Source organism: Balaenoptera acutorostrata, chromosome 11, assembly GCF_949987535.1.
Source record: "Balaenoptera acutorostrata chromosome 11, mBalAcu1.1, whole genome shotgun sequence".
Lineage (NCBI taxonomy): Eukaryota > Metazoa > Chordata > Mammalia > Artiodactyla > Balaenopteridae > Balaenoptera > Balaenoptera acutorostrata.
The window spans coordinates 12115941-12188029 of NC_080074.1; the positions used below are offsets into that span (position 1 = coordinate 12115941).

The 72089-nt window shown below is 46.5% G+C and overlaps 2 protein-coding genes and 1 pseudogene across 2 annotated transcripts; 2 read left to right on the plus strand and 1 right to left on the minus strand.

Moving 5' to 3' along the window:
- Positions 1-5595: 5595 nt before the first annotated feature.
- Positions 5596-16744, minus strand: LOC103012621 (apolipoprotein L3-like). The gene is made up of 2 exons (XM_007165678.3): positions 16622-16744; positions 5596-6787 (listed from the first exon to the last, which is right to left on the minus strand). Exons 1-2 carry the CDS (start codon positions 16630-16632, stop codon positions 5929-5931), a joined length of 870 nt encoding a protein of 289 aa, XP_007165740.2. The 5' UTR covers positions 16633-16744; the 3' UTR covers positions 5596-5928.
- Positions 16745-24019: 7275 nt separating this feature from the next.
- On the plus strand, positions 24020-32509 carry LOC103001595 (apolipoprotein L3). Its single transcript, XM_057557078.1, is given in 4 exon segments — positions 24020-24072; positions 27112-27232; positions 31451-31873; positions 31875-32509. Coding segments are annotated over 4 exon segments (990 nt in total). The 5' UTR covers positions 24020-24044; the 3' UTR covers positions 32293-32509.
- A 916-nt stretch (positions 32510-33425) lies between these two features.
- Positions 33426-34564, plus strand: LOC130709224 (cytochrome b-like; annotated as a pseudogene).
- Positions 34565-72089: the final 37525 nt, after the last annotated feature.

Genomic DNA, 72089 nt, shown 5'->3' on the forward strand with positions numbered 1-72089 from the left:
CTTCTGGGGAAGCTCCACCCAGCCACTCCCAGGGCACAGCCCTGCCCAGGGACCTCTCCCTCTTCACCTGCTATGTGTCATTTGGGGCAGGCCCTGCATTCGGCTCCAGTCTCAGGGTCTGATAACTAATTTACACTCAAGTAGAAATGGCTGATAACGCCTTCATGGGTGCCTGCTGCTTTTTAGGGGCTGTTCGTGGTAACCAGGAAGAAAGAGAGCTCATGGCGGGGTTCCAGGCTCCTTGTGAGGAACGTGTGTATGTTTTGGTGGGAGGGCTGTGGACCTCCGAGCACAAGCAGAATGGTGTCGTGGAAACAGCACAGGCCCTGCCACAGCTGGGTCATCCCTGCCTAGGAGCCCGGGGCAAGCCACTTCATTTCCCTAAACCTTCATTTGCTTACCTGTAAACAGGCAGGATTCCTACATCTGGTTCCCTTAGGAGGGTCCACGAGATAGCCTTTATCAGGTGGCCCTCCCCTCCCCGGATTGCCCTGGCAGGCTGCTGTAAGCAGAGCCCAACCAGGGCAGAGTCACCCGAAGTCATAAAGTAGGCAGGTCCCTTCCTGGGACAGCACTTAGTGCTACCCATCTGTGCCACCTGCCAAAGGACTGCCCGGGGTCTCAGTGCCTGGCAATCCCTGCCTCTGGAAGCCTTCCCTGATACAGGCCTGAGCTCCCAGCCCGATGGGAAGCAGTGGGGCTGTGTAGAGAGCCCTGGGCTGGGAGTCAGGGGCCCATGGTCTGGTCCGGGCTTTGCTGCCAACTCTCTGTGTGACCTGGACAATTCCCTGTCCCTCTCTGGGCCTGAAACCTCACCTGAAAAATGACAGTAAGATGTAAGTGATGGGGAATGAGTAGGATAGTTACACAGGTAGTTGTAGAAGTCTTAGTAGGGGATTATAGATAGAGAGGGAAACCTAGAGAACTTTGGGAGACCACTGTAAGTTAATGATCACTCAAGAAAGCTATGGGAATGTCGTGGAAAGAACCAGGCTTGCTTAACTGTAAAGCCATAAATAAAAGCACAAGATATGCCCCAGGTCATTAAGTGAAAGAAAAAAATGAGGCCTGCCTTCCTCTGGTTCAGAGTTCCTGGTCCCTCAGAGTTCAGCAAGATAATGATCCTTAGGACCAAGAACAGGAATTTAAGGGATAGGTGACATTCCAAAGTAGGAGATCCTCATTAAATGGAAACCTGAGATGATTCAACATATTTTAGTATATGTTATCACCCTTCTGCTGATTTGAATAAGCGCTATGACAGTCCTAGTTTGACCTTATAGGGTCAAACATTCTCCTGCCCTATACAAAAGGGAGCTAGTGATGTAAGCCTAAGGTCTACTGGAAGAATGAGGAAGAAGGCAGTCTTCTCCCCCGCCCCCTCTTTCCTTTGATTATAAAAATGTAGCCCGCTTAGTTCACGGGGCAGAGCCGCCTTGCCTGCCCCCTTGCCTCTCTCACAAGCATCCTATATTAATAAACTTACTTCTTGCCGGTCACTTTGACTCTCGCTGAACTCCTTCTGCACTGAGACACAAAGAACTTGAGCCTCAGTAAGTCCAGAAAGCAGGAGAGTGATTCTAATTAAAAGATCGTGGGTTGAAGTCCCAATCTGGGTTTAAGCTGGGTTCGAGGGGCACCGTGAAAAGTCTCCCACTCTCCCGTTCCTGCCATCCAGGCCCCCTCCACAGAAGCAGCCCGTGTTTCCAGTTGCTTCTACAGACATCCTTCCTCTCCTTTTCTCCAGGGATGCATGTTACCCCACACTGTCCTTTACTTTGCTTTTTCCCTTAACATGTCTTTGCAAGCATTTCATATTAGCACATAAAGAACTATTTTAACTTGCTGAATCTAGCCCCCCTTGCTCTATTATGGGAACTCCTTATAATCAAGTCTTTGGGGGCTTCATGAATTGGGCACCTGATCCTGGTGGGCATCCATTCCCAGGCCTGATTCTGAATTGGACTCTGCACATAGCAGGGTTTGGGCACAGTGAAGGGTTTCTATCTCCAGGCCTCAGTTACCAAGGTAAGAAACGAAAGGTTCTTAGAGTCGTCCAGTCTACCTCCCTTGTATGAGGCCCAGAGATGGAAATGACTCACACAAGATCACACAGCAAGTCAGGGCAGAGCTGGGGCTAGGCCCTGGGTCTCCTGTCTCCTTGCCAGTTTTTTCCTCATGCTTCTCAGTAAGATAATAATGGGGATCAACAGCAACTATTCTAAGTCTGAGCTTCTGTGCACAGGAACAGACACTCAGGAAGCCAGAAACAAAGGGTTTCAAGTTCTGTGCGGGGAGGAGGAGCCACAGAATTCCCGGGAGCTCCCTGGCTGGCGTGCTTGGTGCTAGGTATGACCCACCCAGAAGACCTGACTAATGGTAATAATAATAATAATGGCAGCTACCACTGTCAGATGCTTATGCTGCTGGGTGCGTTATACGACTTGTCCCTTTTGAGCCTCACAAGGGCCCTGCAAGAAGAGTGTCATCAGGCCCATTTCCCCCTGCCGGATAGTGAGGCGCAGAAAAGGTAAATAATTTCATCATTTGCCAACATCCCCCAACCATGAAGGGGCAGCGCTGGGATTTTAACCCAGGTGTGTTTCACTCAAACTTTCTGCTGGGATTATTAACACTTATCCATACATTCGTGCCATTTTTCAGGTGAGAAAACTGAATGCTTGTGACAAACCCTCTCCCTGAGACTACTTTAGGTGTACAAGGGCCCAAAGCAGGAACCAACTTCCAGTCCCTGTGGCCCACAAGATGAAGGCCAAACCCTCACGGGTTCCTCCCTTGACCTCTGATGCTCATCGTGACCCTGCCTCAGCCCACTTGTCCCAGCTCGTCTCCTGATGTTCTGGCCGCCACCCTAAAAGGCCACCCCCTCTCCTTGCCTCCACACTTCCCCGCTGGGACACTTTGGGTCAAGTGGAAAAAGTCAGGTAGAAGAACTAGGTCCAAATATCCGTTCTGTTACCTGCTGTGTGACCTTGGGCAAGTCACTTCACCCCTCTGAGTCTCCCTTTCCTCAGCTGTAAAGTGAAGAAAGGTCTAAAGCCTAAGTCTCAGCCTAGCGCCTGCCTGCCACACTACAGGCAAATTAATGTGCGATATTTGAAGGAAGGAAGGAAGGAAGAAGGGTATTTATTATGTCCCCAACGTGACACTGAGGGCAACACTGGGGATAGTGTGGTGAACACGCTGCGGATGTGGTTAATGGCAGCAGGAGGTGAAGTAACTGGGGCTTTGTAACCGTGGGCAGGATTTCCCCCGAGGGGAGCCAATGACCTTGGGCCATGAATGAGGGTGGGGAATTACCCTAATGTGACAGCAGAGGAAAGGAGACCTTCCCAATCCGCCCTCCCCCACCTCCCACCCCATTCACTCAGCTGCAAGTGGCGGGAGCCTGAATTCTCCTTTTACAGGCCACCCTGGTTCTCCCTTGTGTCCCTAGCACTTAGCAGTTGGAGGAGGCGAGGCTGGGGGCCCTCAGAGAAGGCCGGTGAAAGGAGAGGCCTTTACAGGCCTCACCCCGCAGCGAGGCCCAGCCCAGCGGTCCTTGGCAGTGCCCCAGCCTCAGGTGTGCCCCTCGGCAGGGAGGGCCTGGCTGGGCCTCTCTCCTGCCACTCTCTGTGGGATGAAGGGCAGAGCACACGCGCCCCAGTCTCTCTGGTCCCGCCTGGACTCTCCACCTGCCAGCGCTTCTCAAACCAGCAACACCTGATCTAAAAGGAGCGGGAGGGAGCGGGGAGGGGAGGAAGGAGGGGGTTGCGGGTCAAGGACTAACCAGAGGTCCCCTCGACAATCACTTCAGGTCTCCATTGTGTTCTTCAGAATCTTTGGGAATTTTGCTTTCCACTCCCTAGTACATCAGTGTTGGTTTTCCTAGAACCTGATTCCTTCCCCTCCTGCCACGAAGGGTGGGAATAAACCTGACTGCAGAGAGGGTACCATTCCTTTGTAGCCGTGGCATCCCTCACGCCCTGGCACAGCCCCTGTCCCCACAGACACCCTCCTCCCTCCACACAAGCCAGCCTTTCCTTCCTCTCTTCCCAGATCGTACCCCGCACCGCATCACCGAGGTCCTCTGAACCCCGACCTCCACTGTGCATCACGGTCAGTTGTTTCTCTGGCTGCCTGGGCCTCCACAGTGGCCTCCCTCGAGGTCAGGGCCACAGACTGCCTCCCTTTGTGCCCCCGGCCCTCAGCACAGGCCTAGCGCTTAGGCGGACCATGCGGGGGATAAATGAGAGAATGAATGAATGAATGAACGGGAAGGGTGGTGGCCTCTCGGGGGCTGTGGTCGGCCTCCCAGAGGTGTTCGCATCCTAATCTGGGAAAACTGCAAATATGCTGCCTTATAAGGCAACAGGAGCCTTGCGGGTGTGTTTAAGTTAAAGATGCAGCGATGGGAAGACATTCCGCTGCGGACCACAGCTTCAGCCTGGGCCTGAATGTTCTGCCGGCCCTTCCTGCTGGCCTGCCTTGCAGATTTCAGACCTGTCTAGACAGCTCCCACAGCTGCAGGAGCCAGGTCCTTACCATCAGTCCATCCATGACTCAGTACTGCCCACTGACAAAGAGCGCACCCTAAAAGGTGAGAATTATGTTATATTCAGTGACCTTACTGAGACTACAGCCCGGGAGGCAGCCTCTGGGGTAGCTCTGAGGACTGTTCCACAGAGGTAAAGGAGGAGCCAGGATATAGGAGTTTTTGCTGAAAACAAACAAACAAACAAAAAACAAACAAAAAAAACACATGTAGTCGAACATGAAAAGATTACTGCTAACCACGAACTTATGGTTTCCAAAGGGGAAGGGGCATGGAGGGATAAGTTAGGAGTTTGGGATTAACATATACCCACTACTTTATATAAAATAAACAATCAACAAGGACCTACAGTATAGCACAGGGAACTGTACTCAGTATTTTGTAATAAACTATAAGGGAAAAGAATCTGAAAAAGAATATACATATATATATATATTATTTTCTATATATGTAAATGAATCACTGTGCTGTATACCTGAAACACAATATATATACATATATATATATATATATTTAATATTTATTTATTTACTTGATTGCACCAGGTCTTAGTTGTGGCATGCAAACTCTTAGTTGTGGCATGCATGTGGGATCTAGTTCCCTGACCAGGGATCGAACCCAGGCCGCCTGCATTGGGGAGCACAGAGTCTTATCCACTGCGGCACTAGGGAAGTCCCACTGACACAATGTTATAAATCAACTCTAATAAAAAAAAATCGATGAACACAAAAGCCAGAAATTTCTATGTTTGATTTCTGGCTGTGGTCCCCTTGGGATGATAGAGGCCTTTGGTGAAATGCTCAGAGGGGCAACATGGAGGGATAAAGAAATATAAGAGCAAGAGAGATCACATCTGATGGTATGTCACAGCATCTCCCATCTACACGCCAACAACAGGCATTTAGAGAGACAGAGGATGAGGTCAGGGCTGGGTCAATGAACTTGGCTCCCTGATCATGGGATTGTTGGGCAAATAAAAAGGTTTCAGTTTCCTATTAAGGTTTTTAAAAACTACTGCAGTGGAAATTGATCTAGAGAGATGGAGACAAAAGGTGACATTTATTCTGTGATTTTTTGAAATAATTTTTGAACAGCGGTACTTGAAGTTTTGTGACTCAGCTCGAGCCAAGAGGGAGAATTTAGGGATGAAAATTACATGTTTTGAATACAAGAGGGTTTAAGGATTTCTCTTCTTCTAGGAAAATGGCATAGCCCAGCCAACAGACCAAAACAAGAGTCAGAGAGACCAGCCCAGCTTCCCCTCTTTTATCTTTTTATCTCACTCTCTTTTTCCCTCTAACGAGGTGCCTCTGCACCTTAGCCCTGCACGTGTCCCTGGTCCCTACACAGCTTGGGGGTGGCGGAGTCCAGCCCTACTGCAGACTCTCATAGATCCGGGTGAGCACCTCCAACTTCTTCTCCAGCTCCCGGGCCTGCTGCCTCAGCCTTTCAGCCGACTCCGTCTTTGCCCCCTCATGCAAGTGCATTGACTCTTTCACCAGGAAGGCCACATCCATCAGAAGGGAGATACCAGCGGTGGCCACACCCTCAATCCGGGCCTTTTTAGTCATTGCCAGTGCCGTACCTCCAAAAGCTTTCTGCACCTGCTTCCTGCCTTTGACTGAGACTTGCCCAGTGGTCGTGAAGCGCTTAGCCCTGGCTGCTAAGTCAGGGTTGCCTTTGGCCAACTTGATGGCATGGACGTTTTTCTCAATGTCTTGCATGGCTTGGAAGACTTTCTCCATAGAGGAAGAAAACTGGGCTGTGCTGTTACGTACAACCCCCTCAAACACCTCTTCGTTGACGGCAGTTGACGTAAGGTGACTGGCTTCGGTTTCTGCTGCCAACGTGCTTACACGTTCCACGATGCTGGTGGACACACTGGTCACGGCAGCCGCTGCTCCCAGCCCTAACCCAGTGGCAAAGAGTCCCAGACTCCCCCCCGCTGTCACGGGTGCCAAAGCCAGGCCAAGGATGGTCAGGACACCAGACACAGCACCAGTGGATTTGGCCACAATGTTGGAGATGGTGCAGTCCCTGTGGACCTTGTCAGCCTTGTCTGCAAGTGCGTGGAGCTTTTTTATGCTCTCCTCAAGCTCCTGCTTCACCCGAGGAAACTCCTCCAGAAACCTCTTCCTGTCCAGCTGGTCTTGCTGGAGTGTGTCTTGATCCCCCATGGCCAAGTCTGCTTTCAGCTCATTCAGATATTCATATAGTGCATCTGAGTCTTCCCTGTAACAATGAAGGTCAAGGGATTAGAAAGATAGATTGCTTGTCCATAAAATAGGCTCAACAAGATCTATCCTACATAAATTATAGAGATTTTGGGGCTTCCCTGGTGGCGCAGTGGTTGAGAATCTGCCTGCCAATGCAGGGGACACGGGTTCGAGCCCTGGTCTGGGAAGATCCCACATGCCGCGGAGTAACTAGGTCCGTGAGCCACAATTGCTGAGCCTGCGCGTCTGGAGCCTGTGCTCCACAACAAGAGAGGCCGCGATAATGACAGGCCCGTGCACCGCGATGAAGAGTGGCCCCCACTTGCCACAACTAGAGAAAGCCCTTGCACAGAAACGAAGACCCAACACAGCCATAAATAAATAAATAAATAAATAAATAAAATAAACCCAAAGTTTAAAAAAAAAAAAAAAGTAAGCTGAAATATTTAGTTTAAAAATAAATAAATAAATTATAGAGATTTTATTATAAATCAAATAGAAAAGAATTTTACAAATGTAAATTTTTTTTCAACATTAAACACGTTTTGTACCTTGTAGATGCTCCATATACTTATTCAGTTGTGGAATAAATAAAAAAAAGGTCATCTTAGGATACTCTTTTTTTTTTCTTTGTATCCTTATCTTTATTTAAAAAAATTTTTTTAACATCTTTATTGAAGAATAATTGCTTTACAGTGTTGTGTTAGTTTCTGCTGTATAACAAAGTGAATCAGCTATATGTATACGTATATCCCCATATCCCCTCCCTCTTGCATCTTCCTTCCACCCTCCCTCATCCACCCCTCTAGGTGGTCACAAAGCACCGAGCTGATCTCCCTGTGTTATGGGGCTGCTTCCCACTAGCTATCTATTTTACATTTGGTCCTGTATATATGTCCATGCCACTCTCTCACTTCATCCCCATTTACCCTTCACATGCCCCATGTCCTCAAGTCCATTCTCTACATCTGCGTCTTTATTCCTGTCCTGCCCCTATGTTCATCAGAACCTTTTTTTTTTTTAGATTCCATATACATGTGTTAGCATACAGTATTTGATTTTCTCTTTCTGACTTACTTCACTCTGTATGATAGTCTCTAGGTCCATCCACCTCACGACAAATAACTCAGTTTTGTTTCTTTTCATGGCTGAGTAATATTCCACTGTGTATATGTGCCACATCTTCTTTATCCATTCATCTGTGGACAAGGACACTCTTTTTTTTTTTTTTTTTTTTAAATTTATTTATTTTATTTATGGCTGTGTTGGGTCTTCGTTTCTGTGCGAGGGCTTTCTCTAGTTGCGGCAAGCGGGGGCCACTCTTCATCGCGGTGCGCGGGCCTCTCACTATCGCGGCCTCTCTTGTTGCGGCGCACAGGCTCCAGACGCGCAGGCTCAGTAGCTGTGGCTCACGGGCCCAGTTGCTCCGTGGCATGTGGGATCTTCCCAGACCAGGGCTCGAACCCGTGTCCCCTGCATTGGCAGGCAGATTCTCAACCACTGCGCCACCAGGGAAGCCCAGGACACTCTTAAGATAGGGATTTGATTAAGACACCTCAGAGGCAGGTCAACACAATCACTTCCAAAGAGTAGGTAGAGTGGGAACTCCACAGATAAACACAGAGAAGTGGGATTGGAGCAGAAAAACCTTCATTCAGAGAACCTGAGTGTGTAGTGAGGAGTCAACCTGCTCTTTGCCCTTGGCTACTGGGAAGTGGTCCCTAAGCCCCTAGAATATTCTGGCTGATAGGAGTGTCCTCGTCTGCCTGGGCCTTTGGCCACTGGACAGTTTAACAGGGTGACATGTGATGGGGCCTCTGGGTCACGTGGCAGCACATCTGACCTCTGGAGGAGCTGGACACTAGGGCATTAGTCTGACCTCCGGGAGGGCAGGAGACAACAGGTCAGCTGTGCGGGCAGCACGTGACTGAGCCCAAATAAAACTCCATACACTGAGGGTCCTGTTGAAAAAGGTTCTCTCCTTGGTCAAATTTTAGTCAGGCTCTTCTGAGCCCTCTTCTCCAATAGGCCTCAACCTCCACCTTTGGTGTCCTGTCCTTGACGGCCTGTATTGCCCAGTCTCAGCAAAAATTCGTCCAAGTCAGTTTGGTGAGAAGCCTTCCCACTGTTTAGATCTTATCATGTTTGATATCTGATCAAACTCCTCATCTCCCACCTTTGATGCATAAGTCCTTTACTTGCTTTTAGCAAGAATCCTGTTAGCAAATTTCAACAAGAATCCCCCTGCCCTCGATGCCTCCTCTCAGTGATTTTCCATCCCACCCCCCTCACTCTGATCATTGGCTACAAATCCCCACTCATCTTTGCTGTATTCGGACTTGAGCCCATCTGTCTCCTCTGCTGCAATGGTCTTCACACCTATCACGATAGTCCTGAAGAGAGTCTTCCTTATCGTTTTAACAAGAGTCAGAATATATTTCTTTAAACAGGGTGAACGTCCCTGGCGGGCAGTGCTCCGTGTGCCCTGCCACACACTGAATCCACGACAGTGACACGTCCTGAGAACAATGGAAGCTTCCAGTGTGAAACCCGCCCAGACTCTGCCCTGTGGCTGATGGGAACTGGCATCCTTCCCTGTAATAAACCGTAACTGGGATCGTGACAGTTTTCAGGGAGTTCTGTGCCTCCTTCTAGGGAATTCTCAGACCTGATGGTAGCTTTGGGGATCTCCCAAATTTACCATTGGTGTCAAATGTAAGGACAGTCCTAGGGACCGTGCCTCATACTTTGAGGAATGGCTAGCTCTGCGTACTTAGAATTTAAAAAAAAAAAACCCCAAACTCAGAGCTAAAAGTGACCTTAACGATCATTTTGCCTGGCATCTGCTGTCTTCCAAGACTGATGCCCTTGGCCTTCCCAGCTGAAGGTCACTGGGTCCATCCACTGCCCCAGTTGACTGGGAAGCAGGTGATATGCTATTAACTCTGGTTCCCCTTGGACTCTCCAGCCCGCCTCACTGATTCCTGACCCATCACCCAGCACCCCCGACCTCTCAGGGGTCACCAGCCTAACTCATACCTTAGCTGGTGAACAGCTTCACATGCCTGCACACCAAGGCCATGTGCAACTTTATGGAACCTCTCAAAGATTCAAGAGATTTTAAGAAACATCCATGTGAACTGCTAAGCCTGAAGAGACCTGCATTTGCACAAGCTGGTGGAGGAAGAATTTTCCTCTTTGGTGGGGACTTGTGAAGTCTCGTCAGAATCCCTCAAATTACACAAAATTGGCAGCCACTCATTGTGATGCTGGAGGTCTCACTAAGCCACACGGCCTTCCCACTGGTCAGGGCTACTCTATGTAGATTGGAAGAGGGTCCCAGATGGCAATGGAGAACCCCAGGTCCCAGGCAGGGTGTGGAGGACACAGTCACCCAGGGCCCTCTACGCCCAGCATGAGAGGATCAAGTCAGGGAGGGAAGAAATGTCCCCTCTCCCACTCACAGGGCCTCTGCTAGGGTCACAGCCCCTTCAGTTTTGTGTCCTAGGGACCCACTCGTCTCACTCTAGTCCTGGCTCTGCTGCCCAAGCCTTCCTACTAGTCCTCCAACCTGGACCCCTCTGCTCCATCCTGACCTCTGGGTCTGACCCTGGTCCAGGCCTCCCTGGGCCTTTGGATGAGATGATTGCACTTGGTTCCCCGCCTCTGACCCTGCAGTTCACTCTAAGTCCATGACCACAATCCATCAGATTGAATTGCTATTCCCACTGGACATATGACAGATCTGAGACCCCAACTCTTAAGCTCAGAGCCCCAGAGCTGGGCAGGGATAGAGCCAGGATCCAACCCAACTCCATCCGATTCCACTCCAGCCTCTCTGCCTTATGGGCCAGCAGGATACTGCAGTGTTGGTACAATTCCTAAGGTGGGGAATAAAAGGGCTCCAGCCAGAATCCCCAGGAAGGCAAACTAATGGTGTCAGGATTTTCTGACTTGTCCTAAATAGAGTCCTGCTTGGGCCTCATCTCTAGGAAAAAAAGCTCTTTGGCCCCATCTTTTCCCAACAAGCTTTTTAAAAGTTAATATTAATTGAGCACCTACTATGTGTCAGCCGTCATGCAAAGCACTTTGCATACATTATCTCAGTTTCCTCACAATAAAATTGAACAGATAAAGAAACTAAGGCAGAGAGTAGTTCAGTAACTTGTCCAAGGTCATAACATGCCCCTTCCTTGCAGGTTTCATCTCTTCTCAACCTGAGGCTGTTCACTGCCAGCAAATGACAAGGAGGAAACATTCCCCATGGAAGCTTGAGAAGGAACATCCTCGACCCCAACCATAGGATCCTGCCTGGAGGAGGTGTATCTGCCAGGAGGAAACTAGCCTGGGGCAGGGGGATGTGGGTGACATTTCTGCTGCATCCCTGCAGGTTACCTGGGCAAATCAGCCTCAGCCAGAAATCTCTTCCTGCCTTCATCTTCAGTGAGCAGGTGTTGCAGTTTTTCCCTGCTCACTCTCTCCTGGAAATACTTAATGACATCTTTTTCTTTTTCCTGCTTCACTGAGGGAGAAGGGAACCCAGGGCTTACATAGAGGGAACCCACAGCACTAACTTTGCAGGCAGTTGGATAGAGCCGGGGTCTTGTTGCTGAGATGAGGACCTCCGGGAGGCCTCACTCCAATTAATATTCCCTGGGGTCTGAGGTTCTCTGTTAGTCCAGCAGTTTGGACTCGGGACTCCCACCACAGGAGCTGAGACCCGACCTCCGGCCTGGGAACCAAGATCTCACAAGCTTTGCGGTGTGGTAAAAAAAAAAAAAAGAAAGAAAGAAAAAAGGAGTAGTACAATATCAAAGAATAAAAAACAAAATAAAAATAGAAAGATAAAAAATACTTTAGGAAAAATAAAACTATAATAGAAACAACTGCAACAAGGTAAAATAAAATCACAACAGAAAAAAGAAAAAAAAGGGGGGGGGGAACAAGCCAAAAGGAGAGAGCAATAACAAGGTATAAAGAATAAAATTAGAAAAATAAAAGATTTATTAGGAAAAATAAAAATATAAAAGAATCATCAACAATGAATCAACAAGGTAAAACAGAACCCTAATCTAAAAGAGTTTTAAAAAAAAAGCCTTGGCTATGGGGGCGGAGTTTAGGCGGGGGTGGAACTTAGGCAGAGGTGGGGTTTAGGGTGGGTCGGGAAGTGGGGGGGGGTGACGTTTGAGTGTGGGGCGGGGCCTAGGCGGGGTGACGTTTGAGCGTGGGGCAGGGCCTAGTGGGAGGGGATATTGGGATATACTGTGCATATAGCTGATTCACTTTATTATACAGCAGAAATTAACACAACATTGTAAAGCAATTATACTCCAAAAACGATGTTAAAGGAAAAAAGAAAACAGCATTTAAAACATCACAAAAATGTAAACCCTGTTTGATTTTTTAAAAAAATCTAAAGTAAATTTATTTATGTGCAAGTCCTGGCTTTCCAATTTTGATTATTTTCGAGACTTTTTAAAATTGAAGTACAGCTGATATACAATATTATACAATTTGTAGGTGTAAAATATAGTGATTCAAACATTTTTAAGTTTGTATTTCATTTATAGTCATTATAAAATAATTTTTATCTTTTAAAATAAAACACTTTAAATATGAGAAGTAAATGTACTTGTTAATCAATATAAACATTAAATTACACTGCTAGAAGTTGGGAGGTGAAACACTGAAGGGAGGAGGAGGATTAATATCTCATTTTTCAAAGTGGGGAGTCAAGAAGTACTGGCTCCAGTTGAGGGCCTAAGAAATGAAGGCGTAAATAAAGTGCTTACAACTACAAAGTTTTCTAATAGAAGATATAAAACTAGTGATATAATGATATTAGGAGAAGGTAGGGAGGGGTATAAGCAAAAGTAGAAAAATAAATGAAATCATTATCTTTCCTGGTAAAGTAAATAAATAATATCAAAATTTTTAAGTCAAGAAAAAGAAGAACACAATACCTAATATTTATTAGCTATTGTGGTTGATGACTCCCCACTTTGTACCAGGCACCATTCTAAGTGCCTGGTATGCATTCACTTACTTTTAATTCTCACAACGACCCTGTAAGGAAGGAAACTGAAGCTCAGAGAGGTTAAGTAATTTACTCAAAGCACCCAGCTTGTGCTAGGGCAGGAATTCAAGTCCAGGTTCCTGTCTCCAGAGCACACGCTCACACTATTCTCTCTCCCAATGTAATAATATCATTTAGAGATATCGATTAACTGTCTAAAGAAAAAGCTTTTCCTTGGGAAGTAACGAGCAGAACCCTCTGCATGAATTGATTTGTTTTAACCATATGCACTTATTACTTTGTATTCTTTTAACTTTAAGAAAGCAGAAGTCACTTTAGTAAGTAAGTGACAAGAATGGGTTGGTTTCAGGCACCACCACCTTAAGGATGATGGAAGCAGTTGGATCAAGTGCCAACAAGAAATGAGCCTGATGTGTCCTGATGTGACAACTGTCAGTGTAGGAGACACGTTCGTGTTGATGAAACCAAGTTCTCTAAGAAAAGTAGGGATAAGAACAGAGGTTAAACCAGAATAATCGGAGTGAACTGTCACCTTAAACAGATACATTTTCCAGCTGCATCTTGCCCACCCACATAGGCACCCATGGGCTTCTGTCCACCCAAGGGAAGCAAGACTCCTTGCAGGGGAAGTGAATTCTACAGGCCGGCATATCTGCTACTCCAAAGGCAAGGATGCTCTCGAAGACATTCAGAGCAGTGTTTAGAAGGGGCACCACAGGTAAGTCCTAACGACTTACATATAGTAATAATAATAATAATAATAAAAATAACAATAATAATGATTACTATGATCATGTTTTTAGGCCAGGTTGAGTCTGTGAAAGGCCATGAGTTCATAATAATATTCAAATGAGAAGAGTTTAGATAAAGTATGTCCAAAGAGGTAGATATAAAGGTCCAAAAAGGTAGCTATGCTCCAAAGAAGAGTGAGTATAATGGGAAATATTTCATTGTTAATTGAAGTTAATAAAAAGAGGAGTTTTAAAGTCTATGGGGATATTCCCTTCTGTTTATTTACATGACTATTTATAAAGGATTGAGGAAGAAAACAAACAAACAAACAGCCTCTGACATCCCAGCCTGGCCTGGCACTCACAATAGGGCGATGCTATTCTCCTGTTGGACGTAAAGACTCTCACAGGACCCCAGACTCAGACAGGATTACCCTGAGAGCATGAGGAAATGAGACAGCAAACACTTATCACTGTGCTGCCACCAGCACAACACTCCCTCCCTTGGCTGAAAAGCATGACTGTCCTTCTTTACCAATTGTACCTTTATCCTCACTCTGGTCTCCCCTCTCCATAGATGGATTTCCTGAGACACCTTCAGTGTGAACTGCCCCCCATTCTCTGCAGCACCCAATCGACAGAGGCCCCATTTCCTTAGAGCCTCCCCCAAATGACCTGACCTAAGCTCAAATCTTAGAATCTTTCTTTCGAACACCTTCTTTCTGCGATGCCCAGGGTTCCCCCTCAGGAAGAGTAACAAACAGCTTGTCCACTATGGGAGTGTGCCTGAGGCTGCAGGCACTGACAGTGTGGATGGAGAGAATACACACAGGTGGCCCCGGCGAGGGTAAGGATGCCGAAAGTAGGTTCCTTTCTCTTTCCAAGCCACCCTTGCTCTGCTCGTTCCCCGGCTGGTCCATTTCCAGCTCCTGTTCTTTGTTCTCAGACTTGATCTTAACAACACAGTTTTCCTGTGTCTTGGATGCTTTCCTGCCCACCTGCTCTCATGCAGTTCCACCTCCTCCAAAGCCACTCGCCTCTCCCCTCGACCCTCTGCCTCTCGTCTCAGGGCCTGGACATCAGGTATGTGTTGCCGGGCCCCTCTGCGGCGAGGGGTGACTGTATGACCCAGTCCTGGCTAACACGGCACAGAACTCAGCAGAGGGGGTCCTGGAGGCTCCCTGCTGTAAGGGACAGGTGGGAGAGGAGAGTTGGCTCATCCCCTGCCTCCTTCTCTGCCTCGAAGCTGCATGAGGCCGGGAGCCAGGGCAGCCAATTGAAATCATGAAACACAGGCACCAGGAGGTAAGGAGGGGGCGGAGGAGGGCTCGGGCAGAAAGGCTGGATCCCGGATGACTCCAAACACTTGTAAATGGGGCTGCGCCCTCGACCTCCTCCTTCTGTCCTTCTCTGCCATTCTCGGCCTGGCCCTGACCCTCGTCTGCAGCCTCAGCTGGGTGTGGATGCTGGACGCTGCTCCCTCCTGCTGGATTACTCTACGGGGCGTCCTCCTCTGTTAGCCTCTGGTCCATAACTTCCCGGAATAGTTGTTGGTGGGAGAAGGGAGGACCCTGGAGAAGCCTGTCCCCACCCAACTGCATAGCCAGAATGGCCCTCCCCTCGCTGTGAGCGGGCAGAGAGTCTCACCAAGCACCTCCCTCCACGTAGCTGCAGGGCCTCCTCCTTGGTCAGGGAAAGGAGGGGTTAAGACAGGATCAAGTTCAGAGTCCTTAGCCCAGCCCCCAGGCCCTCCTACTGCTCCAGCTCCTGTTTTCCTCACCACTCCCTGCCTCCCTGGGCCTGGTCCCGGTGCCTGGAGGACTCCCAGCTGCCTGGCCTCTGATTACACCCCGCTTTGCACAGGCTGCTCACTCCCCATGGAATGTGATTCTGGCTTATACAAGAGTTTACTTGAATTTACGCTATAACTAAAACACTTGTTTTGGGCCTATCAAACATACACCATACATCGATTTTAGTTATTAAAGAAGACGGCGCATTGACCAGAAGTAAAGAATGTCCCTGTTAAAAATAAAGATGAAATGCCTCCCTTCCTGGGAAGCCAATGCGGTATTCCTTCCATGTTAGGATTTCCTTCCTAGGTGCCAAGGCCATACTGACTCGCTGTGTACATGCTGTTCTGTATTTTGTGAAACCTTGAAGAAAATTATCCCTGACTCGTCTGATGGTCTTTGTTCTGACAAGACATAAACCTGTGCTGAAAACCCTGCTTCTCCAGAGCAGTTCCTCACAGTTATCTGAGAGGCTGTCTTCTGGGCTAGAGGCCTCAGTTAGTTCAAAGAAAACCCTTTTCTACTCCGATTATACATTTTTTATTATTTTCTTTGACACAGGTGTACAGTTTGGCTTTTCATCTCAAGATTGCCCAACAGCAAACACGGTGCAGGTCTCTGCAGCCAGGTTACCCCACTTCCTCAGCGGGACCATCTTCCCCGCACAGGACCACCCATCACCCGCGTCCTGAGCAGTGGGCCCGGTGAGCACCGGAAGACAAAGCCCTGCATCTCCCTGCTTGGTCTCCTGGCCCTCCCCTCTCAGGCCTCAGTATCCCCCCAGGGCCTGGCACTGAGCAGGCACTCAGAGACAGGGTGGGTGAACAAACCTTGATTCCTTGTATCTCCGAAGAAATCCTTGAGCCCCTTCAGCGTCACCGCAGCACCCTGGGGGCTGCTTCAAGGTGGCCAGGCCACAGGAGGAGAGGTTCTGACATCCATACCCAACTCCACCCCCTCTGCTTCCTCCAAATTTCCCAAAGGACGGAGCACCCCCCAACACCCACCTTCCTCCTGGGGTCACCACTCAGGCCTCAGGAGTCTGCATCTCGAGCTGAGCTCACCTGAGCAGGTGTCGCCCTCCCTCTGCACTGTTTAGGGGCGGGAGGAAGCAGTCAGACAAACCTGCCTCCAAATCCAGACTCTGCCCCTGCTTAACCTGCCACCTCGGGCCCATGACCTCATCTCTCTGAGCTTCGATCTCCCTTCTTCTGTAAATCAGTGACAGTCATACTTTTCTCAGACAGTTGTCCTGAGGATGGGTGGGGATCCTACACCCCCCTGCTTACCCAGGAATCATCCTCCGGCCGAGTGTGAACAAGATCCAGTTGTTCTCAGCTGTGAAGATGCAGCCACTAGCTGTGCTTCTCTGCAATAACCACACACACCCTCTGGGCCCAGATATACCCGGAGAAGCAAAAAGGAAAGTGAAAGCCTTCAACCTCTGAGTCACTCAGGTCAAACAAACACTCTGCCTACTAGGCCTCACCCTGGGCTATTCTCACCCTGATGCTGATCCCCTTAGAGAAACAAGTCCAGCCCTGACATTCCAGGTCCTACTGGGCTCAGCACATCTTTCCTCGGGCTCCTTGAAGGAAGACCTTCCACCAACAGACTGTGAGGCCCTTGGAGGAGTGATGGGTGTTATCCCATGATGACCACACACACTGTAAGTCTGTTCTTACAATCACCTGTAACATATGCCAGGTATATAATGTGATTTTGCAGGTAAGGAATCTGAGGGGAGGGGAGAGGCCGGAGCTTTCTTCCACCAAATCAGGGGAGGGCCAAAGATTCAAACCAAGGTTGACATTTGACACTTGCAAATACTGCTCCTTGCTTAAAGTTATTTTTTGTCATTGTTTTCTGTAAACTTCCTTCCTCCTGATTCTTTTCCCTTTCACTAGCATGACTTTAGCCAGACAAAACCACTGTGAGATGCAGAACTGGATTAAACATCCATATGAGCTGCAGCCAGGTTGACATAAATGTCCTCTGATGAGAATGCAGAATGGTCACCGAACATTAGAGGCCTCCATAAAGACAGGCTCATGGTACAGCAACTAGACGGGGGCTGTAGACTCAAATCGAGGTGAGGATTAAGCATCTCTTCACTCCACAGTCATAAGCTGAGACCACCCCTTTGGAGACCCTAAAGATCTAGTGACTATAAAATCGGCCTCAATGTGACCCCCAACATCACAAGAGAAGTCCCCCAGGATGGCTACAGCTCCAGAGTCGAGGCCTTGGCTGAAAGCTTTGGTCCACAGCAATTTCAGCCCACGGTGATGGCGATACCAACTCAGGGAGGAAGTAACCAGAAAACTCCTTAGGAAGGTGCCTGGCAGAGGTCACCAGCGTCACCTGGTGGAGTCTGGAAAGGTCAGCAACCAGAGGCACGGGGCCACGGCCCCCACGAGCCCTGCTCACCTGATCTCTCCATACCCGGGGGGAGGTGCGGATGGTTCCCACATGCTGGACATCAGGAGGTGTGTGTCTAAAACCGCGACCCCCCCCTGCCCATTGTCCTTTCTTATAGGGACAGTGAGAGTGGATAGGGAGCTTTAGACTGAGCGTGTGACCATGGGGGCTTTTGGGTCCTCCGAGTGGCTGGCAGAGACGGGCACCAGGCGCGGAGCACAGGGGATCACACTCCTTGCAGACAGCACCTGGTGACCTCAGGGGAACTGGTCTCGGCCACTGGCTGCCAGGCCGCCAGCATCATCCACTGGACAATCCTACTGGTCTTTCCTCAGGCGGGAAAATAGGGCCCTGAGGGATTTATCAGTTGTCAGCCTCTGGAAGGTTAAGAACTAAGTATAAAGATGACCAATAAAATCAAGCCCACTCTTTTAATATTTTTATGTTGAAATCAAGACAAGTGTGTTTCATTTTAACGTACGTATTGTCAACTACAAATTGGCACCTGCCATTGGCAATTGCCATCTGCCTCTACAAGGTTTAAATCATGAGCTGCTGCAGCTGCTGACCTTCCACACCCCCTGAAAGGAGTCCAGGGTGGAGGTCAGGAATGAGGCCCTCTGTGCTCTGGGAAAAACTGGCAGAACAGAGAGTTAGATATTTTCAGGAGAAGATTTTATGAGCCCAATCCTTGCATCTCCTCGTACCTAGAACAGCACTAAAATCCTTCATGGTGACATGGGGGGCTCGTGACTAGCAGTAACCTTCATGAGACTAGCAGAAACCTTCTGCAAAAAATATGAGCTTGATTGCATGCACTCTCCCTTCACTAAAATCACATATATACTGACCTTCCCCCCGCCTCTTTGGAGCAGTTTCTCAGAGCTATCTGAAATGCTATCTCCTGGGCTGCAGTCCTCATTTCACCCCAGATGAAACTTAACTCACAGGTCTCACGTTGTGCCTTTTTTTCAGTCGACAGTATAATGTTTAAGAGAATTGGACACATTCTCAGAGTTAACAACAGATTTTGGATCCTAATTTAAAACAGGTAATTGAGCAATTGATTTGGATTAGACATTTGAAGTTGAAAGGCACTCTGCTAAGTGTCAACACTAAGTACTTTGCTGACAACCTTTACCTGGAGAGAGGAAATAGACTCAAGTTCAGCAGATCCCAGAACAGGAGGGGCAAGGAGTGGCGTGTGAGAGTGGAGAGGGGGCTGTGAGAGCCACGCCACCAGACGTCCTGGGGCATGTGCCAGGGGGCACCACCAACCTCTATCCTCCTGGCAGCCAGGCAACCAAGGAGATCCTGGTCTGGTCTCACTGTTGTGCTAAAATATGGCCTTAAAAATAACAGCATCTAGCCGCTGTGGAAAACAGTATGACGGTGCCTCAAAAACTTAAATGTAGAATCACCACGTGATTGGCCAATCCACTTCCGGCTATAGAGCAAAACTAACTGAAAGCAGAGTCTAGAAGACATATTGGTACACTCCTGTTCATAGCAACATTATGCACAATAGCCCAAAGGTGAAGCCACCCAAGCTTCCATCAGTGGATGATAGGATAAGAAAAATGTGGTGTATACCTACAACGGAATAGTATTGACATTAAAAAAGGACATTCGGACATGTGCTATAGCATGATGAAATTTGAGGACATTATGCTAAGTGAAATAAACTAGTCACAAAAAGATAAGCACCATATGATTCTGCTTATATGAGGCACCTAGAGAAGTCAAATGCATAGAGACAGAAAATAAAACGCTGGTTGCCAGGGACTGTGGGAGGGGGGAAGGGGAGTTAATGTTTAATGAGTATAGAGTTTCAGTTTTGCAAGATGTAAAACGTTCTGTGATTGGATGGTTATGCTGTTTGCACAACAATGTGAATGCACTTAATGCCCTTGAACTGTACACTTAAAAATGTTTAAATGGTAAATTTTATGTTTTGTATACTTTATTCCAATTAAACATTAAATTTAAAACATCCTTGGGACTTCCCTGGTGGTGCAGTGGTGAAGAACCTGCCTGCCAATGCAGGGGACATGGGTTCGAGCCCTGGTCTGGGAAGATCCCACATGCCGCGGAGCAACTAAGACCGTGCGCTCTAGAGCCCGCGAGCCACAACTACTGAGCCCACGCGCCACAACTACTGAGCCCGCGTGCCGCAACTACTGAAGCCTGCGCACCCTGGAGCCCGTGCTCCGCAACAAGAGAAGCCACCGCAATGAGAAGCCGGTGCACCACAAGGAAGGGTAGCCCCCGCTCACCGCAACTAGAGAGAGCCCGTGTGCAGCCAAAAATAAATAAATAAATTTATTTAAAAAAAAAAAAATATATATATATACCATGGCTGGAGTAAGGAGACATGAGGAAATACAGGTGTTTCCTGCTACCTGAATGTAGAGTGTTCCTACGAAACCTTTAGCAAACCAAGATACTGGCCGAGGATGATCTTCTGGAAAGCAAGGGATTCCCGGAAACAGAAACATTCAGAAATCTGATAGCCCTACCTATCAGAAAGAGCTTTACATCGAGATAGACTAGGAAAACAAATGGAATTACTCGACTGCAGGTGAAACAAGGTTGTGCTGTGTCATCGAGAAGCTGGTTGTTTCATGTCTCCCTAATGGGTCCCACACCTCGTATTTCAGCCAAGCTGTGCCCGGGAGGGCGGAGGGTGCCCCGGAGGCCCTAGAGCAGGAGGGGCAGCAGAGAATAGGCAAGGCCCCTGACAGTGTCTCAGAGCTGGAGAAACTCCACACAAATAGAACCACGACCAGGAAAGTGCAACATTCCAGGGGAGCCGGTTGAGGAATTGGGGGAAGGAAGCAGGGCCAGGAGGCTTTGGAGCTGGGCCTCCAAGAACAGGTAACCTTTCACCTGGTGAAGCAGGTGGGGAAAGGCCTTGCAGGGGGAGGGACAGACAGTCTGAGCAAATGCCCGGAGGCTGGCGGGGAATCAGAGGCCAGGCAGCTGGGAGGCCTCCAGGCACCTGGACCAGGCCCAGGGAGGCAGGGAGTGGTGAGGAAAACAGGAGCTGGAGCAGTAGGAGGGCCTGGGGGCTGGGTTAAGGACTCTGAACTTGATCCTGTCTTAACCCCTCCTTTCCCTGACCAAGGAGGAGGCCCTGCAGCTACGTGGAGGGAGGTGCTTGGTGAGACTCTCTGCCCACTCACAGCGAGGGGAGGGCCATTCTGGCTATGCAGTTGGGTGGGGACAGGCTTCTCCAGGGTCCTCCCTTCTCCCACCAACAACTATTCCGGGAAGTTATGGACCAGAGGCTAACAGAGGAGGACGCCCCGTAGAGTAATCCAGCAGGAGGGAGCAGCGTCCAGCATCCACACCCAGCTGAGGCTGCAGACGAGGGTCAGGGCCAGGCCGAGAATGGCAGAGAAGGACAGAAGGAGGAGGTCGAGGGCGCAGCCCCATTTACAAGTGTTTGGAGTCATCCGGGATCCAGCCTTTCTGCCCGAGCCCTCCTCCGCCCCCCTCCTTGCCTCCTGGTGCCTGTGTTTCATGATTTCAATTGGCTGCCCTGGCTCCCGGCCTCATGCAGCTTCGAGGCAGAGAAGGAGGCAGGGGACGAGCCAGCTCTCCTCTCCCACCTGTCCCTTACAGCAGGGAGCCTCCAGGACCCCCTCTGCTGAGTTCTTCTGTGCCGTGTTAGCCAGGACTGGGTCATACAGTCACCCCTCGCCGCAGAGGGGCCCGGCAACACATACCTGATGTCCAGGCCCTGAGACGAGAGGCAGAGGGTCGAGGGGAGAGGCGAGTGGCTTTGGAGGAGGTGGAACTGCATGAGAGCAGGTGGGCAGGAAAGCATCCAAGACACAGGAACACTGTGTTGTTAAGATCAAGTCTGAGAACAAAGAACAGGAGCTGGAAATGGACCAGCCGGGGAATGAGCAGAGCAAGGGTGGCTTGGAAAGAGAAAGGAACCTACTTTCGGCATCCTTACCCTCGCCGGGGCCGCCTGTGTGTATTCTCTCCATCCACACTGTCAGTGCCTGCAGCCTCAGGCACACTCCCATAGTGGACAAGCTGTTTGTTACTCTTCCTGAGGGGGAACCCTGGGCATCGCAGAAAGAAGGTGTTCGAAAGAAAGATTCTAGGATTTGGGCTTGGGTCAGGTCATTTGGGGGAGGCTCTAAGGAAATGGGGCCTCTGTCGATTGGGTGCTGCAGAGAATGGGGGGCAGTTCACACTGAAGGTGTCTCAGGAAATCCATCTATGGAGAGGGGAGACCAGAGTGAGGATAAAGGTACAATTGGTAAAGAAGGACAGTCATGCTTTTCAGCCAAGGGAGGGAGTGTTGTGCTGGTGGCAGCACAGTGATAAGTGTTTGCTGTCTCATTTCCTCATGCTCTCAGGGTAACCCTGTCTGAGGCTGGAGTCCTGTGAGAGTCTTTACGTCCAACAGGAGAATAGCATCGCCCTATTGTGAGTGCCAGGCCAGCCTGGGATGTCAGAGGCTGTTTGTGTTCTTCCTCAATCCTTTTTAAATAGTCATGTAAATAAACAGAAGAGAATATCTGCATAGACTTTGACTCCTCTTCTTATTAAATTCATTTAACAATGAAATATTTCCCATTATACTCACTCTTCTTTGGAGCATAGCTACCTTTTTGGACCTTTATATCTACCTCTTTGGACACACTTTATCTAAACTCTTCTCATTTGAATATTATTATGGACTCATGGCCTTTCACAGACTCAACCTGGCCTAAAAACATGATCATAGTAATCATTATTATTGTTATTTTTATTATTATTATTATTATTACTATATGTAAGTCGTTAGGACTTACCTGTGGTGCCCCTTCTAAACACTGCTCTGAACGTCTTCGAGAGCATCCTTGCCTTTGGAGTAGCAGATATGCCGGCCTGCGGAATTCACTTCCCCTGCAAGGAGTCTTGCTTCCCTTGGGTGGGCAGAAGCCCATGGGTGCCGATGTGGGTGGGCAAGATGCAGCTGGAAAATGTATCTGTTTAAGGTGACAGTTCACTCCGATTATTCTGGTTTATACCTGTCATCATCCCTACCTTTCTTAGAGAGCCTTGGTTTTATAAATACGAATGTTTCTGCTACACTGTTTCTGACAATGTTTCTGCTACAATGTTTCTGACAGTTGTAACATCAGGACACATCAGGCTTACTTCTCGTTGGCACTTGATCCAGCTGCTTCCATCATCTTTAAGGTGGTGGGTTACTAACTACTATAAAGGGACTTTTGCTGTCCTAGAGTTAAAACAATCCAAAATAATAAGTGCATATCTTTAAAACAAATCGATTCACACAGTAGGTTCTGCTCAGCCCTTCCCAGGGAAAACCACTTTAATTTTTTGCTTTTTCTTTAGGCAGTTAATCAATGTGTTAAAATGATTTCTTACATTGGGAGAGAGAAGAGTGTGAGAGTGTGCACTGGAGACAGGAATCTGGACTTGAATTCTGGCTCTGCCACTAGCTGGGTGCTTTCAGTAAGTTACTTAACCTCTCTGAGCTCCAGTTTCCTTGCTTCCAGGGTCATTGTGAGAACTAAAAGTGAGTGAACGCATACCAGGCACTTAGAATAGTGCCTGATGCAAAGTGGGGAGTCATCAAGCACAGTAGCTAATAAACATTAGGTACTCCATTTTTCTTTGTCTTGATTGAAAAATTTTGATATTATTTATTTACTTCCTTCCAGGAAAGATAATAATTTCACTTACTTTTATACTTCTTCTTATACCGCTCCCCACCTTCTCCTAATACCATTATATCACTAGGGCCGAACAAAGTTTCAGGAGCCCTGCACGTCATAGACACTGGATCGTTATTAATTATTACCCATTAGTAAACGCTAGTGTTCCCAATATCACGTAATTTCCAGAGTATTCCTTTCTTATCTTTTTTTCTGTATTTGGTTTTATTGCTTCACTTCTACAACTTTGCAGATGGCTGTCTCCTGTCTGATTATCTTCTCCTTGTGCCGCAACAGGAGAGCAGGATTCTGGCTGGGCTTGGAGGCCGCTGACGGGAGATGAGTAACTTTCCTGAGCTAGCGGCCAGCAGAGCCCAGGACACAGAGAACCTCTCTGGGTTAAGTCCACTGTGGCACTGGTGGCCGTCCCAGGGGAACCCACCAGAGAACTCGCCACTCGCTGTTCCCTGCAGCCACTGCTCACTCATGATCAAGCCCACAGTCTGTTTTCTCTTTCCCAAGGGTGAAGCGACACCTCCTTCCAGCCTGACACAGGCGGACGAGCTGAAGGGAAGACTCTGAGACCCCAGCTGCTGCCACCATGAGCACAGTAACCTTCTGCTACTTAGGTAGTCAGCTGCCTCTTCTCTGGCTGGTTCCTACTTGTGACCTAGAATTGAGGGTGGTGCCTCCAGGCTGAGTTAACCAACAGAGGAATCAAGAACCAAGAACGGGATGGAGGGGCTTCCCTGGTGGCGCAGTGGTTGAGAATCTGCCTGCCAATGCAGGGGACACGGGTTCGAGCCCTGCTCCGGGAAGATCCCACATGCCGCGGAGCAACTGGGCCCGTGAGCCACAACTACTGAGCCTGCACGTCTGGAGCCTGTGCTCCGCAACAAGAGAGGCCACGACAGTGAGAGGCCCGCGCACCGCGATGAAGAGTGGCCCCCGCTCGTCGCAACTAGAGAAAGCCCTCGCACAGAAACGAAGACCCAACACAGCCAAAAAAAAAATTAATTAATTAAAAAAAAAAAAAAGAGTGAAAGCTTAAAAGCTAGCTGGCTTTTGGAAGTATAGCTAGGATAATAAAAGGATAAATTTGAGAGCTTTAAAAAAAAAAAAAAAAAAGGATGGGATGGATAAGCATCCTCGAGCCCCCAAGAGGGGCCAAGAGGAGGTCCCCAAACCCAGGGGTCTGTCCCCACAGCCTCCTTCCCAGCCCCCCACTCAGGGAGCCAGGACCAAGATGCTCACTTCCTCACCCCCTACCCCTGCACCGCCATCCAGCAAGTGACTCAGAAGTGAGGACAGGACAGCCGATGGGGAGGGGGGGACAGCAGATGGGAATCCCCGAGGCCGGGTGGGGCGGGGAGAGGAGGTCCACCAGCATCCCTGGAGGCTTCTCCTGGCCTCTCCCTTTGTCCAAGCCTCCTCCTGCTCCCAGACGCTGGGGCGTTACCACAGAGGCTGTTTCCTTCAGCTCTCGCCCTGCTGCCAGCCCAGCGGCTCTGCGAGGCTCAGTGGACCCTGAACTGAGCCCCGGTCTGGCCTTTGCCACCTCCCACCTGTGTGACCTGGAGCACCTTACCTGACCTCACCTGTAAAATGAGAATAATATTTCCCTATGTTGTTTTGAGGATCTAATATAACATGTGTTCGTGGCGTGGGCCAGTGCCCGCCACACAGCAGGGCCTGCCTAAGTGTCGGTGCTGTCCCCTGGAGTTTGTTAGTTTCAGGTTGAAACCTCCCCTCCCCCAGACTTCTCACCCCTCCCCCCCCTACTCCCCGCAGCTCTGTCGGGGCACCTGCTTACCAGGTGTCACTGCCTCAGGCAGGTACTGGTTCTATTGATCTCAACACCCCTGCAGAGACGCAGGTGCTCAGTTATTTCCCCCACCCACCCCCATCCCATCAATGCACAGATTTAGTACTGTGGGTTCCCTCCATGTAAACCCTGGGTTCCTTTCTCCCTTAATGAAGGGGGAAAAAGAAAAACCTGAACAATCACCACGCACCCACATGAGCACCGTGTTTTCTTGAGTCTTGTTTCCTCAGGATTGCTTCTCCCCCATCACTGCATTGCTCAGCAACCAAATCACGTCCTGCCTGGAGCCGCCCACGAGAGCAAATTAGTCAAGCTGAAGGATAAGGGAGGGGAGAACAGATTAGACGCCAGGAGCCACCCCAGCAGACTCTGGGATCCTTGAGGGAGGGCTGGGCTGGTGAATTCCTGAGGATAAACTCTCCTCTGGAACAGGGTGACCTGCTGTTTATCAACAGTTCAGCTTGGGTCCAATGGGGCCAGTGGGGAGCTGGGTCCCCTGGGACCAGCCTGGAGGAGAGAGAGGTGATGGGGACTGATCATAGGATCAGAGCTGGGGGTCCCACCCCTCCCCCACCTGAGGAATCGCCCTCCACTGCCCAGCCTGGAGTGTCTGTGATTAGCAGGTGGAATCCTCTCCCATGGTAGTTTTACACAATGGCGTGTGGTCTGAAACTTTTTTTTTAATTGAGGTAACATCGGGTTATAACATGATATAAGTTTTGTGTATACAACATTATATTTCTACTTCTGTATACACTACAGAAATTAGTTGCAAAGAAGCCCCATAGTATACTACAGAGTAGAATGAAGAAATCACAGTTTTTTAAATACAAGGAGGCTTCAAAGAATTGTCTGACGGTTGGCCTTGGATTCAACCTTTGACCTTTCTGCTTGCGGGCCTTGGGTGGTCCCTTATCCTGTCTGAGTCTCACTTTCTTCTTCTGTGATATAAGAATAACGCCTCTTTGTGTGGATGTAGAGGGAAATCCATTTTCCGTCAAGTCCCAGCCACACATATATACACCCTAGTCGCCAGTCTCTTACCAGCAATTCTATCACCTCCAAATTTCTGAAACACACACATGTTTTTGGTAACTCATTTGGGCGGTAATCTTGCCGTGTACTGACCTGAGACTATTTATAGTCATTACAGTCTTTTTCCCATTTAATGTGAATATTTGTTTGTTTCACTGACAAAACATGAAAATATTCACTTATCGGGTGCTTTCCAGACTCTGCTGGAAATGGTAACTAATAAACCATATGTGCCCTGTCTTCATTCTCTTTCTAAAGGTTTAAAATTTTAGATTCCTAAAGACATCTAAATCCCAGGAGTAGATAATTAGTTCTGGAGGCTGGAAGTCCAAGATCAAGGTACTGGCTGGGTTGGTTTCTGGTGAGACCTCTCCTCCTGGCTTGCAAATCACAGCTGCCTTCTTGCTCTGTCCTCACATGGCCTGTCCTCTGTAGCGGGGGCGGGGCGGGGGGGAGGAGATTGGGGAGGGGGAGAGAAAGAGAGAGAGAGAATCTGGTATCTCTTCTCTTCTAGTAAAGACAGGAAGTTTATTGGATTAGGGTCCCACACCTATGACCTCATTTCACAGTAATTACCTCCTTAAAGGTCCTATCTTCAAATACAGTCACCTACCTGGGGGGTCAGGGCTTCAACATATGGATTCCAGGTTGGGAGAGAAATGGTTCCATCCATAACAGCAAGTAACTCCACCAACAGTACCCCAGGTGACTGCTGCTCAGGAAGATGAATTTTAACCCCTTTACACTCAATACCATTTATGCTCCACCACAAATTCTTCTAATCTTATTCCCTTTTCTTTTCATCTAGATGTTGAGAGCTTTTTTGAGGACGTCATTGGCTGTCTCTGGGACATAATGAGCAGAGAGGAACTGCTACTCCTCCTGACTGAAGTCCTGAAGAGAATTGAGACTAAGGCCGCTTTGTCCAGGTAACCTGCATGGATGCACCAGGAATGTCACCCACATCCCCCTGCCCCAGGCTCGTTTCCTCCTGGCAGACACACCTCCTCCAGGCAGGATCCTATGGTTGGGGTCGAGGATGTTCCTTCTCACGTTTCCATTGGGAATGTTTCCTCCTTGTCATTTGCTGGCAGTGAACAGCCTCAGGTTGAGAAGAGATGAAACCTGCAAGAAAGGGGCATGTTATGACCTTGGACAAGTTACTGAACTACTCTCTGCCTTAGTTTCTTCATCTGTTCAGTTTTATTGTGAGGAAACTGAGATCATGCATGCAAAGTGCTTCACATGGTGGCTGAACATAGTATGTGCTCAATTAATGTTAACTTTCTTTTATTTTATTTTCAGTTTTTATGAGGTTATTTTTTAATGCTTATAGAGTACTTAAAGATAGTGTTAATGTCCCATAAGTCAATTGTTCAGGGAATCGTCTCAGTAGAATTTCAGCTTTGGGAGCTGAAGGTGGAGCTGGAGCCTCTTCCTTAAGTCTTAGGGGAGATATGCTGTTCTTTTCTGATTTACAAAACCAGGGTAATAAATAGACTGCAAAGGCTCTTCTTTTTAGGAGGTTATTTTCAGTCTCGCTTGATTAAGCGAGATAAAAGCACAAGAATTAAAAGAAAGTACAGAAGAGATGATGCTAGTTCAGGTTTCTGCAACCAAAAAAACCCGAAACCGAAGCTGAGATCCATGCAGCCCAAGTTTTCTTCAGTGGCCAAAGAATGGAGAAGTGGGAACTTAATTCACAGATCAACTTCTCACCCACATGGTGAGAGGGATTTGCTTTTAAAGAGTAAAGACAGAGGGAAGAGGAGTGAGGCTAATGACAGGGAGGCAGAGCATTCATCTGCAGGGAAAGGGTCAGGCTTTCCTGGAAATGGGGTGCCACGCCCTTTTTATCCTTTTTTGGTCTGCATCTTCCGGTCACGGTCATCCGTAGGTGTGTCATCTAGTAGCTAATGTAGTAAAATCAGCCTAGAATGAGGCTGAGGGTGTGGTGAGGTCAGATACCTTGCCACCTTGGTTCCAGCTGGTTCTATACGGTTTTGGTTTGTCTCTTCCTATAACTTCCTCCGTTTTTCTCCAGACCCTGTGACTCCAACAGGTTCACCTCCAAATGGAAAAGTCCTTTCTCTAGGTGAATAAAGGTGGCCATCGAGGTCCAGAGTATTCTATTTCAGGGAACCTGAGGATCCAACACTGCGCCACCACTATTTAGACAACTGCTTTGAAAAACAGTGTCTAAAGGGAATTTCCTGGTGGTTTAGTGGTTGGGATTCGGAGCTTTCACTGCTGTGGCCCAGGTTCCTAATGTTAACTCTCAAAAGCTGTTGGGAAGAGACAGGAGCCAAGGGTCTGCTTCCTGTAGATGAGAACCAAGTAGGACTTCCTTTGGGACAAGTCAGAAAATCCTGACACCATCAGTTTGTGTTCCTGGGGATTCTGGCTGGAGCCCTTTTAATCTCCATCTTAGGAACTGTACCAACACTGCAGGATCCTGCTGGCCCATAAGGCAGAGAGGCTGGAGTGGAATTGGATGGAGCTGGGTTGGATCCTGACTCTATCCTGCCCAGCTCTGGGGCTCTGAGCTTAAGAGCTGGAGTCTCAGATTTGTCAGGTGTCCAGTGGGAATAGCAATTCAATCTGATGGATTGTGGTCATAGATTTAGAGTGAACTGCAGGGTCAGAGGCGGGGAACCAAGTGCAATCATCTCATCCAAAGGCCCAGGGAGGCCTGGACCAGGGTCAGACCCAGGGGTCAGGATGGAGCAGAGGGGTCCAGGTTGGAGGACTAGTAGGAAGGCTTGGGCAGCAGAGCCAGGACTAGAGTGAGGCGAGTGGGTCCCTAGGACACAAAACGGAAGGGGCTGTGACCCTAGCAGAGGCCCTGTGAGTGGGAGAGGGGACATTTCTTCCCTCCCTGACTTGATCCCCTCATGCTGGGCGTAGAGGGCCCTGGGTGACTGTGTCCTCCACACCCTGCCTGGGACCTGGGGTTCTCCATTGCCATCTGGGACCCTCTTCCAATCTACATAGAGTAGCCCTGACCAGTGGGAAGGCCGTGTGGCTTAGTGAGACCTCCAGCATCACAATGAGTGGCTGCCAATTTTGTGTAATTTGAGGGATCCTGACGAGACTTCACAAGTTCCCACGAAAGAGGAAAATTCTTCCTCCACCAGCTTGTGCAAATGCAGGTCTCTTCAGGCTTAGCAGTTCACATGGATGTTTCTTAAAGTCTCTTGAATCTTTGAGAGGTTCCATAAAGTTGCACATGGCCTTGGTGTGCAGGCATGTGAAGCTGTTCACCAGCTAAGGTATGAGTTAGGCTGGTGACCCCTGAGAGGTCGGGGGTGCTGGGTGATGGGTCAGGAATCAGTGAGGCGGGCTGGAGAGTCCAAGGGGAACCAGAGTTAATAGCATATCACCTGCTTCCCAGTCAACTGGGGCAGTGGATGGACCCAGTGACCTTCAGCTGGGAAGGCCAAGGGCATCAGGCTTGAAGGAAAGCAGATGCCAGGCAAAATGATGGTTAAGGTTCCTTCTAGCTCTGATTTTGGGTTTAAAAAACCTTTAAGTACGCAGAATTAGCCAATCTGCAAAGGCTGAGGGCATGGCCCCCAGGACTGTCCTTACATTTGACACCAATGGTAAATTTGGGAGATCCCCAAAGCTACCATCAGGTCTGAGAATTCCCTAGAAGGAGGCACAGAACTCGCTGAAAACTGTCACGATCCCAGTTACGGTTTATTACAGGGAAGGATGCCGGTTCCCATCAGCCACAGGGCAGAGTCTGGGCGGGTTTCACACTGGAAGCTTCCATTGTTCTCAGGACGTGTCACTGTCCTGGATTCAGTGTGTGGCAGGGCACATGGAGCACTGCCCGCCAGGGACGTTCACCCTGTTTAAAGAAATATATTCTGACACTTGTTAAAACAATAAGGAAGACTCTCTTCAGGACTATCATGATAGGTGTGAAGACCATTGCAGCAGAGGAGACAGATGGGCTCAAGTCCGAATACAGCAAAGATGAGTGGGGATTTGTAGCCGATGATCAGAGTGAGGGGGGTGGGATGGAAAATCACTGAGAGGAGACATCGAAGGCAGGGGGATTCTTGTTGAAATTTGCTAACAGGATTCTTGCTAAAAGCAAGTAAAGGACTTATGCGTCAAAGGTGGGAGATGAGGAGTTTGATCAGATATCAAACATGATAAGATCTAAACAGTGGGAAGGCTTCTCACTAAACTGACTTGGACGAATTTTTGCTGAGACTGGGCAATACAGGCCATCAAGGACAGGACACCAAAGGCAGAGGTTGAGGCCTATTGGAGAAGAGGGCTCAGAAGAGCCTGACTAAAACTTGACCAAGGAGAGAACCTTTTTCAACAGGACCCTCAGTGTATGGAGTTTTATTTGGGCTCAGTCACGTGCTGCCCGCACAGCTGACGTGTTGTCTCCTGCCCTCCCGGAGGTCAGACTAATGCCCTAGTGTCCAGCTCCTCCAGAGGTCAGATGTGCTACCACGTGACCCAGAGGCCCCATCACATGTCACCCTGTTAGACTGTCCAGTGGCCAAAGGCCCAGGCAGACGAGGACACTCCTATCAGCCAGAATATTCTAGGGGCTTAGGGACCCCTTCCTAGTAGCCAAGGGCAAAGGGCAGGTTGATTCCTCACTACACACTCAGGTTCTCTGAATGAAGGTTTTTCTGCTCCAATCCCACTTCTCTGTGTTTATCTGTGGAGTTCCCACTCTACCTACTCTTTGGAAGGGATTGTGTTGACCTGCCTCTGAGGCGTCTTTATCAAATAGCATTTTTTTTTTTTTTGGCCATGCCACGTAGCTTGTGGGATCCTACTTCCCCAACCAGGGATCGAACCTGTGCCCCCTGCAGTGGGAGCACAGAGTCCTAACCACTGGACCACCAGGGAATTCCCTCAAATACCTATCTTAAGTTAAATGTATCCTAAGATGACTTTTGCTTATTTATTCCATGATTGAATAAGTATATGGAGCATCTACAGGATACAAAAACATGTGTTTAATGTTGAAAGAGAAAAATTTACATTTGTGAAATTCTTTTCTATTTGATTTATAACAAAATCTCTGTGATTTACAGAATAGATCTTGTTGAGCCTATTTTATGGACAAGCAAACTGTCTTTCTAATCCCTTGACCTTCATTGTTACAGGGAAGACTCAGATGCACTGCATCAATATCTGAGTGAGCTGAAAACAGACTTGGCCGTGGAGCACCAAGTCACGCTCCAAAAAGACCAGCTGGACAGGAAGGGGTTTTTGAACAGGTTTCCTCGGGTAAAATGGGAGCTAGAGGAGCTCATAGGAAAGCTCCACGCACTCACAAACAAGGTTGACAAGGTCCACAGGGACCGCACCATCTCCAAAATTGTGGCCAACTCCACTGGCGCTGTGTCTGGTGTCCTGACCATACTTGGCCTGGCTTTGGCACCCATGACAGCGGGGGCGAGTCTGGCACTCTCGGCCACTGGATTAGGGCTGGGAGCAGCAGCTGCTGTGACCAGTGTGTCCACCAGCATCGTGGAACTCGTCAGCACATTGTCAGCAAAACCCGAAGTCAGTCGCCTGATGTCAACTGGCGCTCCTGGAGGTACTTAAGATCAGTCCCCAAACTGTTAGCACAACAAAGAAATTCACAGAAGCCGTGCAACGCATTGAAATGAATATCCGTGCCATGGAGACGGTCAAAAGCAACCCTGGCTTAGCAGCGGATGCAAACGTCTTCATCAGCAGTGGAATAATCTCAGTCCAAAGCAGCCAGCAGGAAGAGGTTACTTTCAAAAGCACGGCTCTGGCAATGACCAAAGGAGCCCGGATTGTGGGTGTGGCCACTGCAGGTGTCTGCCTTCTGATGGATGTGGCCTTCCTGGTGAAAGAGGCAAAGCACTTGCATGAGGGGGCAAAGACGGAGTCGGCTGAAAGGCTGAGGCAGCAGGCCTGGGAGCTGGAGAAGAAGTTGGAGGTGCTCACCCGGATCTATGAGAGTCTGCAGTAGGGCCTGACTCAGCCACCCCCCAAGCTGTGCAGGGACCAGGGACACTTGCGGGTGCCAAGGCACGGAGGCACCTTGTTAGAGGGAAAAGGAGGGCGAGATAACATAGATGTAGCTACGTGTTAGGAATTTGGCATTTCTGTAGCTGAGCACAGCAGGGGAGGGATGAATGCAGGTGGCAGATGGGGGAGAGAGAAGGAAGGAGCGTGGAGCCTGGATGAAGGGAGGGGCCTAGAGAGTGAGGGGAGGAGAGAAGCCACTTACTTTGGACTAAAGAAGACACTGTGGGGGCAGTGTCTGGGGGCAGAATAAAGGGAGAGGCAGGGGGAACTAGCAACAAGAGGCCAGGAATATGAAAGGGTTGAACACGGGAAAAAGCCAAAGAGTTAGGATTGTTCGATCCAGGAGAGGTAGCAGGGGCTCCTCTCTCACCCCTCCCCAGGGTTTGATGTCTCTGGTGGTGGTCTCTAGCCCTACTTTTCCAGTCTCAACTCACCTTTGATTCCAGCAAGTTTATCTTAATTAGGCAGTGATTTCTTCTTGTTTGTTTTTTTAATGAATCATAGTTGATTTATACTATTGAGTGGGTTTCCAGTGTACAGCAAAGTGTTTCGGTTATACCTGTAGCTCCCTGTGCTCTACAGTAAATCCTTGTTGTTTATCTATTTTTTGTATGCTAGTGTGCATCTGCTAATCCCATACTCTTAATTTGTCCCTCCCCCACCTTTCCCCTTTTATAATCATAAGTTTGTTTTCTGTGTCTGTGAGTCTGTTTCTGTTTCGTAAGTAAGTTCATTTGTACTATTTTTTAGATTCTACATATAAGTGGTATCATATATTTGTCTTTGTCTTTCTCTTTCTGACTTACTTCACTTAGTATGATAATTTCTAGGTCCATCCAAGCTGCCCCAAATGGCATTATTTTATTCTTTTTATGGCTGGGTAATATTCCATTGTGTGTGTGTGTGTGTGTGTGTGTGTGTGTAGGCGAAGGTTTTGAAGAAACCCGCACAAAACTAATCACAAAGATAATACTTAAAATGAATACAATATATGTCATCATTATTCTCACACGGACTCCAGCCATGACCAATGACATGAAAAATCATCGTTGTCATTCAACTACAAGAACACCAATGACCAACACCCGAAAAACCCACCCACTAATAAAAATCCTCAACAATACATTCATTGACCTCCCTACCCCATCAAATATTTCACCATGATGAAATTTGGGCTCCTTACGAGGCATCTGCCTAATCCTACAAATCCTAACAGGCCGATTTCTAGCAATACACTACACACCAGACACAACAGCTGCCTTCTCATTAGTAACACACATCTGCCGAGACGTCGACTATGGCTGAGTCATTCGATATATACACGCAAACGGAGCTTCCATATTTTTTATCTGCCTTTATGCCCACGTAGGACGTGGCCTATACTATGGGTCCTATACCTTTCAGGAAACATGAAATATTGGAATTATCCTATTACTTATAGTCATAGCCACCGCATTCATAGGCTACGTCCTACCTTGAGGACAAATATCATTCTGAGGCGCAACTGTCATCGCAAACCTACTCTCAGCAATCCCATATATCGGCACTACCCTCGTCGAATGAATTCGAGGTGGCTTTTCTGTAGATAAAGCAACACTAACACGATTCTTCGCCTTCCACTTCATTCTCCCTTTCATCATCACAGCACTAGCTGCCGTCCACCTATTTTATTCCTTCACGAAACAGGGTCCAGAAACCCCATAGGAATTCCATCTGATACAGACAGAATCCCATTCCACCCTTACTATACAATCAAGGATATCCTAGGCGCCTTACTATTAACCTTAGCCTCACTAATATTAGCTCTATTCTCACCCGACCTGCTCGGAGACCCTGACAACTACACCCCAGCAAACCCACTCAGCACACCACCACATATCAAGCCAGAATGGTATTTTCTATTCGCGTATGCAATTTTACGATCAATCCCCAACAAGCTAGGAGGAGTCTTGGCCCTGCTGCTCTCAATCCTAATCCTGGCATTTATTCCAATTCTCCATATATCCAAACAATGAAGCATGATATTCCAACCCTTCAGTCAATTCTTATTTTGAGTACTAGTAGCAAACTTACTAACGCTAACATGGCTCGGAGGACAACCTGTGGAACACCCATATATGATTATCGGACAATTTGCATTCATTTTATACTTTCTTTTAATCCTAGTGTTAATACCAGTAACTAGTCTCATTGAAAACAAGTTCCTAAAATGAAGAGTCTTTGTAGTATAACACAATACCCCGGTCTTGTAAACTGGAAAAGGAGAACAACATATCTCCCCGAGACACAAGGAAGAAGCACTAAACTTCACCGCCAGCCCCCAGAGCTGAAATTCTATATAAACTATTCCCTGAAAATAATATATTATAAGACATTCATAAAACTACAGTGCTATGTCAGTACTAAAAATAATTCATTCTACTACATACATGCTATGCGTATTGTGCATGTCTGTTACCGCCACATAACCGCTATAATGTCTCTTTCCCGTGTATATATGCACGTACATTGTATGTATAATCGTGCATTGCATTATTTACCACATGCCTAATAAGCATGTACATTATATCATTAATATTACATAGTACATATACATTATTGGTCGTACATAGCACATTAAGTTAAATTGGTCCAAGCTAACATGTTTGGAATCCTGTCCATTAGATCACGAGCTTAATCACCAGGCCATGTGAAACCATCAACCCGCTCGGCAGGTGTCTCTCTTCTCGCTCCAGGCCCATGGCTTGTGAGGGTTTCTATTGATGAACTTTATCAGACATCTGGTTCTTACTTCAGGGCCATCTCTCCTAAAATCACCCACTCTTTCCCATTAAATAAAACATCTCAATGGGTTAATGACTAATCAGCCCATGCTCACACATAACTGTGATTTCATACATTTGGTATTTTTTATTTTTGGGGGGGAAAGTGCTTAGACTCAGCTATGACTTTAAAAGGTCTTAACACAGTCAAGCAAATTGTCGCTGGACTTGGATGTATCTGTTATTTGGCAAGAGCAACCTGAGTTGTACAATCAGTTAATGGTTACAGGACATAGCACTTTACTATTCCCCCCACGGCTTAGAACAGTTCTATATCCCAATGAATCAACCTCAACCCCCTTCCTATCATACAGATGAGCTACTTAGATATTCACCACCCATATAGACAGACATCCCCCTAGATTCGCCAACCATTTTATCAAAAATCTAATACTAAGTCTGACATAAGCCATGTAATACAACCATACAAACATCACCTATGCGCAGCAAGTTAATGTTGCTCGAACATCTCATAAAGCAAGACACTGAAAATGTCTAGATGGGCCCACTAGCCCCATGAACATAAAGGTTTGGTCCCAGCCTTTCCATTGGTTTTTAATAGAATTACACATGCAGGTATCCGCACCCCGGTGAGAATGCCCCCTAAATCACTAAGATTAAAAGGAGCAGGTGTCAAGCACGCCGTACCAGCAGCTCACCACGCCTTGCTCAGCCACACCCCCACGGGAGACAGCAGTGATAAAAACTGAGCCATAGGGGGCTTCCCTGGTGGCACAGTGGTTGAGAATCTGCCTGCTAATGCAGGGGACACGGGTTCGAGCCCTGGTCTGGGAGGATCCCACAGGCCGTGGAGCAACTGGGCCCGTGAACCACAACTGCTGAGCCTGCGCGTCTGGAGCCTGTGCTCTGCAACAAGAGAGGCCGCGATAGTGAGAGGCCCGTGCACCGCGATGAAGAGTGGCCCCCACTTGCCGCAGCTAGAGAAAGCCCTAGCACAGAAACGAAGACCCAACATAGCAATCAATCAATTAATAAATAAATCTTAAAAAAAAAAAAAAAAAGAAAGCAGGTGGATTCTTCTTAAGCCGCTGCCCTTTAAAAAAAAAAAAAAAAAAAAACTGAGCCATAAACGAAAGTGTGACTAAGCCATGTTAATTAGGGTTGGTAAATTTCGTGCCAGCCACCGCGGTCATATGATTGACCCGAATTAATAGAACTATGGCGTAAAGCGTGTTAAAGAACCATACAAGATAAAGTTAAACCTTAATTAAGCTGTAAAAAGTCATAATTAAAACAAAAGTAAACTACGAAAGTGACTTTAATATGTTCTGATCACACGATAGCTAAGACCGAAACCGGGATTAGATAACCCGCTATGCTTAGCCCTAAACCCAAATAATCATAAGAACTAGACTATTTGCCAGAGTACTACTAGCAACAGCTTAAAACTCAAAGTCCTTGGCGGTGTTTCACACCCCTCTAGGGGAGCCTGCTCTATGATCCATAAACCCTGATCAACCTCGCCAGCCCTGGCTACTCCAGTCTATATGCCGCCATCTTCAGCCAACCCTAAAAAGGAGCAGAAGCAAGCATAATTATAACACATAAAAAGGTTAGGTCAGGGCTTCCCTGGTGGCGCAGTGGTTGAGAATCTGCCTGCCAATGCAGGGGACACGGGTTTGAGCCCTGGTCCGGGAAGATCCCACATGCTGCGGAGCAACTGGGCCCCTGAGCCACAACTACTGAGCCTGTGCGTCTGGAGCTTGTGCTCCGCAACAAGAGAGGCCGCGACAGTGAGAGGCCCACGCACCGCGATGAAGAGTGGCCCCCGCTCGCTGCAACTAGAGAAAGCCCTCGCACAGAAACAAAGACCCAACACAGCCAAAAATAAAATAAAATAAATAAAAATAAAAATAATAAATAATAAATATATATTAATCAAAAATAAAAAGGTTAGGTCAAGGTGTAACCTATGGGGTGGGAAGAAATGGACTACATTTTCTACACCAAGAACACCCTTTATCCACATGAAAGTTTTTATGAAACCTAAAAACTAAAGGAGGATTTAGTAGTAAATTAAGAGTAGAGCGTTTAATTGAATAAGGCCATGAAGCACGCACACACTGCCCATCACCCTCCTCAAGTGCCATGACAAAGCCACAGTCCATCAACACATGCTAAACAATCATATGAGAGGAGAGAAGTCGTAACAAGGTAAGCATACTAGAAAGTGTGCTTGGATAAAACAAGACATAGATTAAATAAAGCACCTAGTTTACACCTAGAAGATTTCATGATCTATGTATGTCTTGAACTAAACCTAGCCCACACCTTTCCCACCATACTGACACAAGCTAGTCAAATAACACATTCACCAGACATCTAAAGTATAGGAGATAGAAATTTAAACACTGATGGCGCTATAGAGAAAGTACCATAAGGGAATGATAAAAGAAATATTAAAAGTAATAAAAAGCAAAGCTTACCCCTTGTACCTTTTGCATAATGACTTAACTAGTAACAACTTAACAAAGAGAACTTAAGCTAAACTACCCTAAACCAGATGAGCTACTTATGAATAGTTACTAGAACAAACTCATCTATGTGGCAAAATAGCGAGAAGATTTATAAGTAGAGGTGACAGGCCTAACGAGCCTGGTGATAGCTGGTTGTCCAGGAAAAGAATTTCAGTTCAACGTTAAATAATACTAAAAACCATAATAAGCTTCAACGTATATTTAAACGTTAGTCTAAAAAGGTACAGTTTTTTAGAAATGGATACAACCTTAACTAGAGAGTAAAAACAAACAATACCATAGTTGGCCTAAAAGCAGCCATCAATTAAGAAAGCGTTCAAGATCAACAACAAAACACATTTCAATTCCAATATTAAGTAAATCAACTCCTAGCCTCATTACTGGACTAATCTATAAGACTATAGAAGCAATACTGTTAACATGAGTAACAAGAAATATTTCTCCTTGCACAAGCTTACATCAGCAACTAATAACATACTGATAATTAACAGTAAATAAATACAATCTAACACTAAATCATTTATTAAAAACGCTGTTAACCCAACACAGGTGTGCACTCAAGGAAAGATTTAAAAAACTGAAAGGAACTCGGCAAACACAAACCCCGTCTGTTTACCAAAACATCACCTCTGGCAACACCAGCATTAGAGGCACCGCCTGCCCAGTGACAATCGTTAAACGGCTGTGGTATCCTGACCGTGCAAAGGTAGCATAATCATTTGTTCTCTAAATAAGGACTTGTATGAATGGCCACACGAGGGTTTTACTGTCTCTTACTTTTAATCGGTGAAATTGACCTCCCCATGAAAAGGCGGGGATAACAAAATAAGACGAGAAGACACTATGGAGCTTCAATTAATCAACCCGAAAACCATAATCTTAAACTGCCAAGGAATAACAAAATTTCACATGGGTTGACAATTTCGTTGGGGTGACCTTGGAGCACAAAATACCCTCTGAGTGATTAAAGCCTAGACCTACTAGCCAAAGCATAATATCACTTATCGATCCAAAAAATTGATCAACGGAACAAGTTACCCTAGGGATAACAGTGCAATCCTATTCTAAAGTTCATATCAACAACAGGGTTTACGACCTCGATGTTGGATCAGGACAACCTAATGGTGCAACCGCTGTTAAGGGTTCGTTTGTTCAAAGATTAAAGTCCTACGTGATCTGAGTTCAGACCGGAGCAATCCAGGTCAGTTTCTATCTATTATGCATTTCTCCCAGTACGAAAAGACAAGAGAAATAAGGCCCACTTTAAATAAGCACCTTCAAAACAATTAATGATCTAATCTCAACCTAATAAGCAAGCACAAACTAACCACCCAAGACCAGGGTTTTGTTGCGGCAGAGCCCGGTAATTGCATAAAACTTAAACCTTTATATCCAGAGGTTCAAACCCTCTCCCTAACAAAATGTTTATAATTAACATTTTAATGCTCATCATTCCTATCCTCCTAGCTGTAGCATTCCTAACACTAGTAGAATGTAAAGTCCTAGGCGATATACAACTCCAAAAAGGACCAAACATTGTAGGCCTTCATGGTCTACTCCAACCCTTTGCCGATGCAATCAAACTATTCACTAAGGAACCCCTACGACCAGCTACATCTTCCACCTCCACATTTATCATCGCACCCATCTTAGCCCTAACCCTAGCCCTCACAATATGAATCCCTCTACCCATACCATAACCCTTCATCAACATAAACCTGGGAGTGTTATTCATACTAGCAATAGCAAGTCTAGCCGTATACTCCATTCTGTGATCTGGCTGGGCCTCCAACTCAAAATATGCATTAATTGGAGCCCTACGAGCGGTAGCACAAACAATCTCATACGAAGTAACACTAGCAATCATCCTCTTATCAGTACTCTTAATAAATGGATCCTTTACCCTATCAACCCTCACCACAACACAAGAACAACTATGACTAGTCTTCCCTTCATGACCACTAGCCAAAATATGATTTATTTCTACCCTAGCAGAAACCAACCGAGCCCCTTTTGATTTAACAGAAGGAGAATCCGAACTCATATCCAGCTTCAATGTAGAGTACGCAGCAGGCCCCTTCACCATATTCTTCCTAGCAGAATAGGCCAACATCATTATAATAAATATATTCACAACAATTCTATTCCTAAGAGCATTCCACAACCCCTACACACCAGAACTATACACAATTAACTTCATTATTAAAACACTACTACTAACAACATCCTTCCCATGGATTCGAGCATCCTATCCTTGATTTCGATATGACCAACTAGTACATTTACTCTGAAAAAATTTCCTTCTTCTTCAAAGAAATGTCTATTTAGATCTTCAGGCAGTGACTTCTAGATAACGATGCTGCTGATGGTGGGGGTGATGACAGCACAGTGGGTGGATCGTTTGACAAGTTGCCAGTTGCTCCTTGGGACGCGGGTGCACTAAGAGACCAGTGAAGTTCCCATAAAATTCCTAATGTTGTGTTGGAACAGAGGTTGATTTGAAAAAAAAACAAAAAACAACAGAAAAGAAAGAAAGAAAAATGAAACCAGATGGCAGCAACAAGTCAAGGAACTTTGCAGTGTGTCAAGGAGATGAACCAGCTTGGGGCCAATAGACACGGCCTCTCTGACCCTCAGTTTCTTCCTCATTTGGGGCAGGGTCTGGGCAAGATATTTCAGGTCCATCTGGCTCTCCCCAGGCTGTGTTCTACAGACTTTGGTTCAATAAATATGCACTGACTCACTGAGGCTTCTTTGTGTTGATTGACAGCTCAGCTGGGATCCGGATGCCTGACTTCCCTTCCCCAGGAGCCTGACTTCCAGGAGCTCAGGGAGCAAGTCTTCCATTGCTTCTCCTCCTGCCCGCTGGGCTCCCATCCAGTCATCTCCCTCAGACCCTGGTGCCCTGCAGGCCCCACTGGGACCCTGGGGGAGCCCGTGCACATCTGGCTTGGACTGAGCACAGGTACGTTCCTCCTGCAGCACCTTGGACCCAGGATTGACACATGGCACCCAAGGCTGATTAAGATCAGAGGGCTTGTTTGCAGGTGTCAGCCATAAACAGAGGGGCAGAGAGAGAGATAGCCAGACAGCAAACAACCTCACCCAAGCTTCCTTCACATTTCAGCGAGAGTCCTGCATGAGCTTCCAGAATGGTCTTCCTGTGTTTACCCTTGTGGCACTGCCCCTGCCCCCCACCCCATCTATTCCCCACACGGGACTAGAATGACCCTTAAGAATATCGATCTCAGCAGCACCTGCTTCCAACTCTTCCACGGTTGCCCATGACTCTTAGCACAGAAGCCCAAAGCCTCCCTGCAGCCCAAAGTAGCCTGCTGGAGCCTGGGGTCCCCCGAAGGCACGGCTGGAGGCCAGGCTCACTTGATCCCCGGGAGCAGGACTGAGAGGCTGGGGGAAGTCAAACAGGGAAGGAGGGAAGTCCATACGAGGCCATGTTCTGACTTGGTCACCCATATGGGGGATTGGACCTGCCAGGACCTTCTCAGGAGCCTTCAAGGAATGGCCTCGGGTTCAGCCTCTCCAGGGAGGAAAGAAGGGAGCATCTGATTTTTGCTTTCACCCCCACAGGCCTGCTCTCCGGGGCATTGACTCGCTGTGTTTCCATGTGTGGAGCATGTCAGCCCCAGACAGGCTCCCATGTTGGGCGCCCAGGGCAGGAAGCAAGTGACCTGGGACACGGAAATGATCCCAGGACATCTCCTAAGTCACTCCGCACGTGCTGCAGTGCCTTCTCTGACCTTTTGTACAAACCACCCTTGGAAGACTTCTCTCAGTGCCTCTAACTCCCTCTCAGCCTGTGTTTCCCTGAGGCCTTCAATGGGCCCTTCCATTCCTTCCTGAAGACGTCAGCAGTTGTGGCCATCCACCTGCCTGATCCCAGAATCATGAGTTCATTTCTTTGTCAATTCTTCCTCAGTTCTTGGAGAATTCCCATTCCTGCACAGACTTGGTCTGGGCAGTGATTCAGGTACTGAGTGATGGAGCCATTCAGCATCCACCACCCTGTCCCCCCACACCCTTAGAGCTGGACCCCATTGTGCTCAATGTGCCTTTATGCAGTTCCACTGTGACCCCTATGTCAGGTGTTGGTTCCAAGCAACAGAAACTGAGACTGGCTAAATGAGCACAAAAGAGGGCCCTTTGGGAGGGAACCAGGGCAGGTCAGAGAATGAAAAGAAGCACCAAATCTGCACAGTTTAGGAAGGACAGGAGGGAGGGCAGGTCCCCTTCCAGGAGCTTATGGTCGGTCCCCTGAGGCCCCTGCCAGCAGGTGGCTTAGGTCCAAACTCCTGGAATCCCAGTGTCAAATTTCCAGGAGACAGGGGGTTATTGGGTCGGGGGACTGTATTCTTGGACCAGTAAGTCAGGCTGAAGGATGAGGAAGAAGAATGTGTAATAGGGACACGACCCCTGGGGGGAAAGTGTCAGGTCAAGAGGAACCAGATTGAGTGCGTCCTGGATACACACTTGCGCTCTTCTCAGACAAACAGAAATGACTCTCCTTACCCTGTTCTGGATCCAGTCAACCCATATACAGCAGTAAATGAACTCCCCACTTCCCCTGTTGTAGACAAATACAAATAATCTCCACCTACTGCATCTTGCAGGCATGTCATGGGGTGGAGGGCCCCAGCACGATGCCAGTGCTTCTCTTGCTCTGTTGGTCTCCTTTCTCAATATTTTGCATATATATTATAAATATGCAGGCAGCAAGGAGGTGCAGTAGAGACCACGGCCACCATGAGCCATTGCTCCACTGATACAAGTCTTTAACTGGGGATCCCACCCAGTGTTCCTCTTATCTATGGGAAATTTCATTCCTGTGAAGCCTGAACCCTTTGATAGTCCTGGTTCAGTAAGGCTGTGAAATTCTCTCTTACCCTTTGTGATTTGTTATGGTCATCCAAGAAGGATTCCTACAAGAGGTCCATGAGCAGAAGAGATCCCTTGAGTTCTACTCACGTTCCTCCTGCCCTCCTGTGTAGCAACAGTATGAATTTCTCTTGATAATCAAGGTCCATTACCACATCCAACCCAGCACCTCATTGTTATGCACAAATCAAGGAGCATAAGGAATAATACATGGCCACTCAATGAAACCGATTTTTTGTCTGCCTTCAGGGAGGTATTCCCCTCTTAAATACTAAAACCTCCAGTCCGGAAGGTCCCAGAGACATGGGTATTGAAAAGAAAAAATTTGAAATTGGCCTATTATGTGTAATCATGAGATCTATCACCATCATCTTAACTTCGTAATTCCTAGATCCATAAAATATGGTTTGGGAGCAAGTGCACTAAATACTGGCTGTGGATTCAGAGCATAACACATTTCACGAGACAACAACTCAACCTCTCAAGGTATTTTCTCCCAGCTGAATGGTGCTGAGTCCCCCTCAGGACAGTTCAGTGATATCTCAGGCCATCACTTCTGGGGGTGAAATTCATTAGGCGTCAAGTCAACCTTGATGAGGGACAGTCCACATTGTGTGGTTAGACGTAGCCTGCCTACCAGCAGCCGCTTTGTTACAGAGCCCATTTTGAAAGCATTAGGCTGCCTGGGGAAGGATTGTCTTATATTCTCTGGGGTTCACAGAACTTCTTCTTTTTTTGGCCTCTCTGCACGGCTTGCAGGATCTTAGTTCCCCGTCCAGGGGTCGAACCTGTGCCCTCGGCAGTGAAAGCACAGAGTCTAACCACTGGACCGCCAGGGAATTCCCGCACAGAACTTCTTGAACATGTAAATTTAGCTCTTTCACCAAACTTGAAAAGTTTTCAGCCATTATTTCTTCAAATATTTTTGTCCCACTCCATTTGCTCTTCTCTTCTCCTGAGATCCCAATTCTTCAATTACCCATTACTTTTAGACCTTTTGATATTTTCCTACAGGACCATGAGGCTTTATTTTTTTAAACGTTTTTCTCTTGTTTCCTTAGATTGGATATTTTCTTTAAAAAAATCTGTGTTTAAGGTCACTCTTCCTCTGCCATCCCCATTCTGCTATTAAGTGCAAACATTTCATTTTAAGATTTCAGATACTGTATATTTCAGTTCTAAAATTTTCTTTGCTTTTTTTTTTTTTTTGGTATTTTCTGTTCCTCTGCTGAGATTTCTATCTTTTCATATACATGTATTTTTTCCTTATCTCATCAAGCATAGTTATACTAAATGCCTTTAAATTTTTGTTTACTACTTCCCACATCTGGATCATTTAGGGTTGACCTCTGTTGATTGTCTTTCATTTTGAGAATGGGATACATTTTCCTTGTTCTATGTCAAGTAATTTTTTTTTAAATTTATTTATTTATTTATGGCTGTGTTGGGTCTTCGTTTCTGTGCGAGGACTTTCTCTAGTTGTGGCGAGTGGGGGCCACTCTTCATCGTGGTGCACGGGCCTCTCACTATCGCGGCCTCTCTTGTTGCGGAGCACAGACTCCAGACGCACAGGCTTAGTAGTTGTGGCTCACGGGCCCAGTTGCTCCGCGGCATGTGGGATCTTCCCAGACCAGGGCTCGAACCCGTGTCCCCTGCATTGGCAGGCAGATTCTCAACCACTGCGCCACCAGGGAAGCCCTATGTCAAGTAATTTTTTAAAATATCCTGAACATTATGAATGTTATGTTGAAGAGACTGTGGATTCTTTTACAATATATTCCTCCAAAAATGATTTTTTTTCCCCTTTGGCAGGCAATTCACTGGGTTAGACTTAAATTGCAAATCTGTCTTACCTGTGATGAGAGGCAACTACCATCTCATTTCAGACTTCTTTTAGTCTGCTTAATGCATATATGGTTCAGGATCAGTCAGACACTGGGGTAGAGATTATGCACAGAATTTGGAGTTTCCCTTCTTTGGCTCTCTCCTTTAACAATTTCTCCTGTCTCTCCAAGAGTCATGGTTGCCCTGGGCTCTGTCCTCTGGTTTTTTTCAGGCCAGAAAGATGGCAGGCTTTCTATCAGAGTTTCAGTCATTTCTATGTGTGCCAGACTGCAGCTGCCTTCAAGAGAAAGCTGCAAAATAATGGCAAACTCATTCTCTGCCCATCATTTAATCCATGTTTTGAGCCCCCTCAGAATCTTCCTGCTTCTGTTCCTTTTCCTGAGCCCTGAAGTAGTTGTTTTGTACTTTGTCTAGAGTGTATGCTTGTTATCTGCAGGAGAGTCTGTTTGTTAGGAACTTAACTGAAATTATTTCTGAGCCTTAGTTCTTTTGCTGACTTGCTGTGTGATCTTGAACAAGCCACGTCCCTGCCTCTGCCTCCGTTTCCCTACCTACATAATAAAATAATAATTCTGAAGTACATGATAAAAAAGTAAATGAATTGCAAATTGCAGAGTACTCTTCTGATAGAATCATACCCATCCCTCCTTCTGTCCCTCTACAGGCTATCAAGGGTCCAGGATGCCCCACGACATTTATCCTAGGGAAGAGGCCCTTATGGGGAGGGTGAACCTGGATCTCTGTATTCCAGCCCTACTCCCATCCCCTTCCCCTGGGAGGTAAATCAGAATGGTTAAGATCACCGATTTTGGAATCAGGCCTGGGTTTCTGTTTTTATTTATATCTCTGAGATCTCCGGTAAGTTGTTTCCCTCTCTGAGCCTTGATTTCTTGATTTATAAAATATGTAGTTCCCTCCTGGAGTGGATGTGAAAATTAAATTTGTAACTGCTTGTAAAGACCTCAGCAGGACTTCCCTGGCGGTCCAGAGGTTAAGACGCCATGCTTCCAATTCAGGGGCGCGGGTTCAGTCATTGGTCAGGGAACTAAGGTCCTAGGTGCTGCACGGAGTGGCAAAAAAAAAAAAAAGACCTCAGCATCACAAGCCTTCAACAGTGATTTGCTGCTCTCCACAACCACCAGGCAGGAAACAGGATTTGCTTTCCTCCCTCAGTCCCTTCTGAGTTGAATACTTGCCACTCCCTCAGCTTCTTCTGTTTCCTGAGAAAGGATGTGTAGTCAAGCAGAGATAAGCTGCTGCAGAAAAATCCAGGTTTCCTGTAAACAGGCTCCCACAGCTTCTGTGTCCATCCAAACATCACTCTCCGCCGATCCCTGCTTTTTACTTTCTACTTTAATTTAAAACGCAATTCACCTCTGCCCACTTGAGCCTAGGTTTTGCACAGGACACTGGGGACATAGATGCACTTGGGAAAGCCACAATCTAGTCATCAGAGTCCAGTAGAAGGAGACAGACCAGGAAAGAGGACATGTGGCTAGGTTTAAGCACCCTCGGGCACCATTGAAGCACCAAGCTGGTGACAGTCAACCCTGTCGGGGAGGACTCTGGAAGGTTTCTTTAAGGAGATTTTGCCTGCTTTGGGCCTTGGAGGAGGACCTAGATCTTTCCAGATAATGGCAGTGTTCCTCGTAGAGAGAATAGCAAGAGCAAACACCTGGATGCACTCAGGTAGGTAAATGGCATTCAACACAACTATCAGTACAGCTGTTTCTGATCTGACACCCCCATATGTGTTCCTGCACCACAACTAATAGGGCTTATGAGAAAGATGAGCCGGGAAAGACCCCTCCAAACCTATGAAATTTCGTAACTAGCACATTAACCAGAACGGTAACCATCCTGATAAAAACCCCTCCCCGGTTAAACCTCCACCAACTCGTGTATCTGGTGTCACAGCCCGTCAATGCTTTGCAGACTTAAGTCCTCGGGTTCCTGATCTTTCCTTCCGGATGTAAGTACTGGTGAGTTTTGCTTTTCGTAGAGACTATTTTTGCCAAAATAAAAATCAGATCCTGGGTGTAGCCTTCTGGATTAACCCATCCAGCGGGAAATGACTTCGCAGCTTCCCAATCTGCACTCACAGCTTCACCGAAGAGTTCAAGTTGAGGAAACCTCAGAGGTTCTGGGGCTGCTCAACCAGCCACGACTTGCACAGAACAGGGCAGCCGGGAGCGATTCAGGTCTGCGGAGGTGACAGGAGGAGAAGGTGGTCCTGTGTGTCCTGCGGATCGTCAGCTTTTGCCAAGTGTTTCTGTTTGATTGTGAGAAAACTGGCCCCAGATTGGTTTCAAAACTTAAATGTGCTGGGAAACCTGCTTTATACCGACATCATTCTACTAGAGGTATTTGAGAGGAAAAAAAAAAAAAACAAATCCAAACAGCAGAAGTCACATACTGTATAACTGAGCACCTCCCGGGCTGTGTGCTGGGGATGCAGTGGGTTTGGGGTTGGAGAAGGAGGGGCAGGTGACAAGCCCAGAGTGGAGAAGTAACTAAGGCCACACAGCCACGAAGTGCCAGGGCCTGTGCAACTGCAGCGGGTCTGAACCTGCTGAATCCAGTCTGAAACTAGTCTGAACAGTGGGTCTGGACCCAAACTGTCCTCTGAGTTGGCCAGCTGAGGGGTGGGGCTGACGCTGAGGGTGGTGTCCGGGGACTTACTTCTGTGTGATCTCAGTTTTCCTTTCGGGTGTATCTTGGATGCTGGAGAGAGGGTGTGGTTATAACTCAGTAATCTGCAGCCTCAGACTGGGGACCGGGATTTACAGAGGTGATAACAGCTAGACCTCATTGGTCAGTGACCCTGGGGGCGTGGGGACAGGGGGAGGAGGAACATGGCCTTCCTCTCACCTCATCCTCAAAATAACCTTTTGAAAAGAGGATTATTGTCCCCATTTGACAAATGGAGAAACTGAGGCACAGGAAGTTTGGCTAACTGGTCCAAGGTAGCGGAGCCTGGATTCAAACCTCGTCTGACTGCTCTTTCTGCGTCCCTGTGCCTCTGAAGGGTAAAGGGGGCGGGGGTGATGACTGAGAGATATCCGGGCTCTGCATGGGTTCCCGGACCACTTGGGGCATGGCCAGCTGACCCCAGAGGGCAGTAGCCATGGGACATGTGCTTTCCCCCAAGCACCAGTATTCCCTAGTAAGGATGGATCCTAATTTACCTACCTATGCCTGAATATGTGTGTTGTAACTGAGTTTCCTCAATTTTTAAAAATGTAGGGACAACGCTGGATTGACAATTAGCTTTTGGGGGATCGGGGCCTCTTGGGAAACTGCCCTGCCCAGAGCATCGGGTTTGCCTTCCCTGGCCTCCAGGGAGGGCCAGATCCCCACTGACAAGAAAACATCTGCTCTCCTTGATACAAGGAAGGTGTGAGTCATCCGTGGCAAACAGAGAGCAAAAAAGGTTCCTTTCCTAGCCACTCAGGTCAACACATCCATTTATCTACATTAGTGCATTGGGGCGAACTAGAAACCCACAGTAGCTTCTCACCAAGGCCAATGCACCTGACAGGTCTGTATCTCTCCCCTGAAGATTGCAAAGGATGTGTGAGCAACTTGCTTCTAGCAAGGTATCAATTCTCATGAGGAATATGGAGAATTTGTTTGCTGTTTGGAAATGCATTTGACCAGTGGGTGTCTCTTCTTTTGCACCCTCTGTTATTACCGGCCAATCCAACATTAAGGGGAAAGATCTTATATTGGGGGACTTCACTTAGTTTGGGAAATCAAGGAAGGCTTCCAGGAAGAAGTGGCGTTTGAGCTCACATTTTAGGATGAGCAAGGGTTGAGGAGGATGGAAAGGAAAGTGGTGGTAAGAGATTTCAAGGCATAAGCCCCGGACCTGCTAAGGTCAAAAGAAAACCTGAGGTCCAGAATCCGGAAGGTGGCCAGCGTGGGTCAGAAAGGAAACTGATGGGGCTACCGTGCTGGCCACTCCAGCTTCCCTGTGCCAGGACTCATGCTGAGTCCTCTGCAAGGGCTGCAGTGGGAGATCGGGGACACTGTGAGCACTGGACATTGCCAGCAGCCTCTGAAGGGACGGGAGGTGGCACTGTTGGCACAGACATCGCTGCAGTTGGAGCCACACGTCTGCAGCCCCAGGGGACCTCGGAGGACAAAGCCAGCAGAGCAGCTGCTTTTGACGTCAAGCAGTTACAAAAGAGGCAGAGCAGGAAGGAGCCCAGGGCTGGCACCGGGAAGGAGCCACGGGGGGCAGGATGGTGACACACCAGAGACACTGCCTGGGGGCTCCCCAGACCCTTAGAAGAATCCGATAGGTCCTGGGATCCAGCAAAGCAGGAGGGGTGGAGCTAGAGAAATACTGCTTCGTGACTCTGTTTTGCCCTCAAGCTGGAGTACCAGGGAAACAGATTACATACAGCTTTAGCATCCATGCGAGTGTGTGGGGCTCTCACCTCCTAGCAGGGCTGGCTTGTTTGCTGCCAGATCAGAATGGGCCAGGTTCGGTTTGGGTTGAGTCCGGATGAAAAAGGCACCCAGAGCTCTCTGGCTTCAATCCTGCCCTTTGACCTGGGGTCGCCCCCCAGGTGGGGCCCCTCTCTATATTCCTCCTTCCCCCCGGCTCCTGCCTCCCTCCCACTGTCCAGCCGTCCCTCTGGGCAGGGCAGTGCTTCTCAAAAGCATCGTGGTTGTCAGTAGGGCTGTTGGCTGCATTTTTGTGATTTCCCCCCTGCCTTCCAGACACAAGATAGGATTAGACTTCCTGTCCTCCTTATGGTGGGGCAGGAATGTGTAACCAGTTCTGACCAATGAGTTTTGAAGGCAAATGATATGTGTCATTTCTAAGCCATAGCATTTAATGCTGATTAAAAGACCCTTTTCCTCTACCATGACAACCAGTAATGTTCCAGCAAATGGCTGCTCCCTTATCCTGGGTCCAGGAGGGAAGACTATAGGAGTGGAATTGCACCTGACCCTCAGTGGACATGTAGTATGAGCAAGAAGGGATGAAGTGAGAGAGTGGCATGGACATATATACACTATCAAATGTAACTTAGATGGCTAGTGGGAAGCAGCCGCATAGCACAGGGAGATCAGCTTGGTGCTTTGTGACCACCTAGAGGGGTGGGATAGGGAGGATGGGAGGGAGGTGCAAGAGGGAGGGGATATGGGGATATATGTATACATACAGCTGATTCACTTTGTTATACAGCAGAAACTAACACAACATTGTAAAGCAGTTATACTCCAATGAAGATGTTAAAAAAAAAAAAAGAAGAAATAAATGTTGCTGTAAACCACTGAGATTTGCGGGTTGTTTGTTACTGCAGCATAACCTAACTATCCTGGCTGATACAAGCAAAACCCCTAGAAATCATAGCACTATTTGTAAAACACTGTAAAAGGTGCCTATCTTTTATTTTTTACATAGAGTAGAATTATTAGCAGTAATAATGAGTATCATTTACTGAGTACTTACTATGTGTCAGGCGTTATACTAGGTTCTTTGGCAAATGTTTCCTCTTTAATCCCCACCATGGATTCTGTATTGCCGGCTCATTTAGTATAATTAGTCTTATCATAGAGATCAAGGGATGAAGGCTCAGGGAGAATAAAGGTCAAGACCATAGCTAGTAAGTAAGAATTGAGATTCAAATACAGGGTCCTCTGACCCCAAAACCCTCACTCTTTCCACCGCTCAGATGCTATTACATGTAAAGTAGAACTAGGCCTATCAAGAAAAAAAAACCCATGCATTTAAAAAAGAAATTATCTCAACAGGAAAAACATTAACATCTGTCTTTTTACTAAATTGAACGTGAAAGATGATCTTGACAGGCCGAACAAAGACGCTTGCTCTCTGGTGTGATGTTTGACAAGGGAATCTCCGTTCGTTTTCTCCCATGATTAGGTTCTACGGGATAAGCAACAGCGGGCACCAAACGTTGAAGAAAAAATTTAAGGCAATAATTTTGTCCGTTACTTAACACTCGTATGTACAAGGTGCGAAATAGCCTGCATTAAGCATGTTTGCAATGGGATGGTCTGAGATCTTGCGGGCCACCAGGGGGACTTTGGGGAAAGAAGACCCAGGCGCCCTGCTTGTTCTTGCTCTCCTGCGTGCCTCGGACACTCTTCCTCTCACCTCTGAGCTGCTGATGCTTGAGAACTCAGCTCCACTGTTGCTGCATTGGAAGTCCTCGCTGGCCTGCCACGTCACCCCACCGTGATGTACGGAAGTGTCCTGGGCACATGAGGTGGGGTCTCATTCCCTACGCAGGAGCTCCTTGCAGGCAGGAGTGCACTCATTCTTTTTTTAAAATTAAACTCTTTATTTTGCATCTGTACCCTTTATCCAGTTTCCCTCAATGGTAACATCTTGCAAAATTTTTAAATGTTGGCAAATAAACATTTAAATGCTATATTTGCAAACATACACACACACACACACACACACACAGATTTAGTACACACCCAGCCAGTTCTCTACTTTGGGGCTAAAGGCTGCTAACTGTATTTTGTTGTACAAAATGCTACTTATTTTGCCTCCTCTTTGATATCACAGCCAGGATAATGACATTGATGGAGTCAAAGTATAGAGTCTTTCCATCACCCCGAGGATCCCTCATGTTGGCCTTTTATAGCCTTGCCTACTTCTGTCTCACCTCCATCTCTCCCTAGTCCTTGGCGTTACCAGTCTATTCTTCATGTCTATAATTTTGTCCTTTCGAGGATGTTATATAAATGGAATCATGCAGTATGAGACTTTACGGGATTGCCTTTGTACACAGCATAATTCTCTGGTCACCCAGGTTGCTACATCTACCAACCATCCCTTCCCTTTCATTGCTGAGTAGTATTCCATGGTGTGGATGTACAATTGTTTGTTTAACCTCTCACTTGTTGAAGCTCTTGTTCATTGTTAAATCACAGCGTCTCATAGACAGATACTTGCACGCAAGGAAAGTCCCAAAGAGCAGCATTAGCTGTGATTAAGAGCGTGGTCCCTGGAGTTTGACTCCTGGTTCCAGAACTCACCATCCTTGTGAGTTTGACCAAATTACTTGACCTCTGCCTGCCTCAGTTTTCTCATCTGTAAAATGGGAATAATGGTAATGTGCCCATCTTACACAGTTATTAAAATTAAATAAATCAATACTTGTTTTGTGCTTAGCCCACAGCCTGGCTGATGGGATGAACTCAATTAAAAATTAATAATATAATACAATAATTAATAATAAACAGTCACTGAACTGAGTTGAAAAACCTGGAATAAGAAAATTCAAACTCGCAGAATGTTCAAATTAGGAAGTGGTGGCATACTGTAAAAGGAATTATTATTCTTTTTTCTTAGAACCATCATAGAGTTTTTCTCTAAATATCAAGCTTCCACAGACTCTTTGAGGTAGAAATATTTTAAAACAATCAAGTAGAACCCATTGGCAATGTCGTGTACTTTTGAATACCATCCACAGCCTCTCCCTGGACAAAGGTGAGTTGATACACTCGAGCAATAGTTATTGTGCTCCTACTGTATGCGTGCCAGGCACTGATCTAGGTGCCAAGAATGAAGCATTGAATAAAACAGACAACCCCTGTCCTTATTAGGACAGGTAATAATGTAAAAGAGGAAGCCCTTCTCGACCTCACCATGGATTAGGAGGCATGGATGTGACTTGCACAGAAAGAGGGAGAAAAGCCACACAGTGGGTAGACCCAGGAGAATGTGGATGTGCCCTCTTGCTTTAGCTTTAAAGAAATAAAATCGGTTCTCATCTTCCTGGCTTGCTCAGGTGTGGTCTGCTTGCAGGCAGGGGGATGCACTTTTTTAAAACATCTGGTCCTCTCCCCACCCCTACCCCACATACTCCCTGCTTTGTCATGTGGCTGGGGGACACTGTGCTGCTGTCACAAAAGGTAACTGGACCTGCGCTCCGGAGCAGCTTTGCTCTTATCAATTCCTCCTGTGCCCAAGCCCAGCAATCGGTTGGAGAGCTGCAGTCCGGCCACGGGTTCCTCCCAAGAGCCATCAACTGGCCCATGACCTTGGCCTCATTAGCTCGGCGCTCTCCACCTGAGCTGCCTGGATCCGGGCCAGCCAGGGAAATTAGCTCAGACCCACAGGCCCCTGGGAGAGGTGTCAGGCAAAAATAGACCAGAGAAAGCCAGAGAATCCTTGAGCAGGAGGACCCGTGGAGGTCATCGGCTCCGGCATCGTCCTAACTCTACAGATGGAGGCTGAGGGCAGGGAGGGGAAGGGGCCTGGCCAAGGTCATCCTGAAGTTCATGCAGAGCTGGGGAGAGAATGGGGGTCACCTGACTCCCAAAGTCACGTTCTTCCCTCACCTGTGCCTCCCATCAGGCTGCGGGCGGCCAGAGAGGGATGGAAGGAACCAACGGACAATAAGAATTACAGATAATGAAACAATTAATCAGAGGCCATTTGTTGTTTCTGGTAGGGGTGTCAATCGCACAGAAAGAGTAAGAAGAACAGCGAACGCCTACTTGCTCCACTGGGCCCTCTCCCCAAAAGGAATCTCTGTTTACAATTCCTCATGGATCCTTACAGGAGATAACCCATGCATACACAAGCACGCACACGTGTGTGTGTGTGTGTATGTGTGTGTACCCATGTGTGTTGAGCAATAGCCTTGCAAGTATGGCATTAGAGCATCCTACTTCACACAGGTTCTGTACCTTGTCTCACCCAATTCATAACATATCTGAACATCTTTTTTATCATCTGGTTCAGGTGTACCCCCTTCTTTTTAATGACAGCATGGTATTCCATTCTATGGATGGGCCGTAATGTGTCTAACCAGACCCCAAGTGTAGATGGTTGCAGCACGTGGACGTGGTTCAGCATAGCTGAAATGGAGAAAGTTATAGGAAATCAGGTCACAAAAACAGGTTGTGGGAAAATTGCCATGGGCTTGATTATCAGCTATGCAGCTTCATGCAAGTGATAGATTTCACTCATGTATTGAGTATCAACTGTTTGCCTTATTATCTGTAGGCCTTACAATGACTTGCTTGGGTAGATTGCCATTAGAATCCCATTTATAGGGAAGCCCAGAGATGAAGTTAGTTCCCCCAGGTCACCAGTAGGGCCAAGGAGTGTGGCCCAGAGCCCATGTTCTGTGCCCACATGCTGTGGGAGGTCTGGGCTTCCTTCTGTTGGGAGTGATGAGTCCCCTCCCACTACTGCCTTCTCTAAAGGCCCCTTCTCGGTGATCAGATCCTTCTCTCCCAGCAGCATTGCTCCAGGGCCGGGAGCTCCAAGCAGCATGGATGAGCTCAGACCCAGAGCAAGGTGGGGGAGTCTTGTTAAGACCAAGGCCTGTTAGTCCAGGCAGTGCCAAGCTGGGGCAGGGGCAGGAGCAGGGGCAGGCAGTAGAGGGCTGGGGTCTCTGCTCAGACCCCAGTCATTATCCAGCCTGACTCCTGGCCACCTTTGGAAAGCAGCTCAATTCACCAACTATCTTGAGTATCTAAGAGGCCAGTGTGGAGTCACCATGGTTACTGAAACTATATTCCCTCCTGTATGGATCTTCCATTCTTCACTAAGGTCCTCCTCCCTCCCTGCAGCCTCACCTAGGGACCATCTCTGGCTTAGTCAAACCTACTGTCTTTGTGTGGGGTGGGAAGATTCCTCCATTAGCTTTTTTTTTTTTTTTTTTTTTTTTTTAAAGTGAAATCTTTTTTTTTATTATTAATTAATTAATTAATTTATTTATTTATTTATTTTTTTGGCTGTGTTGGGTCTTCGGTTCGTGCGAGGGCTTTCTCCAGTTGCCGCAAGCGGGGGCCACTCTTCATCGCGGTGCGGGGGCCGCTCTTCATCGCGGTGCGCGGGCCTTTCTCTATCGCGGCCCCTCCCGTTGCGGGGCACAGGCTCCAGACGCGCAGGCTCAGCAATTGTGGCTCACGGGCCCAGCTGCTCCGTGGCATGTGGGATCTTCCCAGACCAGGGCTCGAACCCGTGTCCCCTGCATTAGCAGGCAGATTCTCAACCACTGCGCCACCAGGGAAGCCCCCTCCATTAGCTTTTGCATCAGGACCACTTCTGATGATTTATACCTCTCCTCCCACAGCTCGTTGCTGGAGCCCTGTGTCCCAGCCTGCCCTGGCTTGGTTTCTCCAGCATGAGACTATTTCCCAGCACGTCTGCAAACAAGGGGTGAGTACGCAAAGAAAAAAAATGAAAATAGATCCCTACCTCACACCGTATCAAAATCAGTTCCAGATGTACGTGAAAGGCAAAACTTTAACACTTTTAGAAGAAAAATACATAATATTTCTATGACCTTGGGGCAGGGAAGGATTTCTGAAGACATAAAAAACACAACTCATTCAAGAAAAAAGATCAATAAATTTGACTACATAAAACTTCATCAAAAGATGAATTTCCCACCATAAAGGGAGGGGGAAAAACAAACTAATAGCAAACTAGATGAAGATATTTTCAACACCTAAGTGACATAGGATTAATATCTAGAATATATAAGGCATTACTCAGATCATTAAGAAAAAGACAAACTAATGGAAAGACAGACAAAAGGCATGAACAGGCATTCAGAGACAATGGCCAATAAACATCATTGGAAAGTGGGAAACATCATAACCATGATACGACCCCATACTGCCTGGGCCTTGTCTCTCACTGCTGCCCCCTGGTGGCTGTCAGGGACCTAGAGATGGATTTACTGAAAAAAGTTTCAGCCCTGGGAGGGCATGACTCTGAGGTGGTCCACACCCCATACCCTTCCTGGAATGTTGAGATGAGCAGAGGCCCAACCCCTCAGGCTTTTATTCCACTCCTGTTGTTTGTTGCCTGGACTCAGCTTTCCTGGCTTCCTAAGTCAGCTCTTGCTTTTTCCCCCAAATTTTCATCTGGAAAAAAGAACACTTGGGTTACAATCATCATTAGCTAACATTTGTTATTAATTATCATTAACTTTATTATTGTCATTAATATTTTTGCTGAATCATTTGAGAGTACATCATAGGCATTTTGACCCTTTGCCCCTTAACGTTTCCATGTGCGTCTCCTAGGAAGATAGATGTTCTCTTGGGTAACTCAAATGCTATTATCCAATTCAGGAGATTTTACATTATGTGATAATATTACATAATGTCAAGGGTTGCTTGATTTAGTAAATTAAATTTACAGTACACCAAGTTAAATGTGGATTTCACATAAACAACAAATAATTTTAAGTATGTCCCAAAATATTACATGGGATATACTTATACTAAAAAATTATTTATTTATCTGAGATCTGCATTTAACTGGGCATCCTGTATTTCATCTGGCAATCTTATATTATTATCTAATATGCAGTCCCTATTTGGGTTTTGCTGTTTGTCTTACTGTCATTTAGAGCAACCTTTTCTCCAATCCAAGATCACACATTGTGTTTAGGTGTTGTGTTTCTACTAAGCCAGCTTTTGATACCTGTACTGACCCTTTTGCTTTTGCTTTCCCACCCAGACCCCCTATGTCTAGGATTATGAAGACTCAGCTACAGTTGTCTGAGATAATCCTGCCTGGGTGGGATAACCAGGAACCATTGAATAATGAGGTCTAAGGTAGGGGTAGAGTAAGGGGGTGGTGCTGGAGCCCTGTGTCCCAGCCTTTCACATACATCTGGAACTGATTTTGATACGGTGTGAGGTAGGGATCTATTTTCATTTTTTTCTTTGCGTACTCACCCCTTGTTTGCAGATGTGCTGGGAAATAGTCTCATGCTGGAGAAACCAAGCCAGGGCAGGCTGGGACACAGGGCTCCAGCACCATCACAGGGCTCCAGTCCCATCAGCCCTTTGGGAGGGGTGGTGCTGGCGAGGGTTTGTCTCCAAGGGACCACTACCCACAATGAATGTGAGGTCCACCTTCCACACCTGGGAGGCCTTCAAGCTGAACCAAGCTGACATCAGCTACAAAAAGCAGTAAGCAAACTGCTTCCCAGCCCAAGCACTGAAGGGGAAACTGACCATTAGCAGAGAGAGAAATGCCCTCAAAGAGCAGTAGGCAGTCATGCTAGGCGGGGTGGCCATGGTACTGTGGATCTCGAGCAGCCTGCATTCCCCCCCCCCGCCCCCCACCCCCGCCAAGCCACCCTCGAATGGAGAAGGAAGAAGTGCCCTCTCGCGCAGGTCAAGGACTCCCTCCGACGTTGGGCTGTGGTTCTTACCAGCAGTGACCATGGCTGCAGGGGAGTGAGTAGGGCCATCTTCCAAGGCCCTATTCGAGGGACAGCAGAGAGGGCCCCAAGGGCGGCTCCAGAGCTGGGAAGGGGTGTCTGGCACAGCCATCTCCTCTGCCCGTCCTCTGTCTCCTCCTCCCCTCCCACCGGAGACTGTACAGTTCGTATCCGTCTCCTCTGGACCTGTCTCATAAATGTTGGTAACTGGAGATTCTGAACCTGTCTCCAAAAACATTCCCCCATCCCCCCAGCAGAAAAATTCCAAGCTGAAGCAATTTCCCAACCTGGCAGGAAACTGCCTGCCTGGGCAGAGGTGGGAGGACAGTTTGGACTCAGAGAAGGGTCCAGAGGCTCTCCAACACACATGGGGCCCTGACCCTCATCTCCCGCCCCCTGGGCCTGTCCTACCTACCTCCCCTCCCTTCCAAACTTTCCTTGGCTCCCAGCCGCTGGGGGGAGGGGTGCTTCTGTTGGCTTAACCCTTTCCTCCCCAGGCTCCCAGTCCCCCTATCTGCTCTGGGTAGTGAACAGCTCCCTTGTCCCTGAGGTTCCTCTTCTCCTCTCAACAACCCTGCAGGGTGACTATTACGTTCTTCAGTCTGGGCTCCCCCATTTCAGAACCGGGGAAGCCCAGACTAAAGAAGTCAGAGGCTTTACCAGGTCACATCACTAGGAAGCTGGCTAACCGGGGTTCCACGCTGGGGACAGCAGGAGCCTGTCCTGTAGGGCAGCACAGCCCCATCTCCTCGTGGCCCACAGGCCCCTGCGAGCCGCTGCTTCACGCATTGGCGAAATTAGAGTCATGAGATGCAAATGTGCCTCCCTGGCCAATGGCAAGGTCATCAAGAACAAGGACCAGGTGTTATTCATCTTCACCTCCCCAGGGCCAGGCAAGGAGGGACACTCAGAAAACGCCAGCTGAAGGGACCTTCCCGTGTGGTCAGAAGGGACATGGGGCCGCGAGGCTGCTTGGTCCCCAGGGGCCTGGCTCAAGCAGCACTGGGGCCTAGCCTCCCTGCCACCATCCTTTTACAGCATCCTGTCCCACGGCCACGCGGAAACAGAGGGCCAAGGTGAGCTCTGGGTGCTGGCTTTCTGGCTCCAGGGAGGCTGCAGGTCACGATTTATTTTTCCAGCAACATTTCTGTGAAGACACAAGCCTCCTGTGGTGTGTTTAAAATGTCAAGGTGGGCCCTTGCCTTGCTCTGCACCACGCCGGCTCCCTCTTCGCCCCCCACCTACCCAAACGCCAGGTAATTGGAAAAAGATGTAGAGCATGTTAAGACACTATCTGATGAGATGGAATGGAAGTTACTCCTGCATCGTGGAAATAAAGTTCTCCAAAGACTGTCTCCTGGTTTCCGGCTCCCTTTCCTTCGCCTTCTTCTGCCTGGTCTCTGCCCAACTAGGGTTGTTTGGAGAGGGGTAGGCAGCCGCCTGGGCAGGAGTGATTTGTCTTGAAGGGGTAGAGGAGGAAATGCTTCCCCTGTGTAACCCTAACCGAAAATACTACTGGTTCTTTTCCAGAAGACAAACAGTAGGTATATTAATAGAAACAGCATGTTTTGTAACTGCAGAGAATCAGTTAAATATTGCATAAGCACTGACTGGCATTTTGTATCTCCACTGAGCAGCGTATGCTCCAGTTATTCGTGCCCGAAGTCAGGAAGCTCTAGTGTTCAAGTGCCTGCTCCTCCATTTATTGGCTCTGTGACCTTGAACGAGTCACTTAACCTCTCAGACTTTTATCTGTAAAATGTCAAGAGTGATGATTCCCTTGAATCCTCACTCCAAGTACTGTTATCAGGATCAAGTGAAATGTGAAATGAGCATGTGCACATGCTTTGTAAACTCTACAACTATATACATGTCATATGTCACATGTTACTGTTCTGCTGTATACCCCACCTTCCAAACTATTTTTCACTTGTCTCCCATTAGCACCAATCCTAATTCTCCAGTTCTGCTCTCTTGTTCTCCCCCTGTCCCCTGAATATATCCCATTTGTTTTTAAATCTCTGGGCTTTTACTGGTTGACAAGGGGTGAGACGTAGCAATGCCTCTGAAAGTCATTATAGTTAAAAGCAAGAGCAAGATTGCCCAAGTTAGAATCCCAGCTCCATGTATCAACTGCTGTGAGTCCTCAAGCAAGTTACTTCCCCTCTCTGTGCCTTGATTTCCCCATCTGAAAAGTGGGACAAATAACAGTCCTTATCCCATAGGACAGCTGCGAGATGGGAATACATTCACCCACACAAAGGGCTTAGAACACTGCTGGGCACATTGGCGGGCTCCTGATAAACCTTTCACCTCCTTGGCTCTTGGCTTCGATTATCCTGATCAGGAGAATGAATACAGAACACCTGGGAAAGTCCAGAGACCAATGTGAAGTGGTATGAAGAAAGAGCTGAGGAGTGGGAGAAAGAAAAATGGAGCTGGAGAGGGAGGAAGGGAAAGAGAGGGAAAAAGCCAGGAGGCTGAGTTTTGGGAAGGTGTTTAGAGCAGTTTAGATGGGGAAAGAGTGGCTGGGAGCAGAGGCATGCAATACTCTGTGAAATGAGAGAGAGATTGATTTTGTTAAAGCTCGTTGACTATTTATTGATTATGTACAAGATATGGTCCTTATTATTAAAAGTTTATAATCCAGGCAGGAAGGCCAAACAAACGCATGAATAGTGAAGCTGCAGTGCAAGAGAGGGAAGGTTTGCTGTGGCCGTATATGCGATGTCTCTAGGTAGCGCATGATTAAATGTCAGGTTGGCGATACGGGAAATTAAAAAGGAGAATTCAGAGGAAGGCAAGACCTCTGGGGTCCGGCGGGGGCCACTGGCACATGGAGACAGGAATTGAGCAGTGTCCTCGGGAGTGGTGAGGTCTCAGCTGCTTGCTTTCTGCACCACAAACTTTGCTCTCCGATTCACTTTTCCTTTTGATTGAAAGTGACTCTGGATCTAGGCTCTGGCATGTTTCTAAATATTTTTATTTTTCCCCCTCTTAGAAATGATTTTTGGCCAGGCAGAGGATTCTAAGTTCCAAATACTTTCAGCAGAACTTTGAAGGGACTGTTCCATGGTCTTTTAGCATTCAGTGGCGCTGATGCAATTTCTGGCCCTATCAAAACATGGTTCTTGGTAGGTAACCTGCTTTTTTATCTTTAAAAGCTTTTAGGACTCTCTTTTACCCTTGGGGTTTGCAAATTTCATCAGAATGAGTTGTTCTTTGTTTATAACCCATTCAATGTGAAGATTTGTGGGTTTTTTCAGCCTGGGGAGATTTTCTTCTATTATTTCCTGGATTATTTCTTCTTTTGAATTATTTCTGTTCTTTTAGACAGGTATAGGAATCTCTGGATCTATCATCCATGTCACTTAACTTTTCTTTCCTGTTTTCCATATTCTGCTAATTCTTTATCCATCTATGCTCATTATGTTATTCAGTCCATCTATCACTTTTTTTTTAACATCTTTATTGGAGTATAATTGCTTTACAATGGTGTGCTAGTTTCTGCTGTATAACAAAGTGAATCAGCTATAGATATACATATATCCCCATATCTCCTCACTCTTGCATCTCTCTCCCACCCTCCCTATCCCACCCCTCTAGGTGGACACAAAGCACCGAGCTGATCTCCCTGTGCTATGCGGCTGCTTCCCATTAGCTAGCTATTTTACATTTGGTAGTGTATATATGTCCATGCCACTCTCTCACTTATTCCCAGCTTACCCTTCCCCCTCCCCATGTCCTCAAGTCCATTCTCTATGTCTGCATCTTTATTCCTGTCCTGCCCCTAGGTTCTTCAGAACTTTTTTTTTTTAGATCCCATACATATGTGTTAGCATACGGTATTTGTTTTTCTCTTTCTGACTTACTTCAATCTGTATGACAGTCTCTAGGTCCATCCACCTCACTACAAATAACTCAATTTCATTTCTTTTTATGGCTGAGTAATATTCCATGTATATATGTGCCACATCTTCTTTATCCATTCATCTGTCGATGGACACTTAGGTTGCTTCCATGTCCTGGCTATTATAAATAGAGCTGCAATGAACATTGTGAGTCTACCCACTTTTTTTTTTTTTCATAATTGCCTGTTTCTTAGGCTTAGTTCGGGTTCTCCAATAAGCAAATCTTTAAAAAATTATTTCAGTTCAAGTGGCTTACTTGGGAGATGATATCAGGAACTACAAGTAGGGAAGTGGGGAATAAGTTGAAGGGAAGGTAGCCAATGGAGGGTGTGTTATCAAGCCAGTTGCCAAAGTTAATCATGCTGGGCACCCTGGAAGCCAGTGTGGCACACATGAGTCAGGGTTATTCCACCCAAGGGGTGAGGGAGCTGGGGTATTTATACCACTCCCACTGGCCATTGACTGAGGGCTCCTTCCAGCATAGGGGTGTTAATTCCTCAGCACCTCAAGCCACATAGTTGGCAAAGAGGACTCTGGAGGCAAGTAGGGGGAAACAAAAACAAAAAAATGACAAAGAAATGCAGTGCTGGCAGTTGGGATCAGTTCACTGTGAACCTAAGTGGGAAGGGTGAGGGGACATCTTGGCAGGGCATCTATTATATCTTGTTTCATGGGTGCATTATTCATCTCATATTCCTCTGAGGACATTGAACAACTTCTATTAAACTTCCTTCTATTTCCTTAAATGCTGGTCCATCTTCTGTAGAGCTTGATGCTTCTCTTTAATGATTTTGCCTTGATTTATTTGGAAATTTGTTGCATGACTGGGGCCAATGGTGAGGAAGAGAAAAAGTGTGGGAGTAGGTTCTAAAAGCTGTCTTTTGGGAGTAGGGAGTCTCAGATTATTCCTGGGTTCTCTTGCTTTTCCTACCCAAATCCTGGACACATTGCTCTGGTCTGGGGTCAAGTGCCTTTATTACCTGGTGTTTGGCAAATTTGGGAAAAGAAAAGGTCAACCTCCCTGCTGATCTAGATGTCAGTTCTCAGACAACCACCCTAATGATGACCCCAAGACCTCATCCTGCAACTCAGATCCATTTCCTCTAATTTGGAAAACTCCCAGAAAAACTCCCACTATTCACAGCCTTCCTCTTCTGCACATATTTTGAGCTGTGGTTCCTCCAACAAACAGATTTTATATGCTTTCTGTCCTGAGATTCCTCAACTTTAGTGGACTACTGATGCCACTCAGTCTTCCAGCCCTATTATGAGTCTATTGTTTTAAAATATTTCTTTTCTGTCATTGCTAGGGATTGAGAATGAAAGTAGTAGTGAAAGCGTGTGCTGAATCTACCATTTTGATACAATCCCCAAGAAAGATAATTTAAAGAAGTGTTGCTGAGTGTTATACAATTAAGCCCCCAACCCCGCCCTTGCCCACCACTGACATGTTATGAAGAGCCCACAGTAAAGATTTAGATGTCAGACTAGTGTTTCCTTTCAATGTGACAAGTTGATGAGATGTGTTGAGGCAGGTTGCATTTTCCAACAATGACTGGAACAATATCTGCCATCCTGCACCATTTATGTAACCTTAACACTCCTCCCATTGAGTGGTAGGGTCTATGTCTTCTCCTCTTGGACCAGGGCAGACATTGTGACTACGCCATAGCAGAACTCACTATGTAACTTCTGAGGCTGGATTATAAAAGCGCCATGCACTTCTACCCTGCTCTCTTGCGACACTCACTCTTGAAACCCAGCCACCATGTTCTGAGGAAGCCCAAGTTACCCCACTTGAAGGGACACATGGAGAGGCCACGTGCAGCCCATCTGACATCACAGCTGACGGGCAGTATCAGCTGCCATATGTGTGAGTGAAGTCAGATCTGGATGATTCCAGACCTTACCTGCCACTCACTCCCAGCTTTTGAGTCTTCGCAGCTGAGACCCCAAACACTGTGGGACAGGGAAAACTGTCCCTGTTGTGCCCTGCCCATTCCTGACCCACAGAATCCACGAACATAATAAAATTGTTGTTTCACACTTCTATATTTCAAGGTAAAACAATCCAAAATAGTAACTGGAACATGAGCCACACAGGGTTCAGCTTCATAAAGACCATTCTCATATTGTTCTCCCTCCCTGGTATGCCCTTTATTTTCTTCTTTACCTGGATAACTTTTTTCTCATTCTTCAAGAATTAGCTCAAGTTCCATCTCCATAAAGGCTTCCTTGAGATCCAGCCCCTGGGAATCTCATCCTCCCTTGGACTCTAGCAAACATCTTTCTAGTTCTTTAGAGAGAGGTAGCATGGTATACTGGAAGTAGATGTGAAAATCTAGTTTTGACATCAGAAATATTTGGGGTCTACTCCCAGCTCTACCACTTACCAGCTGTATGATCTTGGGCAAGTTGCCTCATCAACAACATTATTGAAAAGATTAAATGAGATAATGTATGTTACCACTCTTAACAATTAACGACAGATTGTCGACAATCATAGGCAGTCAACAAATATTTATTGAACATTGTTGTGAGTATCTAGTGCTGTGTAACACTCCACCCCAAAATTCAGTAGCTTGAAATAACAATACTTATTTTACTCTTGAAATTTCAGTTTGGGTAGGGCTCAGTGGGACAGCCCATCTCTACTCATGCAAGAACAGCTGGGGTGACTCAGCTGGGGCTGGAAGACTCAGTTCCAGGATGGCTTACTCACATGGCTGACAGGTTGATGTAGACCGTTGTGTTGGCTGGGGCTATCTACCAGGGGCCTGAGCTCCTCTACACATAGGCCTCTCCTCAGGACTACATGTGCTTCCTTCTGGCATGGAAGCTGGGTTTCAAGAGTCAGTGTTCCAAGAAACCAGAATTGGAAACTGATGGACTCTTATAAGACTTGGGCCCAGAAACAAGTACAGTGTCACGTTGGTTGTATTCTATTGGTCAAAGAAGTTACAGGACCCATTTAATCCAAAGAGAAGGAACACAGACCCTCCCCTTCAATAGGAGTATAAAAGAAATCGTAGCCATGTTTAATATGTCACAAACATCTTCAAGATATCAGGTACTCTTCTATGCTCTGAAAATACAATGTAGTACAAGACAGATATGGTACCCACTCTCATGTAACTTATACTCCATATCATTATTTGTTTTGTTATATGCACTCACATCTTGTGTCTTCAACTAGCCTGAAAATACCTTACAGGGCAAGACTTTGTCTTATTTATCTTTCTATCCTTGATACTTGACACACTGACTGGTATGTAGTTAATGAACAGGAAATATTGGTGAATTAAATTACACTATATAAGATAAGATCATGAGAAAGCACTTTGTAGATTACAAATCACAATTCAAATAAAAGATTTGTAGTTGTTCATTTAAACTCTTAATGATTCCTTACTCTGCAACAGCCATAATTTCAGGCCTTATTAATACAAGGATAATAAGATAGAGGTCCTGCCTTCAAGACACTATAGAGTAGATATTAGTGTTACTTATTTCCTTGAGTATTACTCTTAGGAAATTAGCTTAATGACAGCTAATTGGTTAATGTAGTAAAAATGTATAGCCTGAGAAGCACTTCCAGAATAGCAGAGTAAGGACCTCTGAAAATAAATGCAGTGACAACATTGGCAGAACATCAACTTTTTTAGAACTCTGGAAATTAATCAAAGGCTTGTAACAATCTGATGAGGGTTTATTCAAGAAAAGCAGATGAATCTCAGTAATAAAAATGAACTTTGGGGCTTCCCTGGTGGCGCAGTGGTTGAGAATCTGCCTGCCAATGCAGGGGACACGGGTTCGAGCCCTGGTCTGGGAAGATCCCACATGCCGCGGAGCAACTAGGCCTGTGAGCCACAATTACTGAGCCTGTGTGTCTGGAGCCTATACTCCGCAACGAGAGAGGCCGCGATAATGAGAGGCCCGCGCACCGTGATGAAGAGTGGCCCCCACTTGCCGCAACTAGAGAAAGCCCTCGTGCAGAAACGAAGACCCAACAGAGCCATAAATAAATAAATAAACCCCCCCCAAAAAACTGATGAATTCAGCTTAAAAAAAAAAGAAATAGAAATTATATTTTTAAAAGAACCAAATAGAAATTATGAAGTTGAAAAGTGTAATCACTGAAATGAAAATTTCATGAGAGGGGCTCAACAGCAGATTGGAGCAGGCAGGAGAAATGAAGAGCACCAGTAAAAGTAACTGCTTTGGTAAATATAAAAGACAATATACATATTTTTTATTTGCAACACTTTTCTTCTGACTTAAAAGACAACTGCATAAAGCAATAATTATAAAACTATGTTGATAGATTGACTTATAATGCATAAAGATGTCATTTGTATGACAATACCACAAAGGAGAGAGAGAACAAATCTACGCTGAAGTAAAGTTTTTGTGTACAATTAAAATTAAGTTAGTACTAATCTGAACTAGATTGTTTTAAGATGTTAAATATAATCCTCAAAAGAACTACTAAAAAACTTTGAAAATATAGCAAACAAAAAACCAACAAGGGGGACTTCCCTGGTGGTGCAGTGGTTAAGAATCCACCTGCCAATGCGGGGAACACAGGTTCGAGTGCTGGTCTGGGAAGATCCCACATGCCGCGGAGCAATTAAGCCCGTGCACCCCAACTACTGAGCCCGCGTGTCTAGAGCCCATGCTCCACAACAAGAGAAGCCACCGCAATGAGAAGCCCACGCACTGCAACGAAGAGTAGCCCCAGCTCAACACAACTAGAGAAAGCCTGCACACAGCAATGAAGACCCAACACAGCCAAAAAAAAAAAAAAGAAAAAAACCAACAAGGGAATTAAAATGATATTCTAGAAATTGTCCAATAAGCACATGAAATGATGCTCAACATCATTAGTCATTAGGGAAATTCAGGTCAAAACCACAATGAGATAATACTTCACACCCATTAGGAAAACAAAAAAGAACAATAACAAATGTTGGTGAGGATGTGGAGGAACTGGAATTCTCTTATATTGCTGATGGGAAAGTAAAATGATCCAGCTGCCATAGAAAGCAGTTTGGCAGTTGTTCCAAAAGTTAAACATATATTACCATATGACTTACAAGTTCCACTCCTAGGTATAAACCCAAGAGAAATGAAAACATATGTCTGCACAAAAACTTGTACATGAATGTACATGGCACCATTATTCATATAGTCAAAAAGTGGAAACAACCCAAATGCCCATCAACTGATGAACGAATACATAAAATGTAATATATACATACAATGAAGTATTATTTAGCCTTAAAAAGGAATAAAATCTTTTTTTTTCTATTTTCAAGGAATCTGGGAATGAGTCTTTTTTTTAATTTTTGAATTTAATTTTATTTATTTTTTTATACAGCAGGTTCTTATTTGTTGTCTATTTTATACATATTAGTGTATATATGTCAATCCCAATCTCCCAATTCATCTCACCACCACCACCAAAAAAGGAATAAAATCTTGATACAGGTACAACATGGATGAACCTCAAGGGCATTATGCTAAATGAAATAAGCCAGACACAAGAGGATATATATATTTATTTTATTTTTCCACTTATATGGAACATATACAATATTTATTGTGTGATTCCATTTATATGAGGTATATGGAAGAGTCAAATACACAGATCAGAAAGTAGAGTGGACGTTACCAAAGACTGGGGGAGGGATGAATAGGGAATTACTGTTTAACGGGTACAGAGTTTCAGTTTGGGATGATGAAAAAGTTCTGGAGATGGATAGTGGTGATGGTTGCACAGCAATGTGAATGTGCTTAATGCTACTGAACTGTACACTTAAAAATGGTTAAAATGGTAAATCTTATGCACATTTTACCACAATAAAAAAGGTTTTGTTTAATTACACAGAAAAAAAAAAAAAAAAGAATGAAGTATTGGTACCTGCTATAGCAGGTACAAATGAACCTTAAACACATTATGTTAAGTGAAAGAAGCCAATTACAAAAGATTATATATTATATAATTCCATTTATATGAAAGGCCCAAAATAGGCAAATCCACAGATACAGAAAACGGATCAGTGGTTGCCAAGAGCTGGAGAAAGGGAAATGGAGAGTGACTGCTAAGGGATACTGGGTTTCTTTGGGGTGTGATGAAAATGTTCTGGAGTTAGTGGAGGCAGTTGCACAGCTCTGTGACTACACTAAAAACTACTGAATTGTACACTTTAAAAGGACGAATTTTATGGTATGTAAATGACATCTCAATAAAGCTGTTATAAAAAATGTATGGCCCACCTTGATTTGCTTTACACAGCTTATAACTGAAGAGACCCATTTAAGGAAACCAGGAAGATGGGAAATGAAAGGATTGGTATAAACTGAAAAAGACATCCCCAGTCCAATGCCTTAACAATGTACTTTTAAATGATAAAAGTAGTACACAGTAATTTAAAATTATAAATAATATAGAAGCATAACTTAAAAGTCTCATAACTCTCACTCTTCAGAAGTAACCACTGTTAAAATATTGTGAGCCTCTGTATCTATTAGGGCGTTTTAGTTTCGAGCAAAGATACCAGCCCTTGGAAGCAGCAATGGTGCTCACTTATAGGGTGCAAGTTTGTCAATTCTGATATCCCAGATTTCCAAGGTCGGAAGCTAATCTGCAGCCTCACTAGTGCAGCGCCCCTGGAAGAGGCAGCTCTAAGGATTTCTTCTCAATCAGTGAGGCACTGCTCTCCGGAATCAAAGCTCCAAAAAAGACTCTTCCTTGGAGTGCCCACTCGAGGCCTGACATGTGATTGGACAAGCTTGGTTGGCCGGAACCAATTGCTGTGGCTGAGAAAAGTCGGTGCTCTGATTGGCCAGGGCTGAGTCTCACGCTCCACCCCCAGGGGCGGTGGGAGGAAGAGTCCCACTCAAAGTACCCAGTGGGAATGTGGGGAAGAAATAGTTCCCCAAAGGAGATCCGGATACTCTTTCCAGAAGAAACCAGAATGAATGTCTCTGGACAAGCAGAAGCAACAAATATCTGCTAGAGCGTCCTCCCACACAGATAGATGAGTGATTGACGGGTAGGTAGATAGATATTTAGATAGATAGATAGATAGACAGCTAGATAGATAGGGCTGGAACTGGATACAGTTGCAGAGATAGAATAAATACATCTGTATATATACACAGAAGTATCTTTATTTTACAACAATGTAACATTCTGTAACCTACTTTGTTTCCCTCAACAACATATTGAGGACATATTGATATAAGTCTGATAGCTCTACTGCACCTTCTTTATCACCACACACAGATCTACCTCATTTGAAACAAAAATACATCTGCACTGTTGCATTGTTTAACTGTATCTTGATTTAGTTAATCCTTCTACTAATAGACATTTAGGTTGCCTCCAACTGTTCGTGATCACAAACACCATGGCTGTGAATGTTCTTGCTTGTGCATGCTGGCAAGTACTTGCAGGAGTATTTCAGTAGGATGGATTCCTAGAAACAAAATTTCTGGGTTAAAGGGCATATTCCTTTTTAACTTTTGTAATCTTCCTTGGCTCTTTATACTAATCCCCTCCACCTCCTCCTCTTCTACTCCTCTCCAGAGCTTCTAGAGGAGACCAGACTCCAGGGTACAGGAGGCAGATTGAGCTGTCAGGGGATTCCTTCTTCCACTGGGGATTCCCGTTTTCTATTGCTGTGCAGCCAGCTACCTCAGAACTTATCAGCTTAAAGGAAAAACCATCTTGCTAGAGCTCATAGTTTGGGTCAGGAATTTGGGCAGGGCTCAGCCAGGTGATTCTTCCACTTCACATGGCATCAACAGTGGTCCCTTGGTGGTATTCAGCTGGTGGCTGGGCTGGGCTGGAGTCTGACATGCCTTCATTCACATGTCTGGTGCCTTGACAGGGATATCTGCGTGGCTGGGCTCAGCTGAGGCCCTTTTCCTCTCTATGTGGTCTCAGGGCCTCTCCATGTGGTCCCTCCAGCAGGATAATCAGACTTCCACATGGTAACTCAGGCTCCAAGAGACCAAGGCAGAGCTGCAAGTCCTCATAAAGGCATTGTCACTTCTGCCATATTCTAATGGCCAAAACAGTCATAGGCCAGCCCAGATTCAAGGGGAGGGGGAAAAAAATCCTACTTCTGAATGGGAGAGGCAGGAAGTACACACAGGGGAGGGAGGAATTTATCCCACTGAGTGTGAAGTCATTTGTTTTGATAGCCATGTGTTGTAATTACTTACTATGGAATACATGGTGTATCTACACTATGTTACCCTCCTAAAAACTGAAACATCCTGAATTTGGAAGCGCAGTTGGCCCCTAATGTGCCAAGGGCTTTAGATAAAAGGTTATAGGTCCATATTATTATCCCCAGTTTACAGATTAGGAAATGGAGGCTCAGATTAGGAAAAAAAGAGGTAAAGTGAGTTGCTCAACATTACTTAACTTTTGGGACTTTAAGAGGAGTGTCTCATTAGCATTATTCATATCACAGTACCTAGCAGGGAATCTAGTAGCCAAGTAGTAGATTAGTGAATGACTTCAGATTAAGTGTCACCCAGCTGGAAGGTAGCAGAGCCAGAACTCAGATCCAGGTCTCAGACTCCAGGTCCAGTGCTCTTTCCACCCCAGTGCCTCTGCAGAGTGTCCAGAATCAGCTGACGGCCCACCTGGCTAGCTTTGTGTGCACCCTCTGGGGAGCCTCTGATTGGCTCCATTTGTACCTGAAAGGGCAGGGCAGTGAGCATCCTCCTGGGATGCAACCTTCAAGACCGGAAAGGAACATCATGTATCAGCCTCCATCGAAGACCAACATGATCAACTGGAAGTTAAACCTGTCTAAGGGTAGTGAAAGAAAGAGCACTCTCCCCCACCTCTCCTCCTGCCCTCACCCCTACCGTGATTCTGCTTTAAGACCAAAGCTTTTTCCGTAAATCACACCAAATGTTTCTGGCGTGAGAGTCTAAATTCTAAGGAGGGGTCCACTAAAAAGGCCAGAAAACATATAATCACCTGAAAAGAGGGATTTCTGTTTTAAAAACAGTAGCCCATTAAACTTCAAAATACCTTTGATTCTCAATAGGATCAGGCTTGTGCTTCATGGGCCCTTCACGGAGATGCAGTCCCACGCCATGTTGTACTTCCCCTGTGCAAACAAGGCCTTTTGCCAGATTTATCAAAAAACAAACCAAACCAAAAACAACCAAAACCCAGGATGCCCAGCTAAGGTTGAATTTCAGATAGACAACAAATAACTTTTTAGTATTAATGTGTCCTATACAATATTTAGGACCTATTATTTTATTTATTATTTATTATTTAATATGTCATACATTGTACCTATAAAGAAGTGAAAAGAGGGACAGAGTCCTGATTTTCAAGGACTGATGATTCCCTTGGCAGAGGTCCTTTTCAGGATTCTGGTTTGTTTTATTCAAAGAAAGATCACCTACCGGTCCCTAGCACCTAACGCCTGGCACAGAGAGGGAGAACAGTAAATATTTACAGAATGACCATCACTCTCCAAGTCCTACTGGGCGCCTCCCACCAGAGACTGGAATCTACAGCGGGTGGAATCAAGGGCTGTGATAGGACAGAGAAGGGATGACAGAGGCTATGTTACCTGGGGTCTAGGTGGAGGGGTCAGGAAAGGCTTGCAGAATGATGTGAGATCTGACAAGAGTAGAATGGAAACAGAGGAAAAGCTTAAGCAAAGGCAGGCGGTGAGGCCGGCAGGAGCCAGTCCTGCCAGGAGAAGTAATAGCTCAATCCAAATTTAGGAATTGTGGGGTTATTTTTTCATATGCTCCCCCTTTCCATTACGACCTGCAGGGATAGCTGTACACACATCTTTGTCTTGCACCAAACCAGAGCAGCAAATACCCAGTGTGGTAGCAGCTGCCACCTTGTGGTGAAGTTTATAAAGACATCCTCAAGGAAAATCGTACCTTTGATAATTAGTTTTGTTATTGCCACAGTGATGAGGATGAGGATGATCACGATGATTAGATATCATTTATTGCACTCCTACAGTGTTGCAACTTGTGGGATACATTCCTTCATTTAATCCTTGCAATTGTCTTTTTTCTGCTGGGAAATGACCCATCTCTCATCTTGGAAAGATGAGCAAGTGTCCCCCCTGCATGGGGGCGTCTGAGTGCAGACCTCATGCAAAGTAGCTCCAGCTTCCAGAGAGGAGGAGAAAGCAAGCAGCCAGGCTTCAGCTGGCAGCTAAGTGTGATCTAATCTAGGGAGGTTTGAAGAAAATGCTTTGCGGTTGCCTTCCTCGACCCCATGCAAGCTGTGCCCCAGCCCTGGGTGTGCCAGGCAGGGGTAGGGGTAGGATGTACCAGCTTTAGTCCGATGCTTAAATCCCACTAGACCCCTTACCATTGCCTTGGGCAAGTCATTTCCCTTTCTGAGCTTCCATTTTCCATCTTTAATTCTGTAGCCTTTAGTTTTCTCATCTGTAAATGTAAATAACACTGTCTATTTGAGAGGGTTATTTTGAGGATTAATATCTGAATAGAAATGGTTAAATATGTTAAGTGAAAGAAGTCGTTTATGAAATAACATGGTCTCAGGGAATTCCCTGGCAGTCCAGTGGTTAAGACTCTGTGCTTTGGGGACGTCCCTGGTGGCGCAGGAGTTAAGAGTCCACTTGCCAATTCAGGGGACACGGTTCGAGCCCTGGCCTGGGAAGATCCCACATGCCTTGGAGCAACTAAGCTCGTGCACCACAACTACTGAGCCTGTGTTCTAGAACCCATGAGCCACAACTACTGAGCCCGCATGCCACAACTACTGAAGCCTGCGCACCTAGAGCCCGTGCTCCACAACAAGAGAAGCCACCGCAATGAGAAGCCCACGCACCGCAACGAAGAGTAGCCCCCGCTCACCGCAACTAGAGAAACCCTGCGCGCAGCAACGAAGACCCAACGCAGCCAAAAATTTAAAAAAAAAAAAGACTTTGTGCTTTCACTGCCATGGGCATGGGTTCGATCCCTGGTCAGGGAACTAAGATCCCGCAAGCCACGCGGTGCAGCCAAAAAAAAAATCTTTTTTAATAAAAATAAAATAAAAAACAAGATAACTTGATCTTGATTTTATTAAAAATAAATATACATGTGCATTTCAAATGTTACTGCCCAGAAAAAAACCTAAACCACGTATAACAGGTTCAGGGAAAAAGTGGAGGCTGCTGGTGAAAAGCAAACTCTAGAACAGACGGGGTGTAAATCCCAGTTCCTCCCCTTCCTAGCTGTGCGGATGTAAGTCAATCACCTAACTTCTCTGCCTTTCAGTTTTCACAACTGGGAATTGGCAATAATAATAAATACATACCTACTGAATATGGTTGCTGAGGAAATATGTGTAACACACACAATGCCCAACACGCAGTAGGCCCTCAATGAGGGACATGCTAGTACTGCTGTCTGCGGGCAGTGCTCATGGATGGTTTTCAGACTTTTATTAGGCTTTTGTGGAGTTTCCCAAAGTTTCTACGTCGATTACTTATTACTTCCACATCTCTGGGGGAGAAATATTATACAAACAACAGCATATGGCAAGTGCCAG